Source organism: Centrocercus urophasianus, unplaced genomic scaffold (assembly GCF_019232065.1).
Source record: "Centrocercus urophasianus isolate 14NV4802_14NV808 unplaced genomic scaffold, USGS_Curo_1.0 seq_10, whole genome shotgun sequence".
Taxonomy (NCBI): Eukaryota; Metazoa; Chordata; class Aves; order Galliformes; family Phasianidae; genus Centrocercus; species Centrocercus urophasianus.
The window spans coordinates 6,461,181-6,533,269 of NW_024884142.1; the positions used below are offsets into that span (position 1 = coordinate 6,461,181).

At 34.9% G+C, this 72,089-nt stretch overlaps 1 long non-coding RNA gene across 1 annotated transcript; it reads left to right on the plus strand.

Moving 5' to 3' along the window:
* The first annotated feature begins 16,398 nt into the window (after positions 1–16,398).
* Positions 16,399–48,936, plus strand: LOC122158757. Its single transcript, XR_006168303.1, has 4 exons — positions 16,399–16,572; positions 17,118–17,193; positions 42,339–42,424; positions 47,853–48,936. It is a non-coding gene; the product is annotated as an uncharacterized LOC122158757 (long non-coding RNA).
* Positions 48,937–72,089: the final 23,153 nt, after the last annotated feature.

Genomic DNA, 72,089 nt, shown 5'->3' on the forward strand with positions numbered 1-72,089 from the left:
AGTGATCAGGTACTGGAATGGACTGCCCAGGGATGTGATAGAGTCACCATCCCTTAAGGTGTTCAAGAAACATTTAGATGTTGTACTAAAGGACATTGTTTAGAGAGGAAATATTTGTGGTAAGTGGAAGGCGGACAGTTGAACCTCAGAGATATTCTCTAATCTTGATGACTCTATGATTCTGTGATTCTATGAAATCAAGAAGTCTGGACAACTAATTCAGACTGGAAAAAAAAAAAAAGTGTGTTTTCATAACTGATAAATTTGAATTCATAATTGATCACACCACACAGTTTCATGTTTGTGGAAAACCTCCTGAAAATAAACTCAATCCCACTGTTTGTGTCAGTGATTAGGGTATTAAAGAGCACTGGTCTCAGTACTGGTCCCTAAGGGACAACACTTGTAACCAGTCTCCAGGCAGACATTGAGCCACTGACCATTACTCTCTGGGTATGATCTCAGTACATGCTTTAATTTCTCTTTCCTTTATTTTTTTGCATGTGGTAATCTGAGATTAGTGGTAAACACATCAGGAAAACAAATCTCTGTCTGACATGATTAAGTTTCAGGTATGTGGAGATACATCCAGGTAATGAGTTCGGTGTATGTTGACTACAAATTTTTTTTTTTTTTAAATGATCAAGGTAAAGAAGATGAGTGTAGTACATGCTTGGATTTGTAATATTTCAGCTATCTGAACATCCTAAATCTCATAAGTATTCTATGAATACCGTTAAAGATCCAGACAGTACTGATAGTGGTGTCTCAGATATTTCAGACTGAAATATGCATACTAAATTTAGTATGGGCAGGTTATGGTAAAAAAAAAAAAAAAAAAAAAAAAAAAAAGCAGTAACTATATATACTTTCTTATGCACTACAATAAACGCTGACATATAAGATCCACAGGAAAAGATGAAGAAGAAGGTAGAGGGTTGCATTTATTGAGACAAAGGCAAATCAGGCAGCCAAAGGCCAAGTCTTTGAATGAAAAGGTAGTAAGATAGGCAGCCAGAGAGTGGATTTTAAAGGAACAATGATAATATAGGCAGTAGGGAAATGTGGTCTAATTCGGAGCTCTGTAGCTACAAAGATTAGAATGCAAAGGTGATAACAGTAAGCAGTTTCCATTGAATGCTTTGTATTCTTCTTTTCTAGGCAGGCATTATTACTTATCACCTATTTTCAGTTTCATACGCCTTTGCCTCTCTGTCTGTCAAGCCCCCTTTCCCTCCCTTTTTTTTTTTAACCTCTTCAACTTTCATCTTCACTTTTTATTGTATTGTCTTCTCTCTTTCAGATCATTTCCCTTCCTTCATTTCTTGCAAACTGACTCAGTCCTCTGGTGTACATTATGAATATGACTCTGAGGGCAATTATTTTGAAAATAATATTTTCAAATTTTGAATTTTTTCATCACACAAGTTTTTTTTTTTTTTTTTTTTTTTTTTTTTTTTTTTTTTTTTTTTTTTCCAGAGAAGATTTTTGGCCTATTTTTCTTGTGTCACTGGCTTAACTTTTAACACTGTGATTCAGAATAGAGCTGCTTCTGGAGACCTGAGGTATGAGGAAGATAGTTCCAAACTCTTGCTTAAAACAGGACCAAGATTATAGTTAAGATAAGTTGTTTAGGATCTTGTTATAAAAGTCTTCAAGGATGGATGCCATTCTGGGCATCCTGATACAGTATCTGATCACCTCAACCTGGGAAGGCTGAGTAAAGACCAAGGCAAAGAAGACACTGAATATCCCAATCTCTTCATTTTCCTTTGAATAGAAAGTGTAAAACATTTTTTTCTTATACAAGTAAGGTTTCATCAAGTGAGGAAAAAAAAGCCAGCTACTTTGTTATTTCATTTGGCCTCAAGAACCTAATAATCACAAAGGACTAAACATAAGTAATTTCAGAATCTAATGACAGTTACTGTTCCCATGGACTAGACCACCACCTTCGAGAACTGGGTTTTAATAGATTGTGAAACTGATCACATTTTCTAAGTTCATGCTGTGATTATTTTTCAGAAAGTATTTGCCCTCTGCAAAGACATGACAGAATTTATACTCAATTTGTATATGAGAAAACTTCAGGTTAGCATAGTGACCTGACTATCATTACAAGAGAAGACAAACAATGGGAAACAACTGAGTTACAATGACGTGGAATTTGCTAGCACAAATGAAATTCTGTAAGATGGGAAAGAATGCAATGGCAAAATCATTCCCTCTCCAGCTGTGTGACTTTAAATATATAGGAGTGCCTGAATAATGTTTTTATTAATGATCATATATGCACTTTCCTACCTAACAAAACCTACTGAGGGACAAGAACTTCTAACATCTGTAAATACAGGCTAGGCAGATCACATCTCTGTGTTACAATAAGAGCATTTTGTAATACCAGAGATGAATAGAGAAATTTTAAGTGACAGTTCTCTTTTTTAAAGAAATCACTTATTTCATCCAGAAATTAATGATATAAGAAATGTTAGAAAGGAGAGCACAATAATCACAATAGTTCTTGAATCACTGATTGAAACTTTTCTTGAGGAAAAGTCCTAAAAATAAACCATAATATAAAACGACTTCTAAGTTTATTTACTTTAATGGAATTCTGTCATTTATTTGCAGAAAAAAAAGCTGTCCTGAAGAATCCTACTTGAGCAGCTGTAAAGCCCATTATAAATAATACTAGATAAAATTTACAAAATAATCTGAGACATCTTTTCCCTTAGACAATATTGCACTCCTCTGCAACACTGCCAGGTGTGTTCCATAGTAGTTTACGGGTATTGTGCTGAAGCTGATTGGCTAGTACAGTGAACCAGTACATATGGATTGCAGCATTGAATTTAGAATTATAGAACAGCTAAGGCAGCAAGATATCTCTGGAGACCATCTGATCTATTCCCCTCTCAGAGTAAATCTAGACTAAATTACACAAAGCCTTGCACAGTCAGCTTTTGGGTGTTCTCAGTGATGGACAGTTCATAGCTGTCTAGACAACCTGATGTACTGTTTGCCTATGCCTGTGGTGAAAAAAAAATCCAAATATATGAACGAAATTTCTCTTGTTGCATTTTTAATAGATGCCACTTGTTCTTTTTCCATTTACTTTCTCCATCTTCTACATATCTTCACATCTGATAGTTGTCTATAAGATAGTTAACTATAAGATCTCTCTTCTCAAAGCTGAACAAATCTATATCTTTTTTTCCTCTCCTTACATGTTATGCGCTCCAGACCACTGACAGTTTTGGTGGCATTCCCCTGAAGCCGATTCTATGTATTTTTTCGGATTGCATGCAGATATAACTGATCAGAGTATGCAAATGCCATCCCACAGGTGTGAATAGAAGAAAAGTGCCGTCTGTAAGCAGTTGGCATTCTTTGCTGCAAGGCAACACTATTGTCTCAAGTTTATCTTGTTCAGCAAGGTCCATTATCTGCAAAACTGAACAGTCTTTCTAGCCCAATGGCTCCCAGCCCCCTCCTTTTCCAGGGGTTTATTACATTACCAATCCAGGATTCTGCATTTGCCCTTGCTGAGTTTTGTGCTATTATTGACAATCCACTTCTCTGGTGTCTTGTGGTTTCTGAATAGTGATCCTACCGTCCAGTGTATCGATCCCTTTTCCCATCAGTTCTGTGTCTTCTGTAGACTGGATCATTACTGAAGTCTTTAAACAGCATTGGGCCTATCTTTGCCCCTAAGGAATCTCACAGGTAGCCGGGTAAGAATGTTTGTTGATTATCACAGCCCTTTCAGTTCTGTGGTCAGTCAGGTTCCAAAATATCTTTTAGACCATCTGTCCAGTTTAGTTCTCTTCATTTTGACTATATGAGTATTATGATCAAAGGATGTTTTTGGATGTTATAATTGTATCAGAAGCATTGCTGAAGATGAAGTAAGCAATGTCCACTCTGCTTTCCTCTCTGATGAAAACAATCACAACATAGAAGGACAAGGCCTCCTTGGGCCATATGTATTATCTCTTGGTGTGTGAGGAACAATTATAAGCGTATGCTATTTTTATTTATTTTTTTATTTTTTTAATTTGAAATGTCTGAAATCCGTGAGGTCTGTTTTTAAAGTATGAACGTAGGATTGGATGTTACATGCTCTTGGGAGGCACAAAAGCATGTGTGACTCTCTGAAGACATAAAGGTCACTGGAATAGTAATGGAAGAATCGATTTTGTTTTTGAGAATGACCCTGGAGTGAGTTATCCTCTGAAGAACAGCTAAGTTCCATCCCTGGAAAGGCTACCTGATTGACTGGAAAAGAGAGTCTGAGTGTGGACAGACAATTAAATGAATGGATTTCCGAGAAGAAAACAAGGAAGCACGTTCTCTGACAGAGAACTTTGTTTAAAGACTGACACCACTATCACTTCAGTGTATGAGATTTCCTCTGTCTGAATTACTGGCAAAGGAGAGTCTGGGAAAGAACAAGGATTCATAGCTCAGCTCTCTGAAGTTTTCTACCTAAAGTCCAGAGCATGGATTTTCGGGGATGTGGTATGTTCCCTTGGTCGAAATGGGGTATATTCAGAATCAAAGTTTCTTTCTTTGCACCTAAACAAGAAGAGTTTCATGTTTCTTTAAGTTATAACCTGGAAAAAACTTGAAATCACTGATCTGGAGGAAGGCAAACTCAAAAGCTTTAAAATTTGATTTAAGAATTATACTGTTTATATCAAGGCACTTTTTTAACAGGGTGATTATTGATGATTTGATCCAAAATAGTTCTGTAAAAAGTATAAAGACAAACAAGAAGCAGGAAATGTACAGAGTGGAGCAGGTGGAAAATCAAGTGTGAAATTGGCAATTTTTTGCGTTACATGGGGTCTATGGCTTTACTGTTAGACATAGGGTGACTGGAACTGAATTGCTGAGGCTATGCTTTCTAAACAACAGCTATTTTTCATGTTGGAGTAATAGGATCCTGAACCCAGATTTAAAGAATGTGAATAATTATGATTTAATTGTAGTGAGCTAGACAAGACACGACCAACATATAGCTTTGACCCATGTAAATGGGAACTTTACTACATGTGGAGATAAAACTGAATGTCTCATTGCCAAAGCTGACTAAGGATTTTAATCCTGTCATGTCAGCACAGAGCAAAGGAGATGGGACTACAGAATTTTGCAAGGACAGTTAGTAAAACAGATTAATTCCTTTTGCTTTACTCTGTAATGTTCTGTTAATATTAGTCTTATAAGGAGCAAGACTCATCATACCTGAATGGGAAGTATTGAATTAATAAATGATTATCGTTAATATACCATCAGAAAATCAGGAGATATCTATAATTTCTGGTAAATTTGTGATACTTGTACTTACAGATTATATTTAACACAGGCGCACCTCTGGCTAACGAGAATATTACTTAAATTACTGGAGAAGAAAGTATGAAATCTAAAAGCATCTTTAACTAATTACTCTGTGCAGTGAGAATTTTCACAGAGACTGTGACTTTCATTTCAGAGATATACATACAGACTTAGCTCATTCCTTGTTTTGCTTACAAACATTGAAGCTAATGTATCAAAACAGGTCACACAGAAATTTTATTAATAATATAAACCTACTTAGGTTTAGAATCAAATATGTAATCATAAGAAACAACTGCAAATTTGTATAAACAAATTTTCAAATAAAAAATTTAAGACAGGAAGTGTAGAAGAAACTAAATTCTTTGTGTCACTACATTTTTTCTCCAAATTGTTCTTTTCTTGAATGTGAAAAGTGCATATTGACCTGGTTCGGGAGTGGTAAAATTTCACTTTCTATACTGCATTTTAGGTAACTGTTTTACAGGACCAAAGATCTGTTTTACAGGACCAAAGATCATCTAACAACTAAATAATGACACCACAATAACAAGATAAACTAAGAATGTAGTTGTACAGTTCTTAAGCAGAAGGATCAATATTAGCTTCTGAAAGAATATCATGTCTGTGTGCAGCACCCATCATTCTCTCCCTGTAGTTTACAAGGTTATCAATGAAGCTGTCAGTCACAATGGTGCAGTTTATTTGAAGGAGCTGAAGCTGCATCAATGAACTGTCCACAAAGCTGGGAAACTGCTGGGGGAGAAAGCAAAATGACTTTGAGTCTAAATGCTGTCAGGATAATGTCGGAGACCTTGATCCACACTTTGCCAGCCTCCTACTTTTCCTGGAGAAAGTGTGCTTCGGTCAGATTCTTTATATAAAAATAGGGATAATAAATGTTGCTGAAGACGTGAGTTTTGAACAGATTATGAACATTATGTTTCAGTGTTGCAGTGATGGGGACGTATGAGTGTCAGACAAAGCGTTTGATGGAGTTTTCACTACATTATGAAAAGGAAGGGAAATAAAGCAAACAAAACCCACCTGTTTCCTTCTTAAAGCCTCATCTCCCCAGATCAAGTCTCTGTAGACTGAAGGTAACTATGCCCAGTATAAATTCAGAATTTCCTGTATGTTCTTCTGAGCTTTGTTTCATCTTTAGATATGTCAGTGATAAAAAACATTAAAAATTCACTGAAAGAAAAGGAAACGTAAGCTCTATGTAATTTACATCCTGGCAAGTAATTTATAGTTGTATTGCATTTTTTTGACTGTTTTAAACACCCAGGTTCATTTGAGTGTCTGGTGATTAATAAAGGATTTTTGGTTTACCACTGTTATACTATTAATTTCCATTATTTTATTCTGTGTCTATATCTAAAGAACAGATAGGTCCTAGTGAGGACGTGGATGTTATTTGAAGATTGGAACTAACTAAACTTTAGATGTCAGTAAACTGTAAAATAAAGGTGTTATAACCATGCTTGAAAAAACTACTTTTCCCTTTCTACTAAGCTGAGGCTGTCTTGGTCTTCACAATCTGTAACTCTGTCGATAATATAAGTATACTTTTTGTGTCTGTCCTTTTGGTTGTGGAACTTGGTTTTCCAATGGACATCAATGGCTTTTGCTTTATAACACAAAAAGAAATCTCAGCAGCATTTGTGGCAGCTTAAGCATATAATTTCTGTTAATGTTAATAGGAATTACGTGCCTGATCTACCATGCACAGCCATAAAGAGTGACCTCACTATACCTTTTTTTTCATAACTGCATTTGTGATACTGCTTGTCATAGTGAGTTGATGCGTAATTTTACTCTTTTAATACAAGCAAGTGCCATTGACATTTTTCTACTTTTGTCATTATTACAAATAGCTGCACTTATAATTATTACATGAACATATTTATATTCATGTAATTTATATTATTTATACAAGAGGGAATCGGGAATTAAAGCCAATGTTTTCTTGTGAAGGACACAAAAGAAGCAGCACATTTTCACCTAAACAGATGGGATCAAAAAGTGTAGATTAATGTGTATTTTCAGTAATGTCTGTCCTTATTCTACCCTGTGGAACCCACTTGTATCTGTTTTCAGCAACATGAAGTGCATTTTGAGAGAACCTGGAAAGTAAACATGCAGTTTTACTGAAGCCAAATGTACCTTGCTTAAGGCTATTGGAGATCTATGGATTTTTAGCTTTTCTACGCAGAATGCCACTGAATTCTTTGTTTTGAAAGTCAGTAGGGTGTGATTAGTACTCTTTTTACTGTTTACACAATGCACATTCACTACAATTTTACTGGTAAGTCAGCAATTTAAAGATAGCTTGGGCTATTCCCAACAGATATTCCTTTCTATCTGATGGAGAAATAAAATGATTTTCCAGCCAGAGTTCAGTTCTTAAGAAATGAGGGGCAGTTCAGAATTGACACCACGATATACTGGCAGTACCCTTAAAGACTGAACACTATATGACCCGAGTCATATTCTCACCATGAAGAGTACTACTCAAGAAGATAATATTATGCATTATAAGATACTTCCAGAGCTCTCCATTTTTTTCTGATTTATTCATCCCTATTAAAAATTCATGACAATACATGCTGAGTGATTATTCCTTCAGAAAGAACTAGCATTCACTTTTCAGATGCAAGTGTAGCCTTCATTAGGGCAACAAACTGTTTTATATTCAGAAGATATATTAATTTACACATATAGTTTAATCTAATTTAGGTAACTAAGCATTAGTTGTTCAAACTAATTACCTTATGCTCCTAAATATGAGTGTTGACTCATCTTTGGGAATTCCCTACCTATCTCCACTGACCGAAAGAAATTTCTAGGTGCCCACGCTGGATAAAATAAATTCTATGCAGTTAATTTAAGCTCTGAAGGGTCATAGTCATAGTTCAACTCCCTTATGGCCTAAGACACTGGGGCATAAGGCAACTCAACTGCTGACACTGTTTAGATAAATTTGCGTACTCTGACATGACTGTGCTGAGTGTTAATGCATTCTAACTCTTGGGTGGCTTATTAGCCCATGGGCGTACTCCTACACTTCTAACGTTTACTTTTGCACTATCCTGGTTTGTACTGTAAGTAGAGTCAGTTTTGTTGATAAAGCTGCATAATTTGACCCTGTCTGGGCATAAAACTAAGTGTAAAGGCACTTCATTTGACCATTCAAACAGATTTATTTGACTAGTTGGAGACCATTTAAGACTACATTCATTGCGTACATTACAACTTGTCTTTACTATATGGATCCAGATGTTTCTTTCAAGAATTTATGTGGATGTGTTCTATACTGATGAAAGCATATTCTTGCACATATCAGGAGAGAGCTTGTCAGGAGATTAGGGATTTGTTTCTTGTATATACAGCTTGAAAATAATTTTTGCAGCCAAGCATTTCAAATTGATTTGGCTGTTTCACTACTTCTCTGTTTTTGTGTACTAGCATTTGTCAGCCATGAAAATAATATTTTTTTATTGTTTTGTTTGTTTTTACTACAGTTCTCTTTCCCCTGGACATAAAATGTAACTAAATGCAAGCAAGCAAACAAACAAAAACAGAAAAGGAGGATCATACTAATGAAGATACAATTATTGTCTTACCTGTCCTCACAGTATCATCCATTCCAGCCAGCTGAACCCTCTCTCGTTTGTGTTGAAAGAACAGTTTGTCTATGCAGAAACAGTCCTGTAGAAAAGCATATATAGATCCTCCATTTATTTTACAGATCTGAATTCCTAAAAATAAGAAATCAGTGGAACAGAATTGTGGATTTTATTTCTTTATTTCTTTATTTGGTATTAATTATTTCATCGCTTCCCCATTTTTTTCTTTTACCTAAGGACTTGTGACTATGTCTCTATACAGCCCTAGCATGCAAATGTCATATCTGTTTTAGCTTCTCAGTCCATTTAAGCCTGTCCCATCTTCACTGCCCTTCTAGATGTTCAGCATCTCTCCCATCTTACCAACACGTGTTTCTCCTCTGTTCCCAGTGATGTTCTCCAGCTTCAGGTCCCCCGAAGGACAATTGGCCTCTAACTAATCTCTCTCACCCTTTAATTCAGCTGTTACTGAGTGTTGTTAGCCTGCTGGCTGGGCTTTTCTGTTACACTGTTACAGCAAATTGGGAAAGCAGAAAGCATATAAATAGCAGTAATGGCTCAGCAAAAGAAACGTTTGCCTTTTTGAAAAAAAGACACCTCCCTCCTTCATCTTCTCCACAGTGTAGCTTTTTTTTTCCTTTTCTTTCCTTTACTCAACAGATAATTACATGGCATTATTAGCCATATGGGCTACAATAGCATAATCTGCAGATTTTATCCATGGTAGAATTATGGCAATATTCTTATGTGGGCACTAGGACTCAGCTGCTTACACTCCTTATTTAATTGTTGCAATAGTCCCTAGCCTGCTACTCGCCTCAGCAGACTAACACCCTCCAGGATGTTTCCCAGATATAACACAGGCATTTAGCATAGGCTAAGTACACAGTTTGGATCCAGCCAGATAGAGAGGAGAGAAAGTTTAACAGAATGGATACAAGCAAACCATGCCTCTTGCTTTGGTGACCAGAGATAATGTCCCAGCATCATTTTCTTTCCTATTGTAAATGTAGCCAAAATTATTCACCTTTCCAGTTCTCTTCTAAAATTAGTCCAGTGATACCTTTGCACTTACATATGTGATGACCATATGATCTATGGATATGTAATTATATGGTTCTACTAATATCAGGAGAGCTCCATTAGTGCCAGTAGTTGTGTATTATAGGACTATAATATACCTGTTAAACATGCAGTGCGTTCTTGGATCCTGTGTTCATGTGACTATGAAAGAATCTCAAGCTTCATAAAAAATAAAATAAAATAAATAGATTGCCAGAAAAACTTGAAAATATGTCTTCTGAGGCTGTAGCTTTAGAAATTCAAATTATGAATAAGAACATAACTTTTCTAATAAGAGCAAAAAGTCTTTCCTAAGTGTAATTTTTTTCATTACTTTTAAACATCTGGTCAATTTTTGTACAATCAAAACTTGTTAGACTTATCAAATATATTTTATCTTGCCATTTAAACAGATGTCCAAAGCACTGCTGACTCAACTGGCATATATGTGTGCATGTTCTTCTGCAGTCAAGACTGGATTGTTATTGCTCTTACAAAGCTGCTGCCCAGAACAGTAATTTGAACCACCTGTTCAATCATGTTAATTCTGCAACCATTTGTTCATCTTAATAATCTCCTGTTACGCACTGTTCTGGTCAACAGTTTTGGAATATAACACTTTATTTGTGCACTATGTTTGATATTTAATCCATGCTACTTCTGCAATTTTTTTTTAATTTTTTTTTCTGTCAAATGACTTTTTTTTTTTTTTTTCCCAGTGCCAGCAATTAGTATTTCCAAGCATAGTTTTTTGTTTTGTTTTGTTTTGTTTATTTGTTTGGCTTCTTTTTAGAATGGTTTCAGGCTTGGGCAATGTGTATGTCTGTACAGTGCCAGTTTCTTTTTCCCCTCCCTTTCCTCCATGATCACACAGTTTAGCAGATTCTCAGGATGCTGTCTGATGTAAAACAATGAGGTCTTTCCAGCTTGAAGCACAGATGAGGTCAAAAGATACTTTCTTCATTCAAGATCCGGTTCCCACCTCTGATGGATGATACCAGCAGATCTTGTGCCTTCACTAGCATCAAAGTCATGCATCAAACATCCTCACTTAACAAAAGATAGAAACAATTCTGATGGATTGCAAGCAGTATTTAGTATTTGGTAAAGTGATTTTTGTTTGGACTTCATGTGATAGAAAAATCCATAGTCTGAAGAGTTTTCAAAGGAGATTCTTAGTGGTTCTGTTAGTTCTGTTATTCGACTATCTGATTGCTTTCTGTTTCCACATTTGGTTGCTCAACTATGTGTTGCAAGAATGTGGAGAATTTTGTTTTTATTATTATTATTTTTTAGGCTGTATCTGTTTCCTTACTGCTGAGGTCCAGATGTATGAAGCAGGATAATTGTCAGTGTCAAGCATCTTAAAATCAGATATATTTCAATGCCAATGTTTACTGGAAAGGAGAAGATAGTTATCTGCTCCCACTGTAATAGCTACAAAATATTTGAATCCAGGCATCATGTTCTTGCTGGCATTCATAGTTCACCTGTAATGGTTTATGAACGTGAAGAATAATTGAATGCTAGTCTTCACACAGAAAACATGTTTTGGGGATTACATGACACAGAAATCCTATGAACCTCTTTTGGGTGAGATCTCCTGTTGTCTTTACAATTTGTCTGATACAGGCTCTGTTGATAAAAACAAGAAATCAGCTGTAAGTGGAATGCACATACTACATATGTAGCTCTGTAATGTAAGTAATACCTCCTGTTTATTTCTATTGAAACTATAACAAAGAGCAAAATAACACTACTTGATAGAGCAAAATCTCATTGTTTTTCAACATAGGCACCACTGCTAGCTATGTGTTTTCACCTGTCATAAACAAGAGGAGGCATGGGGAGACATATCTCTCTATAACTACCTGAAGGGAGGTTGTAGTGAGCTGGGTGTAGGCCTCTTCTCTCATATAAATAGTGATAAGACTAGAGGGAATGGCCTCAAGTTGCTCCAGGGGAGATTAAGGCTGAATATTAGGAAATACTACATTCCTGGAAGAATGATCAGATGCTGGAATGGGCTGCACATGGAGGTGGTGGGGTCATGGACCCTGTACATGTTCAAGGAACATTTAGACATTGTTCTGAGGGACATGGTTTAGTGAGAGCTGTTGGGGATAGGAGGACGGTTGGGTGAGATGACCTTATAGGTCTTTTCCAAGCTTGGTGATTCTATGATTCTAAGAACCTGCATACCACTCATAAAAATCTGTATCAGTGAAAGTGCCCCACTACTTTTTCAACTGCTGAGACATATTACCCTCTCTCTCACTGTGATCACATCCACTGTTTGCTCTCCATAAACTTTCAGCAAGTGTCAATGTCAATAGGTGCCATTTTTTCTACATGGAGGAATTTAATCACATACCTTTGCTTCGTCTGTCCTTCCATGTCAAGACACCATTTTTTTCAGACTGCCCCCCCTTATTGCTATCTGCTGTATCACAGCAAAATGTAATGGAATATTGGTGGAAACATTCAGTCTCTACTGACATACCAGTAACATCTGCATCTGGCATCTTGGTCAACATAATAAAATAAGAGGCATTACTTTCAGAACAGCCCTCCTTTATTTGCCTGCTTAAGCCACTCACTGGCTGGTAGCAATCTTGGTTTATGATAATGATCAATGTGAGGACCAAAAGGAAAGATATTATCTTTATGTTAATAGGTCCATCAAAATTGGCAACTGATTCTACGAGGAAGACAACTATATTACTCTGCTCTGGTCCCAAAATGTATACAAACAAGATTTTTACCTTCTAGTACTCAAGCCTGAATTCCAAGTTGGGGAGAGCTTTTTTGGTGTGTGGAAGTGAACAGGACCAGTGAAACAGCAAGATTTTGAGGGTAAAGTCTTGAGGAACTATATGTGTGTCAGCATCACTGGTTATCCATGAGCTCTTATCCATAGTTACTCTTCAAAAGAGTAGAAGTAGGGAAATGTGAGCCAGTTCACAGCATTTACTCCAGAGGAAAGTGTCATAAGTAATATCCTGAAAGAAACAAAGAAAAGCTATTGGAAATGCTATGCACATTTCATTCATGTTATAATATGAAATTCATGCAGTAATATAAAATTTATGCAGTACTATATTGGGTAAAAATTCAGGGGCATAAAGGAAAACTGTTATGGCAATGGATACATTAACAACATCTGGAATAGTTCTCGAATGTATGATACACATCACTGTTATCTATTTTGACCATCATTACTAACATGAACAGTATTTCTATCTAAGTAGTTTTACTGAAATCAGTGGGATTTTTGTTAAATGTAAGATGCTGCTTGGCATAAGGTTGGTTCATGATCTGAAACTGATACATAGAAAACTTGAATTTACACTAATATGAAAATCCTTTGTTTGATGAGATGAAACTGAACAAGAGTATATAATTGCTGAGTGTTATATTATTGAAATTCTATAGTGATTTTTCTGATGTTTCTGTTTTGTCTGTTTTTTATTCAATTATGAATTTGTTCTTCATTTCTGGACAGAGTAATTGATTTTAATTTTGTGTTAATATAAACAAATTCCTTTTGAGTCTATTCTGCTCAATAGAGTTGTAAAATAATCAATATTAACAAACACAGGGAAATAGACAAATCCCAGACTAATTAAAAAAAATAATAATAATTAAAAAAAAAAAGTTAACCATCTGGTATAAGGATATTTAAATTTTGGCTTAAGCAATAACATAACTAAAGCTCACAGCCTAGGCACAGCAAGGGCCCAGTCATGTTTGTTAACATGCTTCTCATATTTTGCGTAGAGTTTTGAAGTAACAATTTTAATTTTGATTTTTTTTTTAATGCTTTAATGGATTTGAGTATAATTACTTTAATGCAGTTATTTGTCCATACTATATGTAGGTAAGAACTTCCTTTATTTTTTCCCCCCTCTCTGTTTTGGAAAAGAAGGAGTGCAGTGAAGTGATTTGACAATTATCCAGTTTGCATTGTTTCAGTTTAATCTTCCTTATGGTAGAAGGATATGGGTTGTACAATCTGATATGCAAAAGTAGGACCATATAATAGTCATACTGTTTATCAAATTAATCAGTAGAAATATATGTGATGAACAAAATTGTTTAATTTACTTATAAGTTTTCTGTAACACAATAGGTAAATTCCAATAAGCCCACTGATTAGTAGGATTTTTCACCAAAGATCCAAATGATAACACATTTGAGATAAACCAGAATTTCATGTTTACATAACGTTATCTTTCTGGTTTACCTTTGAAATTACAACACTTTCTCAGATACTTTTTTCTCACTGTTTTGCCATATAGCTGCTAAATAAAATTATTTTACTCCAACCAAAATTTAAATTCCCAAAGACTTGAAAAAAGGTTGAGATTTTACTCTTTGAAGTTTGAAGATTAATTTAATATTCACAGTACTAATTTATTTAGATTTTTTATTAAAGTGCAAGAAAAGATTGAAATCCAAGATAACATTTTCTAGCTAAATCAGCTATGTATATATATATATTTTTTCCACTGTGTTAGAAAAGTTGTTAAAACAGTTTTACATAAACTTGCCCTCCAAATCAAAGTAGTTTTCCACTTCTGACCAGAAATGAATCAATATGGCTAAATAGACACACAAAAGGAGAAGACAATGATTAGCATCCTTTTAATAACAAATGCAAGCACAGTACCTTCTACCACAAGAAGGATATATTAAGAAAGGGCTCTCTCATTAATTTTAAAAGGTTGGTGTTTTCAAGATTATATGTTACAGTTATGTTAGAAGTTACCTGTATTTGGATGTTTTTTCCTTGGACATACACAGATACCTGCTTGCTGCCCCTGCTCCTCCCAATTATCCACACGCTTGTGTACACAGAAATAAATGAAGGATATCAGTTTCTAATGCACAAACCAATTATAAATGACGGGCAGGAAAAAAAAAAAATGTTTAAATTGTTTAAATGATTTTTTTTGTCCTATGAGTCACATGGTAATAAGGACCATTCTAAGAATAGCTAGAGAAATAACATTGCTATGAGGCACTGTATGCATATAAATTATTTCCATTTAAGTAGAATCATAAGAGTCATAGCTCTTCGTCCCCCTCTCTATAAATATAAATTGTACCAGATCCAATGTTAAGTAATTGACTGATTCTTATACAGGAAAAAGTATTGAATATTTGCATGCATTTGAGGCATATGTATGATAGGTAGAGAATCTCAGGTACATAGCAGGCAGTATATCTCACATCTCTAGCGTAGGCATCTCTGAGGATAGCTCCTGAAATGTTAATTAACACAGATCAGAGGATATCTAAGCTATTATCTAAACTGAGTGTAGAGAATCGACCTCTGGAGCTGTTTCAAATCCATCATGATGTCAATAATCTTCTACGTTCCCTTTCTGCAAAGAAAAGAAAGACAACATACATGATTATTTAGACAGGAAATTAATTTTTCAGGTGTGTACAATGCAACAGCTCAACTCATTCATCCTATTTGTCTCAGTAGGTTTTTTTCAACATATCCTGAGTTTACACATGTATATGACAGTCTACTATTAAATGTGGAGGTTGCTGGCCCTGCATGTGGCAGGAGGGTGGGAGATTCATGATGCATGAGATCCCTTCCATCCCTGGCCATTATGTGATTCTGTGATTCTCTTATTCTATGATGTGTCTGGTAGGGAGAAATTTGAGCATGAACACAACAGTTTTCAAAGCAATACTGCCCTAGTTCTCTACAGCAATCCAGAAACTGTGATTATATTAAGCACCTAATAATGCATCTTTTCAACATGCATTCATTTCCCTTATGCAACATGCTTAATTTCCCTGGAATATTGCAGTCTTTAAACTTAAAGTCTAATGTTACAAATAGATCCCTTGGACAATCAAGGATAATTATGCTTTCTTGAATAGTTCTGGAAGTCACATTTTCTACTCTGCTATGCTAGAGCTTAAGAAAATGGCAATAGTTACAGTGCAAAATGGGTCAGATACGGCCTGGTTGCAACACTGTTGACATCACTGCCGCTATTTTTTTTTTTTTGTACAAAGGAATATTACTGTTCAGGCAGGGATAGCTTGGAAAGAGTCTGTAACGATGTGGGTGGTAACATCCATAAATAATTAATGATAATTGTGCAACAGTCTGGTCACTAAGGAAAGTTTCACAGATACACAGATTTGCTTTTATATTATCCTGGGCACCTCAGCTCATTAACATTTGTGCCTAAGAGAAGAATTTAAGCAATCAATATCTGTTTGTCTCATCACAGAATGGTTTCAGAGCATCTCCTTTGAAATGGAAAGAAGTAGACCCAGGGAAATATATCCAACCCATCTTTGAATAGTTACTTCTTGCACCTAGCACAGCTGGAAATAACATATGCTTTCCAGACAGCAATAAAGAGCTACGTTTGAATGAAATAGCTTTGCTCTTTGCAGCAGAGAAACAGATTTTCCAGACTAAGGAGAGCTCCATGTTGCCAAGGCCAGACTGCTTCCAGTAGCTGATGTGGAACCTTTGAAGCAAGCTCTATTCTCATAGGTAAGAAGTGGTAAGCCAAATAAGGCTGCTATGCTGGATCACTTGATTACAAGGGGGATTTCTGCTAGAACTGATCTGAGGCCAAGTGACAGAATCCAGTGACATTTGCAAACTAAAAATGTATGGATCAGAAGTATTTCCTTCTGTTGCCAAACAGTGCCTTCAGTCACAAGTGCTCTGATCTACTGGGGAAACATAAAACCCTTTGGCTGTGTCACCATAACAGCTTAGCTTGTGCTCTCAGACTGCAGAATGTGACTCATATTTCTCTGTGTCCATACATAAAGGTCTCCTCAGGGCTGTGTCTTGTGCTTGATACGAAGTCTTCAGGGAAAACTGGGGTAGTATTCACATTAGACTTCTGGCATTCCACCTAACATGGAGTTTATCATGGAGACCAGTCCAAAACAGAAGAATTTCTCAATTTGGCTTTGTTTACACGGAAGGCTGTCACATGGACAATACCTTTTTTTTTTCATCTTAAAGACAGCAAATCAAACTGCTTGAAAATAACCTTATCACATACTCTTTTTTTTCTGTTCCAGAAACAACCCAGTAGTGAATGAAAGCAGCATAATTTCACCCCATTAGAATCACAATTTTTTTTAATAATCTCACATGGTAAGTTTTTAATGGCTTGTTACTTTAAAATAGTTTATATACACTTGTGAGTTTGATCTCTTTTCTGTTCTAATGGTGATCAGGAAGAGCTGACACTGATCTAACACAGAGCTAGAAAGAGAAGAAATGAATTGTTAACTGTACAATACCCATTCCTATCTGCTGAGCTAAGTATCCTAAAAGGTATAAGATTTTGTGATGCTTGAATAAGAACCCTATCAGCTGCTTAATGTGAAATGTCACTCCTTAAAGACATAGGTAGGGCAATCAGCACCTGTCACTCCTTGAAACTCTGAAGCTACTAAAAAAAACTACTAAACCTATATATCTCTTTTAAAGGGCCAGGCTTTAGCTTTAAAAATGTCTGAAAGAACTGGCTGATCTGACCATTCATAATTCTCTCATAATTATAAAATATGATATTATATTTCATAATTAGTTCATGATCATTTCCCCTGGTGGCTTTCTTGCCAAAACTGGGGAGAGATAGAAGAAAAAAGAGAAAAGAAAGGAGATTTGTGTTTCTTCTAGGAAAAAGAATAATAAAAAAGACAAGAAACCATATACAAAATTATATAAACTTTATAAAGCTATTAATGAAAAGTGCTAATGATATATACAGATCTACCAAAGTATCAAAAAATTTCCCTGAGAAGACTGTGTGTGCTAGAAGGTTCCCCATTCAGATTGTCTGTCAGATATAACTTTTAACATGTGCTACCTGAAAATATAAAATAGAGCTTCTTTGTACAAGACTAGGATGACTAGATGTCCTGCCTTTGCACTAAGCATCATATTGGTGATCCTGCCCACAGCAGGGGAATTGAAACTAGATAATCTTTGAAGTCCTTCTCAACCCAGGTTATACGATTCTGTGATTCAGTGAAAAGATCTGCCTACTGTTGCTTGGCTAACTTTATTCTCCCTTTTGTGTTGCCTGGGCTGTTGGACAAAATCACTGGCCTTCAGTTAAGGCTTCTAAATCATATGAAGTCTTATGCAAAAGATTTCAAGAGCAAGACTTTTTTACTCCCATCCCTTGTCCCCCCTTCACTCCCCCTAAATTCAAATTTTGTTTGACTGAAACTGTCTGAGAACTTTCACTGAATTAATTCTATTGTCAGATCTTCTGACATGACAGAAAATAAAATAATACAGCACAGATTAGAATAATCTTTCTTGCCAGAACCAAAATATGTGCTATAGCAATTTCTAATTGAAACGTCTTCACAATTTAGTGATCTTCAATTCACTTGAGTTTTGTTTGCAGATTACAAACCCCTAAACAAAATCTCAGAATGTATCTTTATAGCTTAAATAATATTTTTATTCAGTTTTAAGCACTGTTTTTTTATTCATTGATTTTCAAAGAGCTGCCATTGTTTGACCATTCCATTAACTTTTCATCATTTCCTCAGCTACCTTCTACAAACTAATCTACATTTTTAACTTGCTACAATTCACCCACCTCTTTCCAGCCATTACTACAGAAAGCAGAGTCAGCACCCAGCTATACTTGTCTGCTATTGTGATCTAATCTACTATTACCTGTGAGTTTTGTTGTTTTGTTTGAAATAAGGTGGAGGCTAGCCATCAGCTTACATTTTAAGAGACTTCAGCTGATGAGGTATGAACATAGTGAAGTAGAGGTTTCTGAAGTAGCAAAGTGAAAGTTCCATGTTATGGGGAGTAGTCTGAGGGCACACTGAGGCACTTTGGGGTGCAAAGCCTTCTAGGATGCTTTCAAGGGACAATACAGGGTAGGCAGTGCTAATTGGCAGGGGCAAACTTTTACTCGTAAATCTGCTTGTAGTTCAGTATCCTGAAAAACTGCATGAAGCCTGTCATAGAACCTGTGTCCAGGAGTTGGTTTATATACTAGAATAAATAGACACACGTCCACACGATTCTTACTTCTGTTACATAAAGATCAGTGTATCAAAAGATATGCGACATGTATCAGGGCTAAAACCTCTTTTTTTGAATAAATTCTTGTTTTTTTCCTTTTCCTATCCTTTTTCTTCTGAAGAAACATTACTCAGTTGCCTGCCTCTGGCCTGCCACTACTACCACATGTCCTGGAGAATTTCCTCTCCATTTACACAAACAATCAAAAAAGCAGTCAGATTTCATGTTAGAGGGAGATGAATATAAAGAAATTCATCTGTTTTCTACAAAATTCAATTTAAAAATGCACATTTCTTTTTTTTTTTTCGTTTGTTTGTGTGTGTTTCAAGATATCTCATTTGTTGTATTGACCTACAATGCTAAATGCCATTTCCCTGCTGTATAAACCTGACTCAGTATCATGCTTTATGTCAGCTGAACTGCTTTGGTCAAAACAGTTGAAGCAGTTGCTCATGTTTCCTGGCCTCCTCTATAGTTTCCACTGTCTTATTTTTATCTCTGGCATATAATTAGAGGATTGATTAAAGAATCTCACTATCATAAAAAAAAAAAAGATTTTAAAGACTTTAATGTGACTCTATGCTGTCATATCAAATGTACAAAAGATAGGTCTTAACAATTGTTCCATGGTCTTTTAATATTAATTTTTACTTTATTTATGCATTTATACATTTAAGCTAATCTTACTAAGGCTTTTTGTTGTTGCTGCTGATGTGATTTTATGTGCTTATATGGAAATGATTTTACTCAGACTTAAGCTTTCATTAGCTGCACAGGATTCTATTTTTCTTCTTGTGATTTGTCATTAATAAGTTCAGAAGAGACCAGTGAATGGAATGATTGCTCAGCTGATTGTTGCACTGCAGCTCATGTACACTGAAGTGTGAATAATTTAAACTGTGCTGGCTTGTCAGTATAGGATTTGTATGTGGTGTGAGGAGGTTTCAGCTAAATCACTAAGCAGAGAAAAAGCAAAACAAAAAATCTCCAATAAAGATGGATAAAGGGAGAAGAGAAAAGTAGGGTGCTATTGTATGTACGATGTGAAGAGAGAGGGGAGGATAAGTTCTATCGTTTTCAAGGAACAGTTTGCATACTTAGTAAATTTAAAACAAATTGCACCAGACTGAGGCATTGTTCAGGTCTTCCAGAGGAAATGGTTCTCTGAATTTGGTGGGAGTGAAAACATTTTGAGATATGTCTTTCAATAACTTATCACTTTCTTTTCTTTTGAAATCATTACTTTATATAGTAACAGTTTAATGGAAGACGGTAACAAAAGAATGAGCTTCATATTCGGAAAATACTAAATTCAAGGTTAAAAGTCACTAATCTTTCAGTTGTTGTGATTAAAGACTGGGAAGAAAAAGGGTTTTGTTTTTTTTTTTTTGCTTATTTCTAACCCCCTCCACTTTAAAAAGGTTGTGAAATCTCCTCAACAGAATAATCAAGTGGAGCAATAGTATCTCTATGTAAATGTTTTTTATTATTATTTGGTATCGATACTTCAGAGAGCCCACAGAACCAAACAGCAGTCCTCTACTTCCTGCAATAGACATTTATTCCTAAATGAAAACATATTGACTGAAACCAATAGTCATGTTTTACTTACTACCAGTGATTGCCAGATCTCCAAGAATCATTCCAAGGGTTTCTCTAGATAATGCAGGTAGCACAACTGAAAACAATAATAGAAAAGCATTGTTCATTTGCACAATGAGCTTTTTGATTGTAACACTTTACTTACTTCATAGAAACATAGAATCATAGAATGGCTTGGGTTGGAAGGGATCTCAAGAATCATCAAGTTCTAATCCCCCTTCTGCATGCAGAGCCACCAACCTCCAGATTTAATACTAGACCAGGCTGCCCAGATGCCCATCCAACCTGGCTTGAACACCTCCAGGGATGGGGCATCCACAGCATCTCTGGGCAGCCTGTTCCAGCACCTCACCACTCTCTTGGTAAAGAACTTAACTACTTGCACATGCATTATTTTATTTCTCCTTTCTATTGTGTCAAAGGCTGATATATACTTTGTGCCTTAAAATAGAGACAGCAACCCTGTCCTTGCCAAGTTTTATCACAAGGTCTGAGTTATTTCCAGTTTTCTTTATTTCAGTGCCACTGGTTAGCCTTCATCAAGGGCCGAACCAGATTTGTAGGTTTGGCTGAGAACTGACCACGATATCTTGACAGCAATAAAATTTAATGGGATGCAATGTCAAGTCCCTCTAATAATGACTAATGATTAAATGCTGTTTTCCCCCAATAGAAGATACACTGCTATGCCACCACACAGCTGATAAAAAATTGTCTGGGGACAAAAAAGAATAACTATTTCTTCATGTCCAATATTAGGTACTTTATTGCTTACTTGCAATAAAAAATACATTACTTAAGTATGCATTTGTGGTGAGGATGCTCTCGTACTTTAAAAAATCCTTAGGTTTTGAACAAACTGGAAAAGACAACAGAGAAGAGGAGCAAAAGCCATTCGCATTTTCTGATGCAATATCACCACATAATGGCCCCAATAGCCTCTACTGCAAAAATAAAATAAATATGACTTGAAATAATAATTATTCGAGAATCTTCTCAACAAAAATTTCCTTTTAGCATCTCGTATCACACCAGGTATTTTTGTGAAGGTTCACTTCTGCCTGCCTGAAACTCATAATATATGTATATGTTTAAGGAGAGTGCCTGCTCCCTGAGGGATATGGTCAAAGCCCTTTTTCAGTACAACAAAGGTTTAATAAAAAATGAAGGAAGTTTTGGAAACCAAGCTGGATCAGGAAAGTCATGGAATATCAGAATGTTCATCCAAGCACAGTTGTCTGAGTGAGGATTGTGGTTCAGGATGATGAAAGTAAACATGGAAGAACCATAAGAAAAATGCTGAGACATAGATCTGAGAAAGCAAAAATGGAAATAATGACAAGAAATAAACTTCCATATCGCACCGGTTGATGAGCTGTCAAATTACAGACTTCACTTCCAAGAAGACCCTTGTGTGGGGTAGGGATGGACCTGAACTGGGAGAATGTAGAAACTGCAGACCCAAGGAGATTTATACATGTGAAATGTGAGTTGCAGGAACAAAAAAGACTAGGTAGAAGATGGTATGAAAAAGCCAGTCATATCTAAAAAGGAGATGGTCCTTACAATTGACTGGGCAAGCTCTCCACCTGATCACAACAATCTACACTATCTCAACAGACTATTCTATCTTCTGGGACCCTGCCATTACTGGGCTGGGTCCCAGCAGTAATCTTGAGTGTTTGGAGGAGGCAGCCAGACTTCATTACCTCACTTACCTCATACGATATCAGATCTCAGTATTTTTAGACACTACCTAAAATTTTCTCTAAAAATCAAACTACTAGCATATGAAGAATACTCTTTTTTTTTTCCAGAAAAAAATGAACTATTAATATTTATTCATAGCTACGTTTATAGTATGAAACCAAACAGTGCCAGAGTTTTCTCCAGTTCTGAGTTCAGCTGGCAGAGTTTGAGTACATCCATATGACAGTAATATTTTAGCCTATATCCAGCATGTTTCTGCTAGCTTCTGAAAAATGCCTGGAAACTTTTAGGAACCAGCTGACCTAGGCCAAAAATATAAAAGATTTTTTTTCTGAGATTTTACAATTAGAGGTATTTAATTTTCATTGTACAAATCTGTTTATGACCAGGCACTATTGAATGTACTGTTAAAGATGTAACCCTGAGGTTCAGCACACGGACTTGTGCATAAGACCAGTGTTTTGTCTCTTGTGGAGATAGAGAATCTGACTTGTTTCAGGCTGTAACAGCAGCTGCTAAAACTAGATCACAGGATATATGCTACTTGCCACTTATATCTAACCTATGTTGAGTTGTATCAGTTAGAAATAAAGGGATGCTCATTAAAATTTTGCAGTTGTATCGTAATAATGGGGCAAGTCCTATTTTTAGGTTAGATAGCTATAGAGCTCGGTACTGATGAAATAGCCTGGAACGAAGTGAGATAGAGTTTTTTGGAATTATTTTACTCTTCTAATGCAAAACATTATTTTTGTTTGGAGCAGCAAACAACATAATCATACAGTATTTCATTAAAGTGCTTTCTTAAAAAATACCTTGTATTTCTACAAGCCCTCATAGAACAAAAGAAAGAGTGAATGACTTTTTAGATAATCATTTTGGAAAAAGGCAATTTCCTTTTTTCAGTGAGTCTACATAGCCCCGTTTTATCACACTATTGGTGGAACTTGCTTAAATGACCTCATTTTGAAAAATGGGATAGACAGCTGAAAGAAGCTTCTGTGAAATGAGTATTAAAAATATATATATAGTGAAGATAATAAATATTTACTTCTTAATCTTTCCTAAATTTTTCTACTCTACCGAACTTCCAAGCACAAATACAGGCTGGGTGGAAAATAGCTTGAGAGCAGCCTGGAGGAGAAGTATTGGGGACACTTGAGTGAAAGATTCAACATTAGCAGGCAACGTAAGCTTCCAGCCCAGAAGTTCAACCATATCCTGGGTTACATCAACAGAATTGTGACCAGCAGGTTGACAGAGGTGTTTCTGCCCCTCTACTCTGCTCTCTTGAGACCCCACCTGGAGCACTGCAGTGAGTTCTAGAGACTCCAACACAAGAAGGACATTGAGAGGTTGGAATGGGTCCAGAGGAGGGCCAAGAAGATGATCAGAGGGCTGGAGCATCTTCACTATGACAACAGGCTGAGAGAGCTGAGGCTCTTCAGCCTGGAGAAGTCTCTGAGGAGACCTTACAGTGGTTTTCCAGTACCTGAAAGGGGCCCACAGGAAATCTGGGGAGGGACTTTTTATAAGGACAGAGAGAAACAGGATGAGGAGAAATGGCTTTAAACTGGTAGACGGCAGATTTAGAGTAGATATCAGAAATAAATTATTTACCATGAGAGTGGTGAGACATTGGAACGTGTTGCCCAGCAAGATTGTGGATACCCTCTACCTGCAAGTGTTCAAGGCCAAGCTGGATGTGGCTTTGAGCAACTGATCAAGAGGGTGGTGCCTCTGCTTATAGCAGTGGATTGGAACTAGATGATTTTAAAGGTCCCTTCCAACCCAAATCATTCTATGATTCTATGATTAAATTACAAGATATATAATGAATCGTAAATGAAGACAGAATAGGCAAATTAATATATAAGTGTGTCTACATATTTACATTGAAATAAGACTGCAAGAGGCAGATGGATTCTGTCAAGATTATGATAGGGGGAATCCAAGATGTTTACCCAGTTGCTTATTTCTGCTTTAATGAGACAAAATGTTTAAAACCATCTGTTATGTGTGCAAAACTTTATCTTGTCATGGTATTCCAAAGAACATAAAGCAGGCAGTACATACAGATGAATATGTTATAATATTTTACTTACATTTTAAAGTTTATCTCTTATAGTTTAGGATTTTAAAGAGCTAAAGTGTTAAAATGCAGTTGAACAAACTAACAAACTTTCTGATTAAATCGTGATGGTTAGTATGCATGTTATATAAATAGGAAAAAATTAATAGGTTAAAAATATTTTATATTCTTGACAGTTTGCTTACTTACTAGGCTAACAATATTCTTTTTTGTTGTAGTACAGCTTTACCTTGGTGTTGTATTCACATTTTTTTTCAGCCTTAGACCTTCCTTGCAAGCATGCCTTGGCAATATTATTTATATGGGATAACTTTTTTCACAGCACATGAGATATTGTATATTGCTGAATGTGAATACAAAAGATTTTTTTGTCCTTAAATTCAAGGTTTAGCTACACGGTCTAGTTACATAATCGAACTGCATCTGAGTTTAACATTCTCTTAATGGTCTGGTTCTTTTTTTCTTAATTTCATATGCTATTAAAATCTTGCCACATTTATCATTGCGAAGTATGTGCATTACATTAGCATAAAGTAAAGAAAGGAAAGAAATTTAATTTCTACTTTTTATGCCCAAGCAAGTCAAGCTGTCAAACACATTGGAGAATGGAATACCAGAAAACGCATATGGTTGAACTAAGACTGAAAAAGGATTATTAATTTGTGTGTTGATCTTTGCTGCTTTGTTTCAAAAGTTTGGTTAATTCTTTTGACAAAATCATCTAATACTTATGCTCAAGCACTGAGTCTTTCTGTTGATCTCTTTAAGGTTTGTTTTTCAGTATAGTTAATATGGATTCAGTTTGGATTTGGGTTCAGTGATAACAGCTGGTTTCACCACAGTAAGATTGGGAAGTAATTGTACCACTAGAGTGTTATATGCTCCAACTAGTCTTCTGAAAAAGGCTAGCAAGCTATGTATGTGCGTTCATCAGAAGATATTTGACACTTTGAGTGTTTTTTTCTCTTAGGCTCTTTACTCCTTTACTTCTAAATTATGTACAGACTCATTTCTGACCAAAATGGAAGAAAGGAGGAGAAAAAAACAAAATAATATCATCTCTGGAATTGCTTGGTTTGGAAACAGAAGAGTGGATATTTTGCACTAGGAATAAGACAAAGCTAGCATTTTCAATTTTTTCTTCACTTATTGTACCAGGAATGATGATTCCAGGGGCCATTTGGGATGCATGTAGCCTTCATATATATGCTACTTGTCTCAATTTTTTATCATAGAATCGAACAGTGGTTGAAGGGGAACTCTCAACCCGAAAGATCAGCTACTTCTAGCTCCTCTGCCATGGGAAGAATTACCTTTCACTAGACCAAATTACTCAAAGCTCAATCCAATCTGAGCTTGTGCAGTTCCAGGAACAGTTTATCAGAAAGTTCTTTGGATAACCTTTTCCGGGGCCTCAGCACTCTGAGAGTAAAAAAATTCTTTCAAAAAGCAAGGCAAGGCAAGAGGAAGGAAAGGCAAGAAGAGGAAAGTAGAGGACAGGAAGAAGGAATAACAGAAAAAGATACAAAAGATTTAACAAAAAAGAAAAAGAAAAAAAAAGAAAGCAAGACGCATGTTCATGGTATTTAGCCTTTCTATCACTCTATTTGATATCTGAGTTGCTATTGATTATGGATTTATCAATGCAGCTATGGTTTACAGTGTTGGGAAATAGTACATGTATTTGAATCTACAGGAATTAACTCGACAATTTGTTCTGTTTTTTCTTAAAAACAATCAAACAAACAAAAAAGCCCAATAGCTTTTCCCTGTAGCTTAAACTATGATTTCTTCCTTTTCTGAACTTTTTGACTCCAGCAGGTTTAAAATCACTATATACTTGAAATCCATTTTAAGGCTAAGAAGGTGTGGAGGCAGGAGAAAAAAAAAGTGCCAGTTTTCATCCTATCTTGAAATCCATTTGGGATATCAGTAGCACTATAGTACCAACAAAGGTATAGTGGAAATCGTGTGGGCTTTCTAACAACAGTACTCAGGACTTATTAGTGAACTGAAGCTAACATCTGTGATTCCAGAAATAGATTAATAAGCTAACTTTAAGCTTACTTATGATACATAAGTTTTTTTCCCCACAGTCAGCTTGCTGTGTTTTGCTTATTTGTCTGTCCTAAAATACCTCTTCTTAAATGTCTTGTTATCCATGCTGCAATTAAAATTTTAAAATATGTATTTTTAATAAATATTTAAAGTTAAGATAATTCCTTTGTACTTCTCCTTATGGAAAATCTTTTTATTCTGTTACTAATATGATAATTTAACAATTAACATCCAACTTTCAAAATGCTCTTTTTTTTTTGACATGTGTGACCATAGCTTAGAGGCAATAGAAAATTTTCAGTTGTAATTAAACCATACCCTTTACTTGGAAGTTCTGTTTAATTTCAGTCAAATTAACAGCTCTTTAAGCATTTTGCTGTGCCAAAGACTATGCAAGTTTCTTGTCACAGAGCTGAGAACTGCCTCTGTAAACCACTTTCCAGAGAATGTATAAAACTATCAATCTCAGGAGACATAATAACGGATTCCGAAGGCTTATCATTTATAAGTATATGAGTGACTCAAAACATAAACTGCATAAAATGCACAAAATGATTGTCTCTTTCTTTTGGGTGCCCACAGAAATAACCAGAGTGCTTTTGTTTGCTTTCACCTGAGCTCTGATAAGTTTGGAATCTGAGGATTTCTCATCTGATATTAATGGATTGTTTTTATTACTTTGTCTTTCTTAAAAAAAAAAAAAAAAAAAAAAAAAAAAAAAATCACTAACATATTAAAAAAAAAAAAAAAGTATCCTTTATCTTTACATTTCTTATTGAGGTTGTAGAAGTAGGAATAATCAACAAAGAGAAGCTTAGAAACTGGCAAGGATTTAAAAAAAAAAAAAACAAAACAAGAAATGAATATTAGGGAGACAAAGTGTCCATGCTTATCTATGGCCTATGTAATCACAGTGCCAAAGGGATGGATGTAAAATAACAAAGAGCCTGTTTGTATGTTTAAGGCTAATAATACGTGGAAGTTTCTTCCTGAACCAGGAATTTCACCCTTTACTCACTGGCCGTAGAAGGAACCTTTATTGTGACAAAAACTTTCACAGTGGATGAAGAGTGCATTGTTCTCCAAACAAATCAAGAATAATTAATTCGTCAAACAAATACTCGTTTAGAATCAACTGGTAGAATTAAAGGAGTGGAATAAAATATGAAAAAACAACTAAACATGTTTCTCTGGTCTTTATCTTCATGCAATCTAATACTTCCCAGTCACATGTCTGTGTAAGAACCACATGCCATGCTTACACTGGGCAAAGTGGCTGAGCAACATTTTGTGATTAATAATCATCTTCTAAGATGTGATTCAAAGTGAACATGCAATGACACTCCAATTTTATAGCATTAAATCAACAGCAACTTGAAAACTACATTTCTATTTACATTTGTATCCATTTCAATTTGTAATAAATAGTAACAGTTAAAAAAAAAAAAAAAAAAGCAATTCCAATCTTGTGCTGAAATATTTGAGGTCAGTATTATTTATTTCATGCTGAGAGCATTGAGAGCAGAGAGAACACCGTTTTTATTCTCCAGTTGTAAAAAATGTTACAGATAACCTTTATTAATTTAACATAAAATTATTTTAGGGTCTTGGAATTCCAAAATGCAGTATAAAGCCTTGTTTATTTTTGATTCATAAAAAGTATGGAAAAGAATAATTTGATATTATCAAGAGATACTCAGAACTGTATGGAGTTGAAAGGGACTCTTAAATGTGACTGAGGTCATTTCTGAGCTCTGACATATCTGTGGTAAGAAAATGCCTTTAAAGTAGCTTTTTGTTGAAAGATTCCACATCTTTCCTTCCTAGTCCTCCAGTTCTTTGTATGATTTTTTTTCCTTATAACAAATCCATTCTTTACTTTCTTGCTGCAAAACGAATTGCTTCAATCCCTACTTCCAGGATATGTGGAAAGCAATCATTATAATCTTACTTTATGAATAGGAGAAATAATTTAATACATACATTTGTTGATTCATAAATCTCACTTTAATTCTTTAACATTATATCTAAGTTCACCTATAAAACATTTTATGTTGAGGTGCCCCTGACCCATTACTGTGTCCTCAGTCAGTAGCTCACATAAATATTAGCTGTTCAGGCAAAAATTTAGCAAGTAAATACCTTGTTTAAAATAAAGGAAAGAAAATATATTTCAACATTATAAATAATTTGGTCATAGAACTCATTGGAATGATTATAGAATCACAAAATCATGACAGTTGGAAAAAATTTCTAAAATCATTTAGTCCATGAGCATCTAACCTTTTGGCCACATTAGAGGAGAATTGTCTGGGACCTCATAAAATATATGTTATAGATAAAGTAACCAGACTTATTTTTAACATCTATATTTTGCTAAAACATTAAAAAAAAAAAAAAAAAAAAAAAGCAACAAAACATAAAACTAGTGGGATGTTTGACCTTCTTTCTGTGAAACTAATGCATCAGTCTGTTTTTACGGAACTGGCAATTCTTAGTGAGTTCTCAGGGTACTCAAGATTTTTGATGAAATTTTACTCTTCCTGTATTTCATTCATCCTAGAAAACAATTGTTCACAAATGTGCATACTGCCAAAAAGTGATAATAAAGCATGATTGTGAAGCAAGGGCATTTCTCTCTGAAAAGGTAGGCCTTGCAAAAGTCTGGTAAAGAGGATGCAATCAAATTTTTGAATTAATGTCTTGGAACTCTATTCCATAAGAAAATTCACAGGCCATGTTTTTATGTTGACTGAAATTGGAGTCGCAGAGATACAAAAATAATGATGAATTTTTAGCAGTCTTTAAACCTATTCTCAAATTCCTTTATCAAAACAGAAAGCAAAGCTGCATATTTTTTGCTGTTCACAGGATTGTATTTTCCAGTGCCTCAAAATACACACAACTATTTGGTATCATTTGAATTGGCACTGCGCGGTGCTCTTCCCTTGTCCTGATTTCAGCCCAAACAGAGCCAATCACACAATGCTGTTTGGTTGTTGCTGAGGATAAGTATGCATGCTGGGCCAGGCTGCTCTGTTGGGCAGAGCTGCTGCCATGATGGCATGGGCAGAGTACAGCCACAGTAGAGTTGTGCCAGATCACATGCAGCCTGTGGGTTGCAGGTTGGATGCCCTTGATCAGTCCAACCAGACCTAATTATGTAAGTAGTGAAAGTGTAACTGAGTTTTACAAAGAGTTTAAGCCAATTGATAGTGCTAAAGTTCTCAAGGTCCAATCTAATAAAAGGATGAAATGGCGTTCTCTACATAAACAACTGTTTTGAGAAATTGGAGAGAACACTGTTAATGCACCAACCTGTATTTGCCCTTCTTTTTGGATACTGGGAAGTGTCAGAAACATTGTCTGGGCGATAGGAATTTGTCTAATCATGGATATGTGTTCTCATCTCTTCATATACATTCTTCTCTATAAAGAATAGGAAATTCATACTGTACTACATGATTCTTCTTTCCGAAAGCTTTTTGTTTTATATATAGAATAAAAATGTCTATTCTGATATTTGTTTCATTAATGAGATTGATTCATTCTTAAAAAGTATGTATAAATTTACATTTATGCACAGAAACATATACCTAAATATTAATAATTAAAATACTAGTCAAAGAAATCAGATTTGTTAAAGTAGTTACAAAATATTTTGGATTGTAAAAATGAATAATACTGTCTATCCCAAATTGTCTACTGACACCATGATCAGTAATTATATTTTGATTTTGATTATATTTTGATTTTCTATTTTCTATGTATATATTTCTATTTTTGATTTTCTACATTTTATTTTGAAAAAAATAACAATTTTATTCAGTCTTTATTTTAAATATCTGATGAAAAGAATAAGACAAAATGCTTGTTAAGTCTTGTAGGTTTAAGTTGCATGTGCCTTTTTTAATGTGTATGAATACTTTGAGTTAAAAATAAATATATATGTAGATCTTCCAGTTCTTTTCCTAGAAAACACGGGATATTGCTTTGTGCACTAAATCCAAGTCTGGCATTTTTTGTCTTGATATTCAGTTTTAAATATAAAGATGTTCTCACAATAAATAAATAAATAAATAAATAAATAAATAAATAAATAAATAAATCAGGAGAAAGCTAATGTAGCAGTTTGACCCAAAGGCAATTTAGTGAGAACTTTGGAAATGTGTACCAGCTATAAATTATTTCAAAGGCAATTTATAAAAGTGACAAGGGAATATACACATGTAGGTTCTCCAGCTGTTAGACAGCTCAAAGACAAAATCTTTCCTTATGTTCCTTAATGCAGAACTCTGAAATAAAATGTTCTATAAATAGTTTTTACAGCTCCACTAATGCCGTATTTTAATGTAGTTACAGGAAAATATCATTTGTGCATTTCTGACAGCTAAGAAATTGGAATTTTTCAAATGAAGAAAAAAAAAACTGATGCATTTTGTAGGTATCTGTTTTTCTGAGTTTCTCATGTAGCCCCGTGTATGTCTCTTTTCCATAATTCTTGAATCTGGTTTCATTTTGATTCATATAATATGTAAGAATGTGGTTTTTCATGGCTTATTTTTTCTCCTAATCACGATTTTTCAAAGCTTGTTCAATGTCCTGGACTCTAGCATACAGAAATCGACTGTATGTTCTTTAAATAAGAGAACACTTCCATTGTCTCAGCATATGCATTCCTATCTGTCTGTTCCTAACTGTCAAAAAAACGGTGCTGACTTTTAGCTCATCATGAACCAAAGCAATTGTAAAAGCCTCTACAGACTTATGTTGACTCTGTAATTGAATGTAACTGAAATTATTTACATATCCTGGAAGACAAAGCAGAAAGTGCAAGCTAAATACCAACCTTAAAATAATAATAAATCAATAGTCTCTTAAAAATAGATCTTCCTCAGTCACAACCCTTAAAATGGCACTCTGAGATGCGTCTCATCAGTACCCATAGACATATGGATGTTTTTGTTACAAACCTGATCTTTACTTACAGCAGCAGGGATGTTGTTTTCTCACTCGCCACCTTCCAATCCATATGCTGGAAGAGAAATTGCCTGTGGAGACTGAGGCAAAAAAAAAGTTGAGTACTTCAGCCTTCCTCTTGTCTGTTGTCATCAGCCTGCCTCTGTTTCTCACTGAGGGGTTAAGCCTTCTTAGACTTTCCTTTTCTAGTTAATGTGGAGGTTAAAGCCTTTTTTTGTTTTTCTTTGCATCCCTCACCAATTCCATTTCCAGCTGGGCCTTGGTCTTCCTTTCTCTGCTCCTGCACAGCCTAGCAGCATCCTTATACCCTTCCCAGGGCACTTATCTGTGTTTTCATTGCCTGTGCATTTTTGCCTTGCTCTCCAGTTCGGCATGGCTGCTTCTCACCTGCCTTTCCTGACCTCCTGGGAATGGATAGCTCTTGTGCCCAGAGAAAAGTTTCCTTGAAGATCTGTCAGCTCTGCTCAGCTCCCTTGTTCATGAGGACAATTTTCCAGCAGGTTTTGGTGATTAACTTCCACCAAAGAGATGGAATTCAGCTTTCTTAAAATTTAGCATTGTGATTTTATTATTTGTCTGCCATATATCCCTCAGGAGCGTAAGCTCCATCATCGCATGGTCATTAAAGGCTAGACAGCCTCCAATCCTGATGTCACTGGTGTTATGTGCAACAGGTCCAGCACTGCATCCTTCTGGTGGGGTTGTCTGTATTTTCTGGCTCAAGAAACTACTTCTATGTGTGCTTAATGTATTCTCAGCTTTATTACTGAGGCAGAATAACTGGTTAGATCTACCCATTTTTATATAATTAAAAACAGCCTCTGTTTTTGGAGATAAAGTAGGAAAGAATATCATTTCTGAGATGTACCTTGGCCAATCTAACTCCTTTAAATGCCAGTGAACTGTAGCTGCCTCTACAACAGAAGAAATCATGAGAAGATTTTGCTTACGAACCGTTCCTGCTGATCACATTCTGTTTTTAGGAACTTTTCTGAAAACCTACCTTTTAACTACAGATCTCTAAAAATAATTGATGCGCATAGAAGAAATTCAATCTATGGTTCTTGATTATTTATCAAATGGTCCTTGGTATACAGAATGATCTTGCGTGAAATAAAGTCACATGAGAAAGAAGATTTGTCTAATTTTGGTGCAGATTTTACAGGAGGAGATAAACTTAGCCCTGTCCTGATTTCTGAACAAAGCTATGAGCAAATATATTAAGTGCTGCTAGGAGTGCAGTTACAAAGAAAATAAGAAATATTTAACCCTGCCCACAGCAGGGGTTTGGAATTGATGAAACCCCTGATTGGGGTTGATAAGGTCCCTTCCAACTCAAGCTATTCTATGATTCTGTATTTCCATGGGAAAAACAAAAAAAAAAAAAAAAAAAAAAATTTTGGGAAAAAAAAAAAACAAAAAAATTTAAAAACACCCAAAAATAAAAAAAATAAAAAAAAAAAAAAATAGGAAGGAAAAAAAAAAATAAAAAAAAAAAAAAAAAAAAACCAAAAACTTTTATCAGATAAAATACTTAAAATGGTCTAAATTCCCCAAATTCCCCAAATCAGGTAGTGTTGCTAAGAGAGTTATCTTACCCAGTTTTATGCAAGAGAAACATAAAAATAAAATAAAATAAAATAAAATAAAATAAAATAAATTGGGGATGAGGATGATGGAGAGAAATATGTAGTAATAATTATAATTTCCTGCCTTGAAGAGTGGAAAAAATAATGAGTGAGTGAAGATAGACTTGGATTAAGTGATAAGTGTAAGTGATAGAATGAAGGCATTGAGAACCTCAGCTTTCTTCTTATCCTCAGTGATCATGTACCCTGCACATATAGTAAAGGATGAAAATTCTCCTTAGCCCTTGCAGGGGAACTGTTAGGTCATAACTTGACCTGGTAAGTGAGCACCTAGTGAATGGGTATGGCTGGCCAAGGAACAAACCTGTTTGCACCTGTGCTCCCCCCGCAACCAGAAGGGTTGGTCCTAGGGTGAAGTCATCCTGGGCTCATGTAAGGGCCAGCCTCTGAAAGGAGGGCTTCTTTTGGATCTACCCTTCTTCCTATGAAGTGGTACTATAGAGCCAGAGAGCCCTCTTCGCAGTTTGGTGAGTTCCATTCTCTTTTTTTTATACGGCTATTGGCCTAAGTGTGAATAGTCTGCCTACTAACACCAACAACCTGCCAGAAGCAATTTTGCTTCTTCAGTAGCAGAATAGCCTTTCTCTTACTGTTAATACATTAGTGGAAAAAGGTTTCTCTTTTTGTATTCTCTTTTAGTCTTGTAGCAAGTTGAGTTCAAGTTGGGCTTCTGCCTTTCTTCTCTCTGCATATCCTAACAACTTCTTTGTACTCTCACTAAGAAGTAAGACAATAAACAGAAAAGCATCAGTAAGTTAGTGACATTTTCTAGTAACTTTTATGATTAAAATAATTGTATTACCTTCTGTTTATGAACTATGGAAACATAGATGCTTTGTTCAGAGTAAGTCTTTTGTTTCACTCCACATTTTTAGTAGAGTACTCAAAAAGCTGGCTGATATTCTTGCAGAACCTCTCAATTGCTTTCAATTATCATGGGAATCTGGAGAGGACCCAGCTGACTGGAAGCTGACAAACATCCTCTCCACTGTAAGCCATTCTATGATTTTTTCAAGAGGAGCAAGAAAGAAGACCCTAGGGTGATTACAGACCTGCCAGTCTTACTTCACAGCTTTGAAAAATGATGGAGAAAATGATTCTGGGAGTTAGCGAGAAACACCTGAAAGAAAATACAGTTACTGGTCACAGCCCACACGAAAGAGGGCAAAGTCCTGTCCAACAAATTCCTTTTATGACAATGTTACCCACCTACCTGACCGAGGGGAGCCAGTTGATGGAATCTTTTTGAAGCAAATCTTCCAGTGTTGTTTCTGACAGAACCCTTCTGTCTAGGTCTGGCTCAAAAAGCTTACAGCATAAGGTGAGGCTGATAGCTAGTCACTAGTGGCTGTAATTTATGGCCATTACACTTTAATGTTTTCATCAATTACTAGGTTATAATACTTGAATGTATAAGCAAGTTTGCAAATAACACCAAATTGGAAGAACATGTTAAACTTCTTAGGGGTAGGAATTAGTGCTTGCTTCTGCACTTGGATTACAGTAACCCTAAATATATATACAGACTGAGGGATGAGAGGCTGAAGAGTAGCTATGTAGAGGAGGATTTAAGGATTCTGATTGACAAGCTCAATCTGAGAGAGTAGTGTGCTCTAGGAGCCAAAAGGTTAAATTGTGCTCTCAAGTGCATCAGGTACAACGCTGCCAGCTGAGTGAGGGAAGGAACTGTCCTGCTTTGGAGTGATGTAGTGTAGGGTTAACTATGTCTTTCTTGTCAGTATTTTTTACTTATTTATTTTTATTTTTGAATTGGCCTGTAACAATTTTAGAAACAAATTTGACTCAAATATCTTGAATAATTTGGAAAATGGAAAACAAGTATGTAAATGTATAGATTACACTGCAAGTGTTTTCTGTGCCTTTCAGGGTCAAGAACAGCCAATTTCAAGAAGAGCACAAGACTGAATTCAGGTAAATCTTCTGTATAAAAGTACAGGTGGCTATCAGGAATAACGATTACCTAAATTTGTAATTTTGTATCTCTGTTGAATCAGAGAACTGACTGTTCAGGAAGAGCAGAAAATGATAACAGACAATTTTGTTTATCAGGTAAGAATTTTCAGTGTGTTGCTCCAACAAAAAGTTACTATCTCTCTACAGTGTATTTAATTGAGAATCTTAGTTGTAACTAGTTGCTGTTCCTGCACTTCGACTCTTTTAAGTCTGGTCAGAGGACTCTATGTTTTTATAAAATAAACTAACTTTTTATAAACTAAAACTCTATTTTTATAAACTCAAACAAACAAGTAAAACAACAGAGATTGAAATCTGTGACTCTGAAAAGTGTTTAATACAATTTTATATATTATGACACAGTTTTAAGGTAAGCTGTAAAGAATGCTGTGGCTGCTTAGAAATACTTTATAGGTAAAATGTGCAAGTTATAGGGATTTCTATAGCTTCACTTAGTACTGTCTCTTCTACCATCAACACAGATTATTAATTCTCTGAGCAATTCAAACTGAGCAGAAGTTTTACTACATATGGATGTTCCCCCAAAAAAAAAAAAAAAAATCTGGAAATCGAAGATACTGTACGGGAATATTTAGGTTAGATTTTAGGAAACAACTTTGAAGAGTAAGGCTTTGAGTGTTTCATCTTGCACCATAATATCTTTGGGGATTAAGACAGTGACTTGAATTAAAAATTAAGATGCAGACCTTCAGGCAAACAAAGTAAGTAGTTAATATGTGAAATTCACTTCCATCAAAGGTATTTTTAAAGTGCTCTGTGTGGGAGAATATCAGAGAAAGGACTATGATGGGAAATCCTTTTCTTTTTCTGTAGGGGTCTATGCTAAATGACCTCAAAGGCTTTAAAATGACTTTCATCTAATATTTTAGGAGTCTCAAAAAACAAGTATTCTGGAGAGTAAGCAGGTCAGTTACTCATGCTATGCTATATATTATATTTATGAGAAGATGCTGGAGCTGCCTCTTTCTAGATGCTTCACAGTTAAAGGAATTTTCCTTTCAAAACTTCACTGTAATTAATGAAGACCAAAAATAAAGCCATTGACATATGAATTTCCATGGTGTTGAAAAACTACTTATCTATAACTCTTGTGAGGCAAACCACTTCCCTGTAAGTATTTTCATACTCTTAGGTATTTCCACACCTTTAATGACCATTGTAGAATAGAAAAACTACGACACAAAGTAACAGTTTCAAGATAAAAATGAAACTATACACTGCTTCAATGAACTATTTTGTATGTGACAGATATTTCCTTTGAAGGATTTGCCTATTTGCATTATAAACTGTTTACAGTGTCATAATTTCAGAGTACAGCCTATAATTTTATTGAAATACTCCAGTTCTAAGACTTATAATGGGAAAATAGTTTGAGTAACAGCAGAACTAAAGCAAGACTTGGTTTTCAATTCACAGTAAACACTGACCATTCTAGTGATTTAGTGCAAGTTTCCAGTGGCATAAAATGCATTAGCAGTTTCTAATATAATGCAGAGATGAGCCATAAAATTATTTTTTCTGGGCGTTATCACTTCTGAACATTAAGTGTTTCATAGCAAGATTGAAAAATGTAGAACAGAAATGTACTGTGGATTATTAAATACTCACAGACCATTTCTAGCAGAGGAAGATCTTAAGCAGTGAATGATTTGAGGGTAAGGTGGTACTTGGTAGAAGTGTTCCTGCTTTCTTCTTAAACTTAGTTCCAGGCATTCATTTCGGTCGCTGGCTGAGGAAACAATTTGTGCTAGAAGCAGTAAGTATGGCTACTCTCACAAGTGAAAAACTTTTGTCAGTAAAAGCTTTTACTTTGTTGTTTGCTTATGCATGCTGGTAATTATCTGGTTGTCTGTTTGTATAATTCTGTTTCAGCCATTACATTGTACCATGGTGTTTGAGAGCACTTTTGTTCAAAAGTAGGAAGCCGATTTTGTAAGGTACGCACAAACGCTATCTGAAGAATGACCCATTTGTCAGAACAGGTTGTTGAAAAGCACTGAATTTTTCCTTCTATGAAAACAAAAAAATTTCTATGTGTTCAACGCTTATTTTCATTTGTAAACAGGTCTGATGTATTCTCAGACAGGTTCTGCAATGTATTTTGTCTGTGTCCATGACTGTCTTAAAATCAGTGTTGCATATTTTTTTTCTTTGTATTCTTTTCAGGACAATATCTTGCCTTTCTGAAGAGATTAGCATCAGGAATTCTAGTCAGATCAGATAAAATGAGTCATGAGTTTACTGAAAATTACGGAAGGAAAAATAGAAAGAAACAATGATGGAAAAAAATAACCTGACAACAGTTCATGAATTGATTCTACACAATTATTCCACGTTGTAAATAATGGTATAAGAAAAGATAACTGCTTCATCAGATTTCTGCTTCGGAAACTATTTAGCTGCCAAGTGATGAGTGTTATCCATTAGAAATACTTACATATAATTTCATTGACCTTCATATACTTATATGTCCGTTAATGATTTCCTCATGGCTTTGCCAGAGTTCCTACTTTTCTTCTGTATTTGAAATTAATAAAAGAATGACCATCTTTTGGTAATTATTTCTGAATTTTTAAAAAATTTAAGTACTTTTTCATTCAAACTCCTGTAGTTTGAAGTCTCTTTCAAAGCAGACCTTTGTTCTGAATTTTCCTTAAAACTGCATAACCATTCTCAGAATTATGTCAACTCATATAGCTTAAATTTGAAAACAGATTTCTCTAAGTAGTTTCTTAGCTGCAAACTAAGACGCATATAAGTATTACAGTGGAAAAGCTCTCAGAGTAAGCAATATTTCTGCTACTTTTACACTGAGCACAGCCACACGCTGTGAGCAAGTCAGTTTTCTTTGCACCTCTGCATTCTCTTTTTAACATTAGTAATGCACGTACAATTGTACCTTTATATCATAAATATATGTATTTAAATGACAGCTTGAACTGTCTATACTGACAAAAGCTTTTTCACAGAGAACAGTTTATTCAACCTGAAAATAAATTAGAATATGTTTAGTAGATTATAATGTTATGTATTTGAATATAGTACACCCATATAAAGTTCTAATACTTAAAATACAATGAATAACCAAATAATAGGTTGGGAAAAGACCTATAGTCTATCACCTGGTCTATCTTTAAGCCTAAGCGGGATATTCTATATAAATTTCATTCTTAACAGACATTTGATTAGGCTTTTCATTAAGATGCACATCTTCTGAGGTTCCCATAATCTGACAATCTACTATTCTTATCAGTAAAAATGTTTCCCCTCACATATGAATTGTTCTTCATTATAATAGTTTAAATCCATTCCTTTTAATCCTGTTGAGAACATAATGTTCTTTGAAATACTTCTAGAAGACTTATCTTTTTCTTCGTATCTATTACTTTGTGTGGCTTTTGTATCAAACCAAAAATATTCTAAGCTGTCCATCTTCCTATTGTTTATGTTCTTCAGGCCTCTGATCTCTGTTGTTTCTCTCTTCTGGAGTCTAGTCTATTAACCACAAGTCGACTGACACAAATAGAAGTTAATACAACACTGAACATTGGATCACAATCACCTTCCTAATTCTGCTCGTATGAACTGATATGGAATTTCTGTTACAGAACAGTATGCCATTTAAGCCTGCTAACTGGAATTCCTTTTATGAATGGAGTAACCTCATACCACAATTTATATGTGTACATCTTATGAGGAAATGCATAGAAAAATAAAGTCACAAGAGAAAGTACATATAATTTTAAATGAAATTATTTTAGAATAAAGTAGGATCCTGTCCCAGTCCTACTGTGAATATTCTCACTATGTTATATTACAATCCTTGCATTGTGTTCTTAATACTTAGTTAAAAATGCAGAACTCAGAATGATCGTCTCTGCAGTTGTGACTATTTGTGGACCACGGAGGCAGTAAAATGTTGTACTGAGATCAGTTTATGTGCAAGGAGTAATTGAGCTGAAGTTCAACACAACAAAAGACAGATTACAACAGGAAAGTGAATCACAGAAGTGTAGGGGTTACAAGGAACCTCTGAAGATCATCTAGTCCAAACCCCTACTAAAGCAGCTTCCCTACAGCAAGTCACACAGAAAAGCGTCCAAGTAGGTTTTGAATATCTCTAGAGATGGGAACTTCACAACCAGGCCTTGTTGGACGTGAGCACAGTCTCCTCTCTTCTCCATATTTTATACATGAAAAGACTTCTTTATCAGCAGTGGAAAATACAAAGCAACTATGGGGTCAATTAAATTATTTAACACCATTATATTAAGGAAACTTGAACTGACAACTCTTTCTCATCATAGACAAAAATCACATTAATCACAGCCTTTGCTGGCATTAGAAAACATACCTAGAAGTTTTTATCTGAAATTAATCTTGTTTTAAAATTTTGGTGAAATCAAGAGAAGTAGGGCTTCAACCAATCCACAGCATGCTCTAGTGGCAAGATAGATCACAGTTTTACAAATAATTTTGACCTGTCATATCTTGTGTTAAGGGAAAAATTTTACCACAATATCACGTATACTTGTCATGGCAATTCGGTGGATTTGAAGTACCTAAAAAATTAGATAAATCCATACTTGAACTTCAGTAAATCAAAAAGCAGTTATTTGTGTACTAGTATGCTCTTTGTAGATCTCACAGTGACAGCACGATTGGAAATGTGTCATCTTTGCTGCTTTGAAGTTTTGTCATCCTCTTTCATTTATGTTATAAAATATAAATGCTATTGAATGCTAAATCTCCTTGTGATAGCTAATTTTAAAAAGTATTTTGCAACTAAACTGTTTATGAATATTTTTGACAAATGCATTTACATTTAATTTTGTGATGTGAGTAACAAAGATATATAATTATACTAAATAGACTTAAAAATTATGTCTTTAGGAGAAGAAAAGAAAAAAGATCAAATGTGGTCTCAAAGGAAAAGCAATTCAAAATCTACGATTGGACTTAATTCCTTTACTCCTTTAGAAAAGGAATGGATGAGAATTTTGATATATTTTTGTACTACACTTGGAAAAAGTTTAACAATCAGACCTGTTACGAAGTTTCTGATTTCAGTTTGTGAGAAGGATTCAGGAAATGGTGGAATTCAGGATTCGAATAGATGCAGTCTGGCATCTTTAGTTTACCTAAACTGAATACCTTATTTTCCCACACATATTATGGATATATTCCTTACTGTACTTTTTCTAATAATATTCTACATTTTCCCATGTGCAGAAAAAAAAAGAGCTTATGACTAATCTCACTGTAGTGAAAAGAGTGACCTGGCAAATCTCATTTGAGCAAACATCTAGCTGAATAAAATCTTACCTTTTAATAATTTGGATGTGCTTTCTTTCTGCTGCTACATACTCCAAAGTTTTGATCAGGCAGCAATTCAAATATAGAAACTTAACATCTGACTACTTCACTCTTCCTTTAGATATTTCAGTTTCTTCCATTGCTCTGTGATCCAGTCATCTAGATTACAGTCTATATGTGTTCATGGTTGATGCAAAAGATCCCATTTGAAATTTTTTGCAAGCAGCAATGGAAAAAAAAATAGGAAAAAGAATTCCAATCTTCAATTTATTGTTTAGCTAATCAGAATGACCTTAAAGCTCCTTGGCCGAACAAGACAAAATACTTCTGCTACTTCCAACATCTCTGATTATTTTAATGTTGAAATTATCACTTCAGTTTCTACTCTTCATCTGATCCCCAAGGAGAAAAAATGATCCTCTCCCACACTTGAGCTCTAGTTTTTTTACTTATGCACTGTTGTCACTGCTGAATGCACAGTGTGTTTAGATACTAAAATCCTGACTGTATCTACAGCAAACAATCCTTGACTTATATTTCTAAAGCTGTTTTTGAACGCATAGGAAAGAAAAACCTCTTTTGCAGTTTTGGGCAATCAGCATTTCTTTGAAGTTTCTGCTGTAGTGTGTGCCATTGCAAAGATTTTTTTTCTGCAAGATTAACGATAAATTTAACCAGAGATTAGACAGCTGCTTTCTTTGAAGTCTGTATGAGTCAGTGATTTATTTGTGAATGTCTAACAGGTAAGAAACTGATAGGTCAATTTTTGTCTTATGTTGCCTGCACAACTTCTGAAGTGACCAACTATTTATTGAATAAACACTTGTCAGAAGATACTAAGCTGAAATGAATCAGAAAAATCTGCTTACAGAATAACTGTATACTGCTATCACTTTCCCACAAACTTGCTTGAAGTCCAAGGATGTAGTGGTACATTCATGAAAAAGATACATCACATAGTCCACACACATAGTGGTATCATTCTTCTATACCCTTGTGTACTGTTAGTATTCAATTTGAAATCATGATTATACGTTAAGTAAAACATACAGCTACAAAAACAAGTGATACAAGACAGATTTTCTTTGCAGAAGATTTCTGGCTGCTGCAAAGCACATCAGATCTAGGAAGAATTTTGGATCTGGTTATGGAGGAGCTTCATGCTTGCAAAGGAGGTGTGAACTTAATTTGGTTCAACAAACCTTGAATTGCTTGGTAATAGATTTAGTGCAAGGTATAAAAATACAAATGTCTTTTTGTAAATTTGCCTTTATGTCAGCAATATAATTATAGTACTTCTGAATTTTAAAATAATATGTTTAACTGACTTTATTCTATTGCTTTTGGCCCGTGCTATGCTTCGGTCTCCAGGGTTGAGTTACAAAGAACTTTTGAATTTTAAATACAAGACATACACTGTGTCAATTAATTTGACAAAAAAAGAACTACCGGCAGCTATATGCCATCTTTATTCTCCGAGGATTCTAGGGCAGATATGAACTCTAACAGCTACTTAATCAACTTAGAAAGAAACTATGAAGGCCAACTGCATTCCACTCCGAACCTGAGAAGATTCTCAGAAATAGATAAATGTTAATTAAACTCCTGCTAGATTCAAAAAGGTCTGTAAAGGGAAGTGGGAGGCTCTTAGATTACAGCTCTGTGTAATTGTTCAGATGTAAATCAAAAAATAAGTATACTTAGAGATGATGCTAGTGGATCTGAAGATTCACAGATAAAAATCGACTATTTTACATGTGAATCTAATTGCTTCAAACTCATTGGAACATTATGGTTATATATCACTTTGTTCTTCACAAAAATTTCCTTTCTAGAAATGTTCGAGACCTGATTGGAAGATACAGCATCTCCAGCCATTACTTCAACCTGGAGTGATGGGTCTGGGCTAATTCAAATACAGGTATGCTGCTTATGATTTATCACTGCTCCACTGTAAATTCTAATATTTAGAGGCAATTCAAATATAGATCAGCATGGACTGAGGTATCTCACTGGGTAACAGATGGTAGAAAAACTTACTCAATGCATTCACCTACTTCTTGATTTCCTTTGAAGCTTTCTACACATTAGTGCCACTAATACTCATAAAAAAATAATGAGCTGATTAATGATCTTTGGAAATTTTAGAGGACGTGCACTGTAGTTGTGAAAGAGTTTTTAAAAACTAGGAGGACAATCATGTGAGTGTTCAAAAATTTATACAATCCTTCTTCTGTGCTGGAAGAGATAAATTCTTATTCCAAGCCAGGTGTCAGATTCTTAACTGATATAATTAGTGTAGGTCATCCCATTGTTATTATTCCTTTACTGCTGCAAGTAACTATGTGCTTAATCATTAAAAATAATGCTACAGTCTGTATTTTGATGTGTTAAAAGTATTCTTTCAGGGATATCAGTGTATTCCTTAAAGTGCTGTTTTAAGAAGAACACTTTTCTGCATTTCATGGTTTACCTTGCATCCTTCTTGGATTACCTTGTATTCAAGAAAAAAATAACGCTAGATTTTGAGGGGAAAAAAAAATCCACCCTTTCAACAGCATATATTTCTTTCTTAGGGCCAATCAATTGAAGACAAGAAAACACAGTAACAAAACATGGAACATTTTTACTGAAGTATACCTCCTATACATGCACTTACATAAGGCATGTAAATTAAACATCTCAATCAGCACCAAAAGTCATGAATAATTATCTGATATTTAAAGGTCATTTAAAGATAGCAGACAGCCTTTTCACATGATTTCTGATGAGATTTTGAGGTGGTAAACCACCTTGAGAACTGGAAAAATATTTCAAAATCACAAGTAGGCATGTTATCTTCAGAAGAGGCCTTGATTGGTATTTAATAACGAAATATGAAGCCATATGAATTACAATGAAAAGAAATACAATAATGAACTTCTGTTCCTAAACACATCATCAGTATGCAATGAATGAATCAAGGGTCTTGAGGAAAAAAAAACAACCATCATTTTGATTAGGTCATTGAAAATCAAGTTCAGGTAAGGGAAACTGAATAATAAAATATATTTTTTCCTCTTTGACCTTTCAGCTACATTACTGTAAGGCCTGGGATACATGGCTGCGATTTAGATTTCTATTTTCAGTAGAGTACCTTTGTATTGTTGCTAGCATACAGAACTGCCTGCAACATTTCACTTCAACAAAGCATTATGGGACCATCAATATTCACTTTCTCAGTGCATGCTGAATTGACAAAGTATGAACAATATGTTTTTGATTATTACAAGATTTTTAACATTATTTTGCTCCTGCTTTTGCATATTTGCCACCATTTTCTATTTGCTTTCTTCCCTCAGTCATTTGAATGTGCTTCAATACAAGGGTATTCCAAAGATTACACATATCAGTAGTTCATTGACTGAAAAAAACTGAACACCTAAATCACCGTACAGCAGGAACAACAAAAAACTACCAACTTACCTACCTACCAACAAGAACAAAAAGTACCCAGGTGTTCATTCAGGATTTCAATCCTCAGATAAAATATGTTCACTTTGTCATGGATCTAAAAAAACAATGAATGACCACAATGAGGAATATGACATATTTGAATTAGTAAGCCACTGAATCAATATATTTGTAAGGACAGCAGAATGAGTGAATAAAAACATATCTATGAGAGTTTCAGATTCTACATATATATAAGAATATAAGAAAAATCTAATTTCCCTACAGAAAACTGCATATAAAAGTTTATAGTGGGCACTATTTAAGCTGGAAAGAAAAAGAAAAATTAATTTTTATATCTCAAATGTTTTATTTTTATTATGTTACTTTTTCTACATTTGATCTGCAAATCTTTGTTGTTGTTCTGTATATATTGTTGTTGTTGTTGTTTTGTATATATTTTTAATAGTATTTTAATACTGTGATCATGGCAAAGTTAACTTCTGCCAGAAACATATTTCAAAGTTCTCAAAGTCTTTCTATAAATTATCTGTTTCAGTTTCACTGTACATCATATTTTCATTGGCTTGGAAACAACATGCAAACTGTAAACAATATTCTAATATTGCATATGGAGTTAAAATCTGTATTGTTGCGTTCAAGTTGTATATTACAGGAATCATTTGACTGAATGAAAAAAATACTTGAAATTACAGTTTTGTGGGTTTTTTTTCATAACGTAATCCTTTTTTACATATTTATTTATTCACTGTCTGTGCCAATGCACATATATTATCAGCCACAGGAATGACTTTTATAACACATATTCACACGTGTTTTCAAATTTGTCATTCTTATAAGAAAGTCAGTGGCAACAAAGGAATCAGCTAATAATTAACAATGTTTTGAAAATCTGTTCTTTGTTTACATGTTTTCTGAAAATCTGTGTCTGTTTACAGTCTGGCTAACATATTTAGAAAATCTGCATGCCTACAGTTACATAACAAGCAAACTTATAGCTCCTGTTCCTCAGGCTACAGATGTCCCTCTGAAGTTTAAAGCCATATGTTGACATTAATCATTGTGTATTAATGCTAAGCCTTCCTCCTGTCATTCAAAGCTTTGTCTCTCCACAGAGATCTAAAGAATATTATCTTATTTGTTACTGAAATGATTATAATTAACTGTAAACCTTTCTGGACAGTTTGAAATGAATGAGCAAAAGAGAAAGTATAACTATTATGAGCACTGCCCAATTTTTTAATAGTAGGGTGAGATAATAGCACTAATAAAATTCTAAGGATTTTTTTTCTTATATGTTTTCTTTCTTGCATTACAATTTGTCTAATCATTCCTCGTCTAATAAAATATTTGTTAATTACTGAATATGAGAAGAAAAAGACTTCTAAAAAAAGACATTTTTTACTGATTCTTTCTTTAATATATAACTCTATCTAGATAGTTTTATTTCTTCTACATTGATACATTTTTATAATTTCAGTATCTTTTTCTGCCTTTGCCTTTCACTTGACAACACAGCTCCTCCAAAATTGCACACCTCCTGCAGGTGAAGCAATGTATCTGGAGCTCTAAAAGAAAACTGTGCAAATATATATACATACATTACATTACATTATATTACATTATATATATAATGTAAATATATATTATTTAAATGTTAGAAGTTGTTTCATCTTGCATTTTTATATGTATAAAATATATAAATTATATTAAAGCCTTATTTTAAACAACATATATATCCACTGCAATTATTTAGATACAAAACTGAAGAAAACCCTTTTAAACCTATCCTATGTGCTTAAGCAGAAAGAAAAATAATATATTTTCTTATTAACTCAATACAGTTTTACAGGGATTATCTGTAGTTTTACAGTCTCACAAATAGGTGGCACTAATGAATTCTGCATTTGCAGTAGCACAGTAATGTCTCTCTTCCCAACTAAGAAAAATTCTTAAAACCTGATAAGACAGCAGGGAGTAGAATATGTTGCCCAGTCTGCTGCACTCTACATACTCGGAAACTTTCAAGACCCTACTAGACTAAACCTTAAGCAACCTGGTCTGATGTATAGTTGGCCTTCATTTTCACCAGAGGTTGAGCCAGAGATTACCTGAAGTCATTTCCAATATGAAGTATCTTATGATCCTCACATTGCATACCACAGCATTAACAAGAATAGCTAGATGCAAAAGTAACATGGATGAAGTTTCAGTGATAAAGAATTGGTTTACTAATAGTGCAACCTTTATAGAAATAACTATGCCTGAATTGATTACCATTTATAAATGCATTCTTACATGCACTGGAGGGCAACTATATAATCTTTCCAGAACAGTTGATTTCTAACACATTTCTTATGTAAAAGAGCAGTATGCTCACAGAATCACAGAATGGCCAGGGTTGGAAGGGACCTCAAGGATCATGAATCTCCAACCCCCCTGCCACAGGCAGGGCCACCAACCTCCACATTTAATACTAGACCAGGCTGCCCAGGGCCCCATCCAATCTGGCCATGAACACTTCCAGGGATGGGGCAGCCACAGCCTCTCTGGGCAGCCTTCCAGCATTTCACCACTCTCTCTGTGTACTACCAAGGAACAACAACAGAACCAACACCAGCACAATATTATAAAGAAAAAATTTACTAAAGTACCATCATCAACCATCAGCTACTGGTCTCTAAATAGCAATAATTTCTGAATGTTCTTGTTCCAATGAACTAGACACTGATGGGATATAAACATATTAGATCACTGAAACCACATCTTACAACATATGTCATATAATGAGCAAATATTGACTTGAGTCCACAGTAAGAACTTAAGCTGGCAGGAAATTCCATTGCCTTAAATAAATTGCCTTAGTTTTTAGAATCAATTTCTTTTGGCTTATTTTTTGTTCTTCTGTGTTTTGTTTTCTTCACAAACCCCTGAACTGTGAATTCTTTACTGAATCACTATTTCACAGTAATTGAACCACCACGTTGCAACTAAAGTAATACTATACAAACAGGACCCAAACCGTCCTTAATCTAAAAGAACAAGTAAAAGGAATAGCTGTCTACTAGCAGAAGAACTTCAGACATACAACACATACCTGTATGAGTCAGGCATAGCCAGATTTCCTGGCAGTGTTCTCCAAAGTAGAATTAATTCAGCCATGGCTTTGTATTCAGCATTTCTGCGGATTGTGAGTGGCTGTTTCTAAGTGTAAGAATATTTAGGTTTTTAATGCAAGCCAATTATTTTTTCCAGACAGTTTTATGTATTCCTGTCATTAACATAGATCTTTTGCAAACAGCTACTGGCAGGGGGTGTTTAGAGGCTAACTGCTTAAAGGTATATGATGGCAACTGCATTCATAATTGAGCTCCTTTGACCTTCAGGTAGTCAGAATGTAAGCTAACTCAAATTCAGGAGGCCTATACCAGGTTGAGTGTTATCAGCTCAGATCAGCATGGTCTTTGAGAAACAGGATATAAGAACAAGAAACCAGTAAGTCCGGAGTTTAAACTGGTTTGTGGTTAGCCAGCCCAGGGTACAGCATGTATGCTATCATTTGCCTGTTTTAGAGCATGTAAGCAGCATAAAAATTGGTATATGCATAAAAATGGGATTTATCCAACCCAGGATAGAAAGTTACCAAGTGAATTGTAGTCCTGGACGCAAGAACCATCCCAATTTAAGGCATCTATAGGCTCTGTTTTGACCTGTGGTTTGCTTCTTCTTCAACTAGAATTATTATATTTTGGACTTGGCAGCCACATCCATTTCCCATTCATGGCAGGCTCCTGTCCTTATCCAGACATAATTTCTGTCTTATTCCTTGTATCAGTTCTAGAAATCATGATTTTTTTTTACCTTTTTTTTTTTTTTTTTTTTTTTTTTTTTTTCAGGTGGGAGGAAGGAGGAAGGGTAGAAGGGAAGGAAGCAGGGAGATGTTCAATGAGATGAACAAGCTAGAATACCTTGATAAAGGAAAGGTATGGCCATCAAAAATCACAGCCACCATATTCTGAAACAGCATGGAACAATCAGTTTTCTGGCAGGGAATGCTCCCTGCCCTCTTCCATTTACACTTATAGCTGTAAATTCAATGAGCTCATAATGAGTAATGGTGCAATTTTGTGCTGGGAAGAGAAACTAACTGAAACATTTGGTAACAAATAAGTGAAAACTCTAAATGGAAAGCCATGTGAAATGGCTGAAGAGTTGCAAATGAAGCTTGTAAAATTATTTCTTTATTAGACTAGAAAGTTTCTGAAGCATGACCTGAGAAATAAATAACAATAATGAATGCTTGAATGGAGTATCATTTTAAAAAATGAAAACAAGCAAACATATTTTAAAGAGAGAGAATTTCCATGTAAATAGAGTTTTGGAGCGCTGGAGCAGCAGAACCAGAAGTAGTGTAAGGTCACTTGCAAAAGTGAGGAATTAAACAGGACTTGTGGGATCTTCTGCCCAGCTTCAAGATAAAAAAGGTGTTTCAGAAATTGGAATATACTCTGTAGCATATTTCTACATTGAGAGTCTTTTGTATCTCATGAACTGGGAATTTCTTCTTCTCTAAGGTGAATTTTATATGAAGATTCTGCTGCCTTATGTCAAGAAAGTTCTCAGTTCCAAGCAGGTGAAAACTTATTATTCATTCAGGTATTAAATAAGAAAATAAACAAAACAATAAATAATGGAAAATCAAAGTCTTAGGAGGGATGAACAAAGCTGCTTATTACCTGGCATATTACCTCTTTCACATAATTACCTGTTTTCACATATTACCTGTTTCACATAATATTTTACCATCATTCAGCCACATTCTAAAAAAAAAAAAGAGTCTGTGGTCATCATCCTCTCTTTAAAATAAATGTTTTTGATCAGCAGCAGTCTTTTCTGAAACTGGCAGAAGGGTATAAACCTATTAAAGCTCTTTTATGGTGTTCTTTTATTGTAGTTCTCTACTTATAACTCTTCATCACACACTTTCAGAATCAATTTCTATTCCTTTTTATTAAATTCTGTAGTTTTCACTTCTGCTATCCTTAAAGAGTGATCATTATTTTTTTGTATTTTGTTATTGCAAAATAAATATTGCAGATATGAACTGTGAACAAATCAAAACTTGAAATTTATATTTTCTGAAGGAGCCTGAGCCATGTCCAGAATGTTTTCTTAATGATGTTTAAAATTACTGCAGAAGACAGAATGTGAATCATATTTCTTAGAAATATGAAAACTGGAAGTCTCTCCTTAAAAGATTAAAATAAAATTTAAAAAGTTTTGAATAAATATTTCTAAACAGGTGCCATCATTGAAGGTAAATAAATTAATAAGAACTTCTGACTGCCCAGTGCTCTCAATTAGTAGCCATATAAGAGCCCAAGCAATACAGTTCAATGCTGGAGAAAAACGTAAGTTTTGAATATGCAGCTGGTTATTCAAGGGGCTCTGATTTGATCAGTGCCATGCTTAGCAATGTCAGCTAAAATAATGGCATATACCTTGAGAGTTTTATTTTTAAATTGAAATTTCAAAAATGTCTATTTCAAAAGAGTTTATTGTAAATTTTCTATGGCCTTTAATGAGGATAAAATGAGGACTAGTTATTTCAAACCAGTCAGATCATTAGCTATTTATAATAAATGTGTTTATTTGGATGTTTCTCTAATTTATCAACAGAAGTTATGTTACTATTGTTGTCTGTATTTCTTGCATCATCTTCTGTTCCATTTGAACCCCAAGGACCAACACTGTGTCTGAGTGAATATTTTACAACTGTTTCCTAGAATAAATGTATCTTTGGGTTCCCTAAAGTCATTACTGAATCCAAACTGAATTACAAGAAGGAAAAGTGTTTGGAAACATCAAAAAACAAACAAACAAACAAGCAAACAAACAAAACAAACAAACAAACCCAGCTACTCAGGTTAGATTCATGAACAAATGAGACATTAAGATCTGATTTGTAAAAGGTAAGATAAGTGTTGCTTGCATCTGAACATTTCTAAAGTAATTCTTAACCAATGGTCTAAAGGTTATGATTGCAGCAAGAAATCATGATAGAAATCATGAGTATCTAAATTTGAAAGTGGTTATTGGTATCTAGAACTTTCCTGTTTGTTGTTTTTTTTTTTGTTTTTTTTTTAATTTCTGAATCTCCTAATTCTCTTCATAACACTTTTCTGCTACTTAGCTGTTCATTTTCCATCAGAACACAGTTTCTTAGTTCTCTACTCCTAATTTCATGAAAATGTTGATGAACTGAGTTTGTTCAATTTTAAAGGAAACTGCACTACTGCTTGAAGAATAATATATTTCTCATGATTTTGAAACTCAGTATAATTTCTCTAAAAATATGTTACTGTGAGAAATATAGGATCTACTTTGATATTTTAAAAATATAATGAATAAAACAACAAAAAAAATGTTATAAGAACAATGCAATGGCATTTAATTTGTTTGAAGGCTAAATGTGAATGTCAGTCTTGAGAAGGTTCAAGAGATGCCAGGAAAGCAAGCTTGTTCTCTTTTTCAGGTTTATATCTCTATGGAGATTTTAATTAATATCCTCTGTCATGAATCACGTAGCTTTTATGACGTTGGAAAGGAGTGCGAGGAGAAACACCATAAGAAAATGGTGCAAAAAATTTATACACAATCAGAGAATATTTCCAGTATAGGTGGAAGAAGTTGCTTTTAGTCCATTATCTTTAGCAACAATATGAAATTATTTCTTACTTAACTTTGAGGTTGTAAAGGCAATTATTTTTTCAGTACTGTAAATACTAGTCCTAATCTCCTATTGTGACCTTCTGGGCAAGTATAGAAAGTTAAGAACAGAAGAAAAAAAAACTGTTATGGACACTGATTACAGCTGATCAGTGAGAGCACAGGCTGACAGAATATTATCTCTATAAACTGTAGAAACTGGTTTAAGTTCTGCCTATTTCCTCATGACCTATTTACAAAATAAAGACGTAATTGCACTAAAGTAATGTTACACATTGCAGCTTTCTCAGCAAAAACATGATGGAATCAGAATGCATGCTGAAGATACCTCAAAAAATATACATTAAACAGATTAGAAAAAGAAAGGGTAGGTTCACCCAATCTCTCTGTAGATAGCTGCACACCAGATGTCTTTTCTATGCCTTTAAAGTAGCAGTAGCTAAGTTGTACATAAATGATGCAGATTAATAGGGACTTTTAGTGTTTAATTTGATCTGCTTAAGATTCTTAATTTGCACTGACATAAAGCATGTCTTAGAATATGCATGTCCGGGTTAGTAATGTGTCACTTGGACACATGATAATCGCCAAAGTCTTTTAGACATAAATATTTGCCTTTTTATCAGTGGAAATGCTTACTAATTATGTCTGAAGAAAAAATATAATACTTATTGGCAGAGAAAGACAGTGAATTAGGCATGAATGGTATTGGTAAAAGTTTTAGAACTGCTTTTTGTTTGTTTGTTTTGTATTCCTCTAATTGAGATGTCCCATTTGCATAGACAGCATATGCTTAAGCGCATACGCAAGAGGCACCAAGCTCTCAGTCTTTTTCTTTGTCTCCAGTTGAAGGCATATTTAATTATTCTGTGCATGGAATATCAATTTTAGCAAGATTGTGTAATCCACAATGGGGAGAAAACAAACAAACAAATAAACAAACAAAAATCTGAACCAGACCAAGTGTTCTAACTTCATTGGAAAATGTAATTCAAATCAGTGAAATACCCGCTAGGTTGACAGTTAACAGCCTACAGTTCTCTGACAAAGTGGGTTCTGCAAGGAGTCATAATTGATCCCTCCACCCACTCCTCAACAACTTCCTGGCTTGCCAGGGGACACATGCCAGCCTTAGTTCTCAGGAAGGAACTCAACAAACTCAACTGTCTGCCTTCTGAGAAAAGGTATTCAGGAGTTGATAGCTTGTATAAGCATTATTACTATTACTACTAATAATTGTTATTATATTTATTATTTAGGTGCTATTTCAAATACTCTCAATCTTCAAGTTTCTTCAGCTTCCTTTTCACAAATAATTCAGTTTTCTTAGAGGTTGGATTCATTGAAGATATACTTGGAAGTTCTTCTGTTATGTTTAGATAGATAGATAGGTTGATTGATTGAATGACAGATTCAAAAGAAAACGCAAAAACCTGATTAAATGAATAATTCTTTCAAAATAACTGCTCCACGTAGATTATTTTTTTTTAAATATTTGTCAGCTAATGATAAATCTCTATATAAAAATATGAAGATTTAGTCCTGTTCTAAACAAGATCTTTATTTTCTAACTAATACAACAGTGGGTGTTTCCATTATCAATGTAAATGTTTAGTTGTTTTAAAGCTTACTAAGTCTTTGAAATTAGTAACATATTATGGCAATGAGTTCTATCAACTTAATAGATTTCCATCATGAAAAACAGATGATTTGTTTTAAATCTATTCCCATCAATTCACCTTAATTTCGATTTTAAAAGGGTAAACTGAAGACTTTGTTTGCTATTTCAGTTATTCCTTTGACTTAATGTACCTCTCTATTGCAATCTATTATTTACTATCTTTTTAACACTTCTTTTTTATCATAAAATATAAATCTTTTTTCCTTTACATCTGGAATCATTTTAACAAAAGTGATCACATAATCAGGTTAGTCACAAGTACAATCTGTGATGAAACCAGAAAGAAATAGAATTACAGTGGTTTCATGGATCAGTCAAGAGTTATCAAGTACAAGCCCTCAGGCAGAGATGAAATACTTGAATTCATAACTTCTTTAGCCGGGGGTCAGTCAAGCTAGAAGAAAAGGAAAAACAGTGACTTTCAACAATTCTTGTGACTTGCATATGAGATGTGTGGCCCACTTTGTTCCACTTCATGAGGAAGGCAAGAGTTGCTTCATTTGCCAGTGAGTCCTGACTGTGTATATGAGACATGAAAATGCCCAGGTTGAAAAGCTTTTAAGAGCAGATGAGTCTCTAGACTTACAATGCTATATCGAAGTTGTTGAAATGAATTTACTTATACCTGTGAGAACTGAGCTGTGACTTCCTGACCTCTTTTGATTTCACGTCTGATGTTAAGCTCTGAAATTACTGCTGTTGGAAAGGTTATATTCTTGATATTTTCAATAATATAAGTTTCTTCAAAGCACTTAAAAAATGACACTTTCCATAACACGTTGGAGAAGAATTTGCAGCTACAGTCGTATCTGTGATTGCTGATGTTCAATCCAAACTCCTTTTCTTAGAAGACACTGAATGTGAACAGCCACAAAGGAAAACAAGATCAGTCTGGTTTTACAGTGAAGGAAGTACTCCAAGTGGAAAAAAATGAGGGACTCCATTCTTGATTTATTCTCATGTTTTCTCAGTATATTATTAAACTGTGGGGGAAGATGTAACTGAACGAATAACCAAAGAGCTTGATTGACCTTACCACTGTGATGTCTTGGAAAACTGAAATGTAAGACAAAGAGCAAACGGCATCTAAGAGTAAACAGGAGGTTCTTTCATACGAATTGTTAATCTTGTCATTCTTGAGAAACCTTTCATCCTTTATCACTGTTGTTTCGGATAAGCTAGGGCCAGTTAACTCATTAGAAGAACTGTTAGAGGAACAGGAACTTCTTGCTTGTTAGTGGATGATAGATAAAATGTATGTTGAACTGTATCACAATTCTGATGCATACAAGAAACTGAGAGAACTCTCTAAGTCAACTGAGTGCCAACATTAAATAAGTGATCTTTTTCAAATATGCCTGTATTAGTGAAGCAGCACCAAAGCCAATTTACTGTCCCTGAATCTGTTTAAGTCTAGCTTGATCCCTACAGATTGTATGAGAGATCATAGAATCATAGAACTGCTCAGGTTGGAAAAGACCTTAAAGATCATCGAGTCCAACCACAACCTAACCATACTACCCTAACTAAAAGCCCTCTGCTAAATCATGTCCCTGAGCACCACATCCAAAAGGTTTTTAAACACATCCAGGAGTGATGACTCAACAGTTTCTCTGGGGAGCCTATTCTAGTGCTTAACAACAATTTCTGTAAAGATATCCAACCTAAACTTACCCTGATGCAACTTCTGGCCATTTCCCCTCGTCCAGTCACTTGTTACCAGTGAGAAGAGACCAAAGCCACTCTCGCTGTAAGCACCTTTCAGATATTGGAAAAGAGCAATAAGGTCTCCCCTCAGTGTCCTTTCTGTACTGAGGTGCTCAAAACTGAAAGCAGTACTTGAAGTGAGGCCTCACCAATCCCGAGGACAGAGGCAGGATTACTTCCCTAGTCCTGCTCACCACACCATTTCTGATGCATGCCATTGGCCACCTGGGCACACTGCTGGCTCATATTCAGCTGACTGTCCATACTGTCCATCAGTACACCAAGGCCCCTTTCCATCAGGCAGTTTTTCAGACCTTCCTCCTGCTAGTACAGAAAAGCAGCACAGGGAGGACAGTGCAATTTACCAAAGTTTCTGTGAATCTCCCTCAAAATTTATTTATCTGTGTAGACATCATGCTAATAGAGCAGGAATGTTATTCTCAGTATAGGCATTCTAGAGATTTTTTTGGAGTAAAATGGATTTGATGGATGAACAATTCACTGGAAAGGGAATAGGCCGGAAGGACGCATTCAGAGTGCTGTGGTCAACAGCTCAGTGTCCAAGTCCAAGCGGAGACCGGTGATGAGTGGTATTCCTCTGGGATCATTACTAAGACTGGAGTTATTTAACATCTTTGCAGGTGACATGAACAGTGGAATCGAGGGCATATCAGTTTGCAGATGAAACTGAGCTGAGTGATGCAGTTGACATGCTAGAGGGAAGTCATGCTATCCAAATGGACTTTGATACGTTTGAGAGGTGGGCCCATGCCAATTGAACCTCATGAAGTTCAATTAAGCCAAATTCAAGGTCTAAATTGAAAGAAAAGTCTAAATTTCATTTATTCATATTGGAAATTAATTATGTAAAGCAAACAAAAATATTCTGCAACTTAGTGAAATGTTTTGATACTTTAGTTCTTTATTATCACAGTTGTTTAATTCTCCCTAATGGCAATATTTTTTAAATAGATACAAGTATTTTTCTGAATATTGTGTTCAATATGTTTATCCTTTAAGAATGATTCAATCTTAATCTTTTCTTTTGTTCCACAAAGTGGCAAAATCTACTGCTGTGTTCTAAAATTCAAAATGACTGAATGATCATAGACAATGAGCATCTCAAACGTATCGTGCATAACTATTAGATACTTTCTCCATTTGTCCTTTTGCTTCCTGCAGTCTCAGTTGACCAGCAGTGAATCACACATTTTAAAAAAGGAAATAAATCTATGGGCTACAGAATTGAATTAAGTTAATACATTTCATGCTACTAGGACAATACTTGTAACACAGCAGGTTGAATTTGTTCTCAATTGCTAGCTATGAATATTAGCACTAAATATCAGCAAAGTGATTTTCATTACATGAAGTTTTCTGCTGTGGGATTCTTTGCAAACTTAATGACCAAAATGTACAATGACCAAAAAATGTACTCTTTTACAATGGTGTTCTTCTTGGGAACCACACACAAAAGTGCTTTAAAAAGTAGGTCTACTGAAAAACATGGAAATGCAGCCTGTCTTGATATCTGAATCTGAGTGCAGCCAATGAAGAAACCTTCAGGTTTCCTGTTTCAGAGCAGGAGTGGAACAGCTTGATAGTTCCATACATAAATATATATTTCCTGAGAATGAGCCCTTCTAATTGATTGTGAAGTCACTGTGAGAACACTACTTCACACATTACATTATTCTCTGGAAGTAAAAAGCGTTACTGTGGCTTTGAAAGGTGAATTCTGCTGAATGCGCAAGGGTAGTGTGATGTTTAAGGGTAAAAGGGAAATTCAGCAAGGAAACTTTTTCTTCAAATAGTTGTAATCAGAACCCTGTTTTATGGCTGGGTTATCAAAAGTACCGCACACACAAAAAAGCCTCTCTCTTGTATTCAATAGCTTGATCTCATTATGCTTGTTGCTAGTAGCACTAATCATTCCGATATTTTACACTGAGCAATGACAATGTGAATTCACCACTGAAAGCAGAGGGAGGAAAAAGAGAAATCTAGCATTTTTTCAGTTGTAAAAATGTTTTTGGGATCTGTCATTACTAGGGAATGATTTCAATAAATTCATATTCATCTGTAATTGTCCTAGATCTCCATAATTTTCTTTGAGTTAAAACAATTTCCTTTGATTTTTCTGAGTTTGTTTGCTGATTTAAAGAAAGGCAAGATGGGGAGGTTGTGTAATTTTTATGCAGTTCATAATGTACAACCATGTAGCTGCCCTTTAGCAGCTAAGTAGCAAGGCTACTAAAAGAGTAATTTAGGCATGTGTTGTTATACGATATTATCTGATGTTACGGGACAACTCAGCCTTCTTTAAAACACATAGGTAAGAAGGAGCAGAAAGTAGATAACTATTTTCAGAAGATGATTGATGGAGTAGATCCACTTTAAAGCTTATCATTATGTGCTGATACTGATTATCTTAATAAACTGGAAGTAAATCAATAGCCAATTTAATTAAAAACAAACAAGCAAACAAAAAAAACCCAAAAAACAAAAAAAACCAAGAAAAACCCAACAAACGAATCCTTCACATACTCAACAATTTAAAGTGTGTTCTGATTTAAACATAGATAATCCTGCACATTTAATTCCTCCAGAAACAGAACCAAAGGTATCAAAAGAAAATCACTAAGGGATTTTAACAAATTCTGAGGATTTATTATTATGCATAAACTGGAAACATCTAATCCTTTCTACATTCAGTCATCCAAATGAAAAACAATGCATGTAATTATAGTAAAGAAAGACACCTTTAGCAACATTGGCTTTGAAAAAAAGAGGTCTCTAGCATCTGCCGACCAGAATAAGTGAGGATAATGAAAATAATCATATAAGAAAACTTCATTTTGTAGAAAGCTTCTCTCATGTTCGGGGAGGGTTAAAATACCAACACTAGCAAGAAATTAAATTAAATCTATTAAAAATAAACAAGCCAAAAAACAAAACAAAACAAAACAAAAGCAAACAAACAAACAAAAAGCCCACGAACAAACAAACAAACAAAAAAACAAAACAAAAAAAAAAAAAAAAACCAAAAAATACCTACAACCAAGATCTGACTCCAAGATCTGACTGACTTTTTATTTGCGGCATTTTGTTTACTACACATATGGATGGCATGGCATATAGGAAATAAAAGGTTTACAAAAGCATATAAGGATGTTGCCCTTACCTGACTATCTGGTTTCAAGTACCAGCAAATTATATCTTTAAAAACTGCTTACTGTGTGTGACTGTAGGTCCTATAGTTAAACTGGCTGCAAGATGGCTGAGGTCAAATTTGAACTGAGACTTCAGAGACAAACTTGCTAAGCTAAAGCATGAATTCTAACTGTCTTGGGATCATTCAAAGATGACAAATGGAGAAACACCTTTTGTTTTGAAATCATTACAGAAACAGTGAATACTTTGGAAGGAAAACAAAGAAAGGGAGAAAAATTGGCTGCAGATTCTGAATGGTTTAACACTTTAACCTTGAATACTGACAACACACTCATACAACAATTAAATCTGAAGCAAGATTATTGCTAGCTGGATTTTTGAACTCTAGTGGCTGAGTTACACTGTGTATGATTATTAACTAGCAAACTGTTAACATTCGGTATCAAATAACACATTTTTCTGGCTTTGTTTTCTTGTAATCTAATTGAAAAAATGCTATGTTTTCTGATTTTGCAGTTCGAACAGCATCACCCCCCCAAAAAAAAGGAAACGGAAATAGAAGGAGAAAAAAAACAGAAACGAAAGGCAAGTTAGTCATCTAGGCATGGTTATTTTAGCACTTAAAAGAAATAACAATTTAAATTAACCCAAAGTTTATCAACGTACAGGTAGATATTTTTACATATTAAATCTGCTATTATGCAGAAGGAAAAAACCTCTATATTCCGATCATTGATTTCCCATTAAAGTGGGAATATCCTTGCTGCATAAATTGAGAAGGTTGCCCCTTGGTTAAAGAAAGACATTGAGGCCCTGGAGCGTGTTCAAAGAAGGGTGATGAAGCTGGTGAGGGGTCTGGAGCACAGGCCTTATGAAGAGTGGCTGAAGGAGCTGGGATTGTTCAGTCTGGAGAAGAGGAGGCTCAGGGGAGACCGCATTGCACTCTATAACTACCTGAAGGGAGGTTGCAGCAAGCTGGGGTTCTTCTCTCGTGTAACTAGTGATAGAACTAGAGGGAATGGCTTCAAGCTGTGCCAAGGGAGATTTAGGCTGGAAGTTAGGAAATACTGCTTTTCTGAAAGAGTGGTCAGGCACTGGCATGGAGTCATCGTGGAGTCATCGACCTTGGAAATGTTCAAGGAACGTTTGGATTTTGTATTGAGGGACATGGTTTAGTAAGTACTATTGGTGATAGGTGGATGGTTGGACTGGATGATCTTTCAGGTCCTTTTCAACCTTGGTGATTCTGTGAAGGTATTATATGCATTATATTGGTTTACAGAGACAAAGTCAGACATACAATGAAACACCGAATGCATTATGTCATTGGATAAAGTTGACTAATAAGTAATATTATGGTCAACTTTTTTTCTCTTACATGAAGGCTTTTATAAAATTAGATCTTTTTTCTCCCTTTACTGAGGGTGTAAAATGAATATTTAATAGGTGTTTCCAACTATCATTTTTTGCCTTTGTGGAACTGCACATTTCTAATTAGGTTTGTATAGTCTTTAGCCAAATTATTATAGAAGTCTTTTCAAGTATTTCTATGCAAAAATCTAGGCCAGTCAGACTTCTTTCAAAACAAATGCACTCCTCTTCCAAAAGCAGTGGATGTGTCATGCTATCTGGGTTTCTGGTTGTTCAATCAACTCTGTATTTATTTGGAGCATTATATCTGAAGTGGGGATATTAATTCTAAAAATGCACTTTAAAAATTTACAAAAATAACATAAAATATAGCTGCTTGTAAGAGCCTAACAACCTAACAAACTTCTTCTGACTATTCAGAACAGTCTGGATGAGGCAGTTATTTCATATGGTCTGATGCTACATTAAAGTTTAGGTAATTTTAACATTTTCTTAAAATTAAATGAAAAGTAAAGATGGCTTGCAATGAATTGGAATAATTAGTCACAACTTCATTTGCTATTAGTGGCCAAACTCTTCTTCCAGATATAGTAAAAACAAATGGGAGAAGGAATTTTCACTGGTGCACATCCCCGGTTGTACAGACCCATTTAAATAATGAAAGGCTGTATCAGGCCTTAAGAGAAAGCACCAGGAAAACCTGCTAGAGGCCTTTCAGTGTCTAAAGAGGGTTTTTAAGTAAAAAGGATACAGACTCTTTATCAGAGGTACAACAAGGAAATAGTTTCAAAATATATATATATATTAATAATAGTAAAAGTTTTTTTTCTATTAAAGTAAAAGTTTTTATTTTATTATCATCCTTTACTAAGGATGATGAGGCACAGGAACAGGTTGCCCAGAGGGCTGGTGAATAATCCATCTCTGGAAGCATTCAAGGTCAGACTGGGCAGGATTCTGAGAACCTGATCTAGCTGTAAGTGTTCCTGTTTATTGCAAGGGAGTTAGACTGGATAATCTTTAAAGGTCTCTTCCAATTCAGATAATTCTACAATTCTATGGTTCTATGATCCCTAGGACAGCTCCCCAGGCCTCCACTAAACATAAGTGAATGTTGCTTTTGCTGCCTGTGCAGACGCAGGAATACAAAAATGGTGCATGGAAGTAAGATCTTGGCACTGGATTTCATTTTTCTGTTTCTCATTTTATTGATTTTTCCATAGTAATGTCTAGTTTCCACGCTTTTTGAAATGGGCCATGAGGTCCATGCAGTCTGTTTGCTCTGAATATAAAAACTCCTGAGGTTCAGTTTCTAGGTCCTTCTGTATTAACCATTCTCACAGTGCCCATTCTCACTCTCACAGATAACTTCCTAATTTTAACTCACAGAATCCCCTATTAACACTCACCACATTGATCCTCAGCCCCATGCACTAAAGCTCTTCCTCTTCTACTACTGACAGACTTGGTGCTTACTGCCAGGGCAGTTGTATCCTAGCACAGGTTTGCTAGCATTTGGGAGCCAGTGCGCAACATCTTTCTTATTCTGGCTCACTAGTGTAAGGTCTTCCTACTAATGGGTCCATGGCAAATACAGAACAGAAAGTTCAAGAGGCTTTGCACTGAAAAGTATGGGGTAACGTCTAGAGTTAGAAGCCTCTTCCTGACACACAGTAGTTTGCAAAGAGTAAAAATTAACATTTTCCCCAAGCCCCTTATTTTAAAAGATTTATTAGAGTATTTATGGATGCTTAGGTATCCTGCAGTACATCAAAAAGAGTGTGGCTAGCAAGTCAAGGGAGGTGATTCTCCTCTCCTTTGCCAGTAAGTCCACATCTGGAATACTGTCTTCAGTTCTGGCTCCTCAGTTCAAAAAAGACAGGGATCATCTGGAGAGAGACCAGTAAGGGGCCACAGAAATGATGAGGGTGCTTGGATCATCTCTGTTATGAGGAAGTGCTGAAAGGTTTGGGACTGTTCAGCCTGGAGGAGACTTAGGGGTGATCTTATCAGTACTTATAAATATCTAGTGGTTGGGATTCAAGAGGATGGGGTCAGGCTCTTTTCATAAGCATCCAGGAGCAGAACAAAGCATAATGGACACGTACTGGAACATAGAATGCTCCATACGAACATGAAGAAATCTTTACTATGAGGGTGACAGAGCACTGGAACAGGCTGTCCAGAGAGGTAGTGGAACCTCCCTCTCTGGAGATATTCAAAACTCACCTGGGCACTTTCCTGAGCAACCTACTGTAGGGAACCTGTTCTATCAGCGGGTTGCTCTAGGTCATCTCTGTAAGTCCCTTTCAATCCCTACAGTACTGTGATTAACATATCATCCTCCTAGGTTGTCAAATTTTGGAGCTAAGAAAACCTGTCTAATTAAGGAATGGTCTGCCACTGTGATCTGCCAACAAAGCCTTCAAATGCTGAGAATTTGTATTAGAATAACAGCTTTCGAAGAAGCAGTCTATATTGCTCTTCTAAATGAAAGTTTCTATATTAAAAAAAAAAATTAAAAAAATGTTTACTTGTATAGTTTTTGAGAATTTCTCTCATTGTATATTATCCTTTGCTATTATTGCTATTGTTTGAAAGGAATACATACTGGGCTGGCTATACTTGATGGGTAATTACTAATAGGTAATTCCAGCAGCAGCATATTAATGCTACAGAAGTATTTAAATGCATGCTAGTCTAAAACTTCTACCTTACTAATTGATAGCAAGAAGACTGACAGTGAGCTCTTAGAAAACCAAATCTCAGACTATGGGAGGCTATAAAAATCATCATTAATATTCTGAATTATACTGAAAGCACATCCAAAACCAGTAAAGAAACTTAATACAGGTGTCAGCAGGATAGTAAGAGATTTTTTTCTGCATCCAATTAGAGGGAAAAAAAAAATCAGATATGAAGATTTTAACTTATTCAAGAATATTGGAAAATAGATATTTTTTAAACTTAAAATTGCATTGTGAAGACTATGGCAAGTGAAACTGTTCTTCATTAACTCTTGCAATATTTTTTCTACAGCCCCTTGCAATGTTTCAATCTTTATCATTTTTGGACCTGTAGGTCTGCTCCTGATTCTTCTCAGAGGCCATATTCAACTCTAAAGGAAAGACAGTACTGCATTAGACTTTAGTGTTTAGTAGGTAGCCATTATTATTATTAGGAAATGCTTATCTCATATTACATCAACATTTTAAAATAAAACCCAGGATCCTACTATTTAAATATAATACCTAAAAATATCTGTAGACTAGAAGATTATGTTTTCATATTGTCTGTTGTCAGTATTCTACTCCATTTATGATGACCTTAGTCTGTCAATGAAATGGCAACAGGTAGAAGCCAACAGTAACATTCTATGCAGATCACTCCAAAGGTAATGCCTCCTATTTATTTCCATGGCAACTACAACAGATTAAAAGAGCACAATAATACTATTTGATAGAGATGACTCAGCTACAAAACACGACTTTTGACATAGTCATCACTATTGGCTGTGCATTTTTGTCAGTGGTGAACAAAAGCCTGCATGCAACACTTGTAAAAATTTGCATCAGTGGAGGTAATCCATTGTTTCACAGTGGCTATGACAGCACTGATGATAGAAAAATAGCAGACTATATTTCACTGGCCTGAATAAATAAGGCAGAAAGCACTAAACTCAAACTGTGTGGTGGGTCACCACATCTGGTGATACAGCCCAGGCAAGATTGGCAATGTACTCCTTAGTCTTCAAACCCGTGTGAGGTCTGGCATTATCATGTTGCAAGAGAAAGATTGTTTTCTCCTCTGGCCTTACTGTCTCTCCAGGACTGTATTTCTGTATTTCAAGCTCTCAGCTTAGTTGATGTCATGATGTAGCAGTCAGTTGATATTCTGTCCAGTTTTGAGGAAATATAGAAGGATTACAACTTTCCTATCCCAAAAGGCAGTCAAGACTGAGAGTTGCATCTTGAACTTTTTTTGATGTGAAAATTTACAAGTCGCCACTCCATAAAATACTGTTTTGATTCCAGGTTATAGTATGACACTATGTATGTCTCAACACCAATGACAATGACAAATGACAGGTTGCATCTTCATGCCAATATTCCATTACATTTTGTTGCCATGTGATAGTGTATTTCAACAGTGGCAATGTTGTAAAAGATAAACCACGTTCCAGACAGTCATGAAAACCTGGTAAATTTTGAAAATAATTTATTTTACATATTATACTCCTTAAGATTTCTGTTTATTTCTAAAAGAGATTTTTCAGACTTAGCACAGAAATTACCCTACCCTGTGAGCAAATACCTGTGAAATCTGTTAAGTATGTATCTCATCCATATAGCATACAGAATTTTGCAAAGAATGACAACTTAGTGGTACTAGCAGTTATTCTTTTATTGCTTGATATGACCCAGAGAGTGAACCTAAATTTTCCACCTTCTGCATAAAAAGAAAGAAGGTCTTTCTATTTATAGCTTTCTAGTTACAGCTATTAACTTTCTAGTTAATTGTTGACCTAGACAGTAGATTGCTTTTGTGGAATTATAGTTCTCTGATCGTAGTAAGTCACTTAAATTTAGTTTTTCAGAGGAGCCTACGAACTACATGTTTCTCATTTTCTAGGTGTCTAACTTGAGACTAGACTCTGATTTATAGAAGTGCGTATACAGTCAACGGAGACTGTGCTTTGAATGTATAAAATGCAATATAAACTCTCTGCAAAATCAGATTCTAAATTTCTTATTCTGGACACTTAGGATTTGTAGATAATCTTAGATTTAATCTATAAAGGGAAAGAAGCCTTACTTTTTTAGAATGGGAATGATACACTGTTCATCTCACAAGGTTTTATGGAAATAAATTCACAGTTCTATGTCAAACAGATAAATATGAGTCTGGAGATAAATAAGGGTATTGATCTACACAACATATGATATGCCAGAAGAGATTGCTAGAAAATATTTTTTATTAGTTTAAGCAAAAATTGTTCAGTAATATAAAATAAATACAATCATATAATTAACAACAATACGATTTTTCCATTTAAAACATGAAGAGATTACTCTGATTTTTAATGTGGTTGTACTTCTTTATACAAGTTTTTTTTTTTTAAATATGTGTTGTTGTTTTAAATTATCCAGGTTATATTTTTGAAGTGTGTCCAATTAACACAATGATTTTCTATGGGATTGACATTAAAAAAACAAATTTAGAATGCCTGCTTCAGAGACCAAACTCAATTTTTGCAAGGCATACACTTTAACTTCTGTGCAATGTGGATGAAGTTATTCTGTGAGGAAGGGATGGAATTCTACATAGAGGTTGAGGAAGTGCTATTCTTAGAATGAAAATGACAGAAATTTTTAGTGTGGTTACTTCTCATGCATCACATCACAAATCAAAGAGAAAATTCCAGGTACTTTAAACTGGATGGTCCTCAATTAAAGAATTTTCTATCACATAGTTTTTCCTGATTTATTTGTTTATAATAGTTTCTGGTAAAATATAGCTTTGAGATTATCTTTGGTATATAAGTAGCAGAAAATAAGAAATTAAAGTCTAATAGAACTCCTGCACAGTACTCTATATGGTACTTTACAATGTAGTCATTCATCCTCTGAATTAAGGGTTATTTACTATCATCATTAAAAAAGCTAACAAACTTGTATGTATTATGTATATGTATGTATGTATTATATGTATGTATAGTATGTACATATTATATGCCTGATTTGTGCTGTTTTTTCCTTTTTTCCTTCATTTTCATAATTACACTTATAAATATAAATGATGTGAATATGTCTACAAAGCAAGTTTCCTCATAAAAATAATTGTATCTATGATATAATTAAAATAGACTTTATCTAAGAAAACTCATGATAAAAGTCTAATCCTCCACAATTATTTTTACAAAACTGTCTTTAATATGAAAATGTTGAATATCAGTTTGACTCTTGTGAAAGCTTCATTATGGTTTTTTTTTTTTTCAAAGGATTTTTTTTTTTCCATTGGAACAACAACAACAACAAAAAACAAAAAAACCTACAATCCATGGTATAAACACTGTCAGTGTAACCCTGAGGGCCTAATCCAACTCTGTTGAAGACAGTGCCTGTCTTTTGATGGCCTACAGAGTATAGCTGAAATGGACCTGAAGGGTAAGACTGACTAAAAAATGAGTTATATCAAATTCCAAAAGGAAAAGGTCATCTCAACCATAGTCCAAATCATGTCAACTTTAATAGGGATTGAAACTGCCCTGAGTACTTGGCCATTCTGTGAACCTTGACAACAAAGTGGTGCTCAGTCCAATGTGGCAACAGGGAGTATGCAAAGAAGACAAACATAACAATAAAATTTAATGAAGAAGACTGACAGATCCTTTTGCATGCAAGAACATAACTTTCTCTAACCAAAGGGTAAAAATCCTTATGATTTTCAATCCTTTGTTCATGCACCTGAAAATATTACAAAGCATAATAAAAAGTCAGATGTAGAATTGGAGAAATCAATGTGTACACTTCAGATTATGCAGACAAATTTTCCGATTTAGTGTGACTTTTAATAGAAAACATTTAATATAGCTGCTAAAGTAAAAGGATATCTGCATGGGGTACTGTAGACTGAATTCATTAGTTCAATTAAAGCAACTAGCTCTGTACAGCTCCTCTCAAAGATCTGGAAGTAGACAGCTCTCCTTGAACGTTTCATTTTAATTGTGATAATATTGTCATTCTTCTCATGAAAGGGAGAGTGCAAAATACTAAAAAATATTATTGTTTTAATCAAATTCGAAGAAAAGATAACGGTCTTAAATAGAAGAAAATAACAATCAAATATAATGATAGCATTATTAAGCTGATTAGGATATCACGAATGCAGCTCAGACTTGGAATTTATCAAAAATTTACACTTTTTTCTTTTTAGAAGTGTCTGTAGACTGAGGTAAATTCAGGCTGCAGATTACAAAAAGTATTATTACTATTTTAATTTATGGAGTGCTTAACAGTTAACATATTTATTTTACTAATCAGTGGGAAAAAATGTTCTGTTTTTCCCTAAAATAACTTCTGCTAGTAATAGTTGAATTAATCAACAATAATTCATGGAATAATACCATTTAGTTAAGATTTACAGATGTTTTATCTTAGGAAAGTAATGCAAACAAGATCGGTGGATCTGACTTATGACTTCTAATGAAATTTCGAGCAAATGAAACCAAGAATTTAGTTGTAGTTGAAGACATAATCCTGTCATTGTACTTCAACTTTTACCTTTTATTGAACATACATAACATATTTTCGAAATTTCAGACAAATTTTAGAGAAGTGCTTTTCTGCTGCAAACAGGAGGAACATCTGCTGTTCCACAACCCATTCCCCTGAGATCAAAGTCTCGAGTATGGTCTCTGCAAGGAAAGATTTGCCTTTTCATGCAGAATTTTTCTAGAATTAATCCCTTGGGCTCTTATTCTGACCATTTGCTATCATCTAAGCTACAGTTCTTTTTACTGGTTCAGATTAAGTAAATACAATTCTAAAATGATAAAGCAGTTTTAGCCATAGTAATAAATGAATTCCCTCAGGGAAAAGATACTGGCCTAATAAAAGATGCTGAGCAATGTGTCTGACAGTGCTCTCTCTCTGTGTTGGAAGACAGTAATGCTCTAAAGACTGAAATTTGGCCTTATGCAATTTGGTGTTCCACTTAAAGGCCTTTGAATTGCCAACAATTTTACAATGGTAATTTCCTCCCCAAAAGGCACATTTCAGCATGGGTACTATGGACATCAGCTAATGTTGGAAGAGGCTCCCTCCAGTCTCACAGATGTCAGCAAGCTTTCCCCAGATCACAGTAGCTTCAGGGATAAACACCAGAGACTTCAGCTTGTTCTGCTATATTGAATTGTCCTGCCAACTTCAGTTACGAGCAAGTTATAGAGATTATAATGTCTGAAATGAAAGTATTGGAGAACATGCTAGAAAGTGAGACAAACATTTTCTGTCATCAGTAAAATTCAGATAAATAGGACAATATTGAGTAGTTTTACTGGTAAATTCTGTTGGAATTGCTCTCAACACAAATGGAAGCAAGTCTATATATTACTAAAAGCTCACATCAGAGAGGTTGTCTACCTGTCCAGTGAGCAAGATCATGAAAAAAATCCTGTTTTTCTCAAAGTAGACAGACATTTTGGACCATACCATCCTCTGCTGGGAACTCTGGCTGCAAATCAGGAAGAACTTACAGAATACCTGAGTGCGAGAGACACCTTGCTGACAACCTTAGCCTATTGCTATGCCTGAAGAGAAATGCTTCTATTCAAAGAATCTTTTACCCAAATGTACCCAAAATCTTAATATATAAAAACAGTGCAACTTTATTTAGAGAATTTGACTCCGTTGATGACTTGACACTTACCTTTTAAGTTCACTTGAGGAAACAGTCTGTGTTGAGCCTTTTCAAAGAGCAGTAAGTGGCAATATATATATATATATATATATTTGTATCCTCTGAGATTTCTTAGTCTTGCCAGTGAACCTGCAAAAGAAAACAGCTCAGAAAGCAGTCTGTGTTCCCTCACCAGCCTCAGAAATATATGGCTGGTTAGTACAAGTGTGACGTTTTCTGGCAGGTGGCAGCATATGATGATAGAATCGACAATTCATGGCCTACTGCCTTATTGTAAGGCTCTCTTATAATAACTAAAGCATTATGTCTCATACACAAAGTTCATTGATTTCTGGCTTCCCACATTTCTACAAGTGTATTTTTCTTGGTTTGTTGCAAAAGTTCATGACTCAGCAGATAATGTGAGTTTGTAATAGCAGTGACTTGTTTACCTGCATAGTGACCTACTAATACATAACTTCATAGTGGTACAGTTGGAAATACAGTACATGGCAATACGTGGCAATATGATAATGTACTTTGGATGGGTGGTCCTAGCAGGAGTGGTAAATATCCCTGTGCTGCACATCTTTTCTCCCTTTCCTCCAGTAATTCTGCAGCTGCAGAAATAGGTGCTTTACATTGAAGTAAAAGAAATACTAACAAAACAAAAATGTTATTTGAAGTTGTCCTCTTCTGCTTTTTATTAATATTGCAGCTTTAAAAATATATGTTAAATAATGTAAGATAAAGTAAATATAAAATTTGAAAATTAATCCTAATGCCATTCCCAATGATCAGTTTATCATTTTCATTACTCATTTTCTATCCAGTACATGAAAGAAGTAAAAGACCAGTTAAGAATCTGATGGATATTATTTTTATTCGGCATTATTGTCTGATCTCAATATGCAGTAAGGACTGACTATAGAAAGAGCAACTGAGAAAGTAAAAATAATAGAGGAATAATTCTAATAAGGAAAAAAGGTGAAGGATACATTTTCCTGTGAGCTGGAATATGCATTATTTTTCAAATACAAATCATTATAAGAAATAAAATTCCATATGAAGCGAAAACTACTTTTGAAAGCATGATTAGGTTAATACAGCAAACATTGACTGGACTGGAAAATAATATGTTCTGATTTAACTTTCATACTAACACTTGTCAAATTACTGGCATTTCTGGATGGTAAAAAATTTATGCAAATGAAAATTTTAATATGCACATATTTATATAGCTGAAATGATGGCATTAATAATGTCATTTTTAAAACATGCTAGGAGTATTATAAGAATACAAAACAGTTGAAGTTTTTTTTTTTCGTCTTTTTTCTTTTTCTTTCTCCTTTTTTTTTTTTTTTTGAGTGTTAGTTTTCATAAAATGTATGGCCAAAAGTGACATATTGCAGTCGCAAAAACTCCAAAATACACAGTGCAAACTTGTCCCTTGACAGAAATTCTTTCCTGCTCTGCACTACTATGATTATACTGCAGGCAGTGGAGAAAAGCACATTTGAACTGGACAGAGACACTACCCTTGTGGACTACTGCACTGCAGAGAGTTGTTTTGAATACTCATGCCTTAGTTTTCTTGTGAATTTATAAAGGCAAATATTTCCAAGTAAGGATGAAGTAGGAGCTTGTACAGAATTCTCTCTGAATGCATGAATCTCCTATGTTAAGCACACTGCTAAAATGAGGTCTGATTTGTCATTTGTGCTTTTGTTAGCCAAAATGATCATAAAACTTCTGTTTCAGTAAGAAAGATTGCAAGCTATATAAGAAAGGTTCAGAAGAAAGCACTTAGAGAAAATTGCTTATTGAAATCCTCACAGCTGGTAGTAGCCTAGAATGGGATCATTTGGTCAGTGAGGGTGCAAAGAGGTAAGGCTAAAAATAAGGGGGGAAGAAATAGAAGATATAATAGGCTTGAGAAAGATTGCAATTGAATTGAGTTATTAAGAGTTAATAGCAGCACTTACTCTTACTTTTCTCTTATTAGAAAACTCCAAAAAAAGCAGCTAGTAAAATATATCTCTTAATTCAATATGAACTTAGACATTAATTAGGAACCTGGTAACTAGACAAAATTAAACTATGCAGTATATAGAATAAATGACTACTTTATCTACAAATGCACCGGAAAGAGAGAATCTTGACCAACAATTTCAAATGTCCCTGATAAATACACAAATGCATGTAGTCTATTAAATAAGAAGGGCAGATCACAACTTTGGTTGACCTGATTTGCCTTTGGACAAGAATTCCAATGGCTACTGCTTGGAGTAGTGCATTAGTTTTTTTCATAAATTGATAAATAAATTTTTCAGAAATCTGAGCCACAAAGTATCAAGAAGATTCTATTCTCTTATTAATTTCATACATACCACTGTGACATTTGGTGCATTCACTGGGAGTGATACCTTTATGCAATGTCTCACAGACAGTTTTTACCATCTGCTTAGTAGTATCATAGTTCATACACATATCAATTTGTGTTTCTGCAGTGCTTCTTTTTGCCCTTACTACGTCTTCCAAATTTTCATATACAGATGTCTAAATCCTAAAAGTAGTGTTTTTAGTTCAGAGAGATCTATCTTGTTCTCTGCGATGTGCTGGGAGCACACACCATGACCAGGAGGATTTCTGTCAGAATGGTATATATCATTCCTCCACATCCTTAAGCAAGACCTGATCTGTAAAGTATGACTCTTGCATTGCCTTTCCTTGCAGCATTCTGGATGTTTTTTTTTTTTTTTTTTTTTTTCCCCTGCTCTTCTGTGCTTTGTCTCATCTCTTTGAGTGATTGAGAGACCTCTATACATGCTGCAGGCTGATTCACCTGCAGCTGTGAAATTCTCTATATTGGCATTTATTACGCTGCACTGTAAAAGACTTCATAAAATAGGATTTAGACTGAATTTATATAGAAGCATGTATTATTCCTGCAGTTCTAATCAAGCCTTGCTTGAGCACTTTCTAAACATGTTATTGTGTGTGCAGATGTTCCAGGAGTAGTATGCCTCTTGAAAAGGACATAACAGAAATAATTCTGCTGAAGTAATTAAGTTAACAGAAAGATGATTAGTTACAACAATGCACTTGAAATTGTGCAAACCACTTGTGTGAGCCTCCTGTAGGACTAGTAAGGTATTTTGCACTTTACAACTGTGTATTTCTCCAGCTGTACTGGCAAAACAGATTAACTGTACAAAAGATCATATTTTAAAAGTGAATTGTTCCCTGAACTACTCTGTCTTGTTCTTATCATTGTTTAAAGGAAATTACAACAATTACTTAGCTGGGGAACAAATATTAAAAGAAATATTTATATTTTCTTTAATAATATACAGACACTATCATCTGGTTGGTATCTCTTCCCCTTCACCATCTCAAATCAGTAGCACCATAATGAGTTCTGTCAATCAGGTGTCTTGAAATGTTGTTACTGTTCTACATTATCTCTGATTGGACTTTGCAGTACAGCTTGTCAGAAATAGTAGTTTATTAATTAAACAATATAACCACAGTCTTTTCTGGAACAGAATGGACAAAGTGATGTGCTCAGATGTTCTAAATAAAAATAATTTAAAAAAAAGGAAATGGTTTTAGTTGGTAGCAGTTGACAATTGCCAATTACCAATTGACAGCATTGTTCTTCTAAGCTGAACGTGGAATCATTACATATATGTGAGAATCCTTGTCTGTTTTTTTTGGCTCAAAGCTTGCTTCCTGAGGTATTTCTTGTGATAAGACTCTGAATGATTTGTCGAGGAGGCAACTAATTGGTGCTAACTGTGTGACAATGGATATCGCTTTGGGAACATTTGAAAGCCCCTTCCCCCAGAGCTGCTTGCTCTGTAGAAGAGCGGATGAGAATGCTCAGGAGTGTTTACTGGCGGAAGATCTGGCCTGTGACAAAACAGCTCCAGCTAGGTGTGGGAAAATTGGGGAACGATACCATCGTGTTCTGTGAGAAATAGGATGCAGATGGGCACCCCTGCTCCCTCTTATCTGCTGGCAAGGCCCGGAAGATGGGAACAAAGGAGTTTCTGCTGAGATCCCAGAGCCAGAAGCTGCCACTCAAAGGAGAGCTGACTCGACCACTTTGGATTTGAGCTATCACTCCAAAGATAGCTGACTTCACCACTTTGAAACCATTGAAAAGGGGCCATCATCACCCTTGTGTTTCGTCGTCGTTGGCAACAGGACAACTCTGCCTGACGACCCACCGCTACTGAAGATCAAAGACTGAACTATGAACCACGTTGGATCCATGGTGGTGACTATGTTCCTCTTGCTTCCTATAAAGACTCCTTGCCTCTTCTTTTCTATCTTTTCTATCGCCCTCCTTCCCTTCCCCCATTATCCTAATGCATAATAGTGTCCGTCCTCCCCTTCCCCATTTCCCTGATTAAGATTTGTAATAAACTGGTCGGACCAACATTTGAACTGTTGCTTCTTAATCTCACGCCGAGTATATGGATAATAAAAGAACCTCCTCTCCGTCCTATAAATTGGAGCGAGACAATATACTAATCAGTCATTATTCTGGCAAACAGTTCTTATACTGATGACACATAAATTCAGGTGCCTAAGTAATAGTCAGAAAGAGCAGAATTTTCATGTTTAGAGCTTTATTCAAAGATTTAATTTATTCATTCTCCACCTAGAGGAAAATATGCCTACCAGTCTCAAAACATAGGACTCGGCTAAGCTTTAGAACCCAAGAGAGAATTTGTATGTGCCACGTTGAGGACATACATCATTACACCATTTAAAGATAGTTAATATAAAATATATGGGAATAATGTTTTTCAAGCACTTTACCTAAGAACCATTATCAGTCTTGCAAGTATTATTCTTAAGTCATAAATCAGGTGTACAAATGTTTGTTTTTTTTTCCTGAAAAACCATTAATTTGAGAATCTGAGACTAAAAGAGAATAGCAACTAATAAACTGGAAAATATGATAATCCTTTGGACTTCAAAACTATCCTTTGGATTGAAAAGATGTTCTGGTTATTAAGTGAAATTTAAAAAGCAGTATTATAGTATACAAATATAT